The following is a 72,089-nucleotide window of genomic DNA, read 5'->3' as shown; positions in this document are numbered from 1 at the left end:
TATTAATTATTAGATGATTTAAATTAAAAGGAAATCGGATTTTAAATAATTAAATAAAACCTTATTTGACTAATTCCTAAACTAGACTCCTAAGCTTAAGAAAACTCTTCTCTCACACGCTCATCTCTCTCTCTCTCTCACGTCTCTATCACTCGCACTCACATTTTTCTCTGCCAAATAACGTACAAAAATATAAGGTAAACCAATGTTCTTCACACTCGAAGAACTCACAACGAAAATTATAAACAAACAACTAATCAAACACGTTAGGCAAATAGAGGGTTTTTCCGTCAAGTTGGTGTTGAAGCTCTTGGATTTGGACGTGTGTTTGGAGGGGTTCATTTGACAGCAAGTCAAGGTTTGAACGTCAAAAAGGTATGGGTTCTCTTCTCTCTTGATCCCTTTCCCAAGAGACCCCTTAAGGTCAAAATATTCATTCTGAAACTATGATTGTTCCCCGTTGCTTGTCCCTGTCAGTAGCTCCCATTGAATCATAGGTTTGTTATGTTTGCTGGTACAAAACTAGGTATGAAACGTGATTTCGTGATGATTATGTTTTTATATGTATGTTTGGAATTATGTAAATTATGTTGATGTCTCCGAAAATGTAACTACGTGTGTATGTGTGTTTTGCCGTGGCTATTGTTCATGGTTTAGGACTTGAAATGGCATGATAGTTCTTTATATTTCATGTACACATGTTGATGTAAATGTGATGTTCATATAAGTTGAAATGTGGCTGATTTGAGGGATAATGTCTTTGCTAAACGAATACACGAAGACGCACCTAAAACGTTCTAAATGCACTATGAAATTCCCCTAAGAACTACGGTGTAACTTGATGAATGGATGCTGAAAAATTAAAAGAAAATTTCCAGCTTTTATTGATGAATTTCGGTCAGCAAAGAGGGTTGAAAATGTTGAAAAAAATCAATTAAAACAAGTGAGGTCCTGGAGGATTGAACCCGTGACCTCACCATGTTAAAAACCATGAAAATAAAGAGGTAAAAAGAAATGTGTTGAAGGAAATTCGAACCATGGTATTGGCTGAAAATGTAACTTAAAAGAAAAAAAATAAATGAGAGGAGTGGGATTCGTACCCACCATCTCTTAATCAGATTTAAGGAAGATCAAAAGAAAAAAATGTGAGGCGTGGGAATCGAACCCACGACATCTAGGCAGTGAAGGAGAGTAAAGAAAATGAAAGAAAAGAAATGTGAAGCGTGGGAATCGAACCCACGACCTCTAGGCAGTGAAGGAGAGTCAAAGTAAATGAAAGAAAGGACATCTGAGGCATGGCAATAGAACCCACGAACTCCTAGGAAGATTCAAGGAGAAAATTAAAAGAAATTAAAGAGGGGATGTGGGGGTTCAAACCCACAACCCCTCGGCCAAAGGACTGAAATTAAAAGTAATGAAAATAAAAAGTAAAGGAGGTTGTGGGGGTTCCTCTCCCATATCTTCTTAGTTCTATTAAGCGAAAAACGAAGAGAGAAATTAAGGGGAAAATAAAATGAAGTCTTTGGGGCTTGAACATTGGTCCCCAAGACGTATGGATCAAATAAAGTAAATCAAAAAAAATTTAAGTGTTGTCCAAGAGATTTGAATCTGGGTTCTCTTGCCCAAATTTCATATTGATACATAAGTCACACGTGAATTAAATATTCAAGAATAATGTTTCCTATTTAGATCGAAATTGAGATCTTGGCATACATACAAGATTCATAAGTCTTGTACCACATAATCTTAGGAAGATATGAAACACTTAAACGAACTATGAACGAAGCCTCATGGCTTGTAAGTATAGACCCATATGTCTATCATACGTCTAAAAATAAGTGAACCTAAGATGTACGCAATGAAATGATGGAATGAACAATGAAATGATGAAACTCTAGAAGGGTTAAGTAAGACTGTGAAACACACTAAATGGCCAAGTGCATTGGCATATGATGAAATTAACAATAAAATGATGAAATAAACAAATAAATGATGAAATGAACAACGAAATAATGAAACCCTAGAAGGGTTAAATGAGAGTGTGAAACACACTAAATGGCCAAGTGCATTGGCATATGATGAAATGAACATTCACGTAAAATGGGGTGAGTAATTATGAACAACAAATGTGCTAATGTTAATTAATGTGGTGAGAACATGATATGAGGCTAATGTAAAAGATGAGAGAAATCTCAAATGAGCCGAAGTAAATGCTACCAAAACGCACTCACCTATGAGAGTGTAGAGTTAATGAAGAGACTAGTATCTATGAACACTCTAATAAAAGTATTGAGATTAACACACATAATACTAATGATGAGATGAGAAATCATCTATTGAGCTATGTTGTTCTCATACTAGAAGCCACCTTCCATGACGTACGAGTTGAATGAAATGGAACTTTTTACTTAGCACCAATAGACTAGCTATGAGTGGTTATGCCTTCTTTTGAGAAAGACGCAGGTTCACGTAACTCTCATGAGATGAGACTGTCCGGCATATGCCGGGTGTGGGTCTCCTTATATCTCCTAGTCTTCGAACCTATACTGCCAATATAGGGATCTCGTGAAGTTCAATTCCCATGTACACTAGCATGTTTTGGGTCACTTTGGCCGGTGATTCCACATCTTTTTGTGTGGATTTCATGACACTGGATTTCCTTCCTCACATGATCTATGCCGGTTAAAATTTAAGTTCCCAATGAATGAATGAGGCCAGCCTCAAATGATGCACATAATGAAACGAATGATACAAAAGGTGTTATGATAGGATAACCAAGAGGTGAGTTAGATTCAAGTAATGACATTAGGTCCTTCTTGGTCATTGCACAATGAACCCGATGAAAGTCTTAAACTACATCCTAAGTATAGCTTGTATTTACACTGGCCTATGAATGAAATGAAATGAAGTATGTATAAATGAACGAAGCAGACTCTGTGTTTGCTAAAGTAGACTCCCTAGTTGAAGTCACATATGTTGAGCCCTCATTTTTGGAAAGTCATAATGTCAAGTCCATGATTCCAAAGTCTCATGGCATACGAATGAATGATATGAACAACGTTATGTGTTACAGAAATTATGATATGTGCTATGTGTATGTTGTTGTGTGCTGTGTGCAAAATGTTAAGTATGATGATGCATGTTACTCTCATGGTATAACTTTCCTAATCCAAATTTTGAAAGCTCATAAACTTTCCTAATCAAGATTTGGAAAGTTCACTCACTTTCCTAATCTCAATTTGGCAAGTCCACCGACTTGACCTTCTATAATCATGTTTCTAGGAAAGAGCTATTCTTACTCATGCAAGTCCTTGGTGTGTGCTTGCATATACCCATACTTATTACAAGTGTGTAATAACCCAATACAACTCTAAGCTTTTAGGTGCAGGTACAGGTGGACGCTAGAGCTATAGGATAAATGTTGTGGTTATTCGGACGTCGAGCATTCATTAAGACATGGTAGGCCCTCATGCTTTCGAGGATGCTTGCTCATTTACATTCTAAATTAGTTGTAGGATTGAGCTAGTGGAGTATGTTCCACTACCGTTTCTTTCCCGTTTTTGTTCAGACATTGGATTTGTGCCATTTTGGCAAGTACATCTTTATCGTTATAATAAACTGTTTCTTTCATTTAATGATCTTAATGTTAGATGGTTGATGGTGAAAAATTACGTATGTAGTAGAATGTTTAGTAAGAATGTTAAGAAACAAAAAGTTTCAAATTATCCGCTAAAATTAACCAAGATGAAGTAAGAATGACGTATGTAGGCTTGTCTGCGACCTCTGAGAGGTTAACGACTCCGATATCGTTTGGGGTCTAGATTCCGGTCGTGACAAAGTTGTTATCAGATCCCTAGGTTAAATTTTGAGAATAATAAGTTTACATCAACCACATTGAGTTGTTTCTAAGTCATGGTAGTGAAATGCACCACTATCGTGGATTAGAGACTTCATGATGCGTAGGAAAATTTCCCTTCTTCTAATTTATCGTTCCTTCTCTAATGTCGGATTTCTTGGTGTTAAGAGCGTATATAACATCAACTCTTGAAGGTTCCAAAAAATGATTACAAGGAAAAAAGCAGGCGGGGAGATTGGAGTAGTGGATATTGGGGTATTTCAAGTTTCTCCCCAGGCTCCAGCTGCTGGAATAGAAATGCCTGTTAAGTCAGCTAGGTTGATACATGGAGAAGTAAGGACAACTTTGGTATAGATGGACCACGCTAGCACTTTATAAGCTCAGGCTATTGGGTTTGATTGATGTGGAGAAGTCTGAAGTGGCATCCTACCAGCTAAAGGATGTAGCTCAATATTGGTATAAGGTGTGGATGGATAGCAGAGCCTTATGAGGGGGTCCTATTACTTGGGATCATTTCAAGATGGATTTTCTAGGGCGGTTCTTTCCTAGATAAATGAAGGAGGCTAAGGTTGATGAGTTCATCAAGCTTAAGCAGGGCTCGATGTCATTCAGGGATTAATCCCTGAGGTTCGTAAGATATACATCCCAGGAGAGGCCACCTTGTAGCAAGTGTGGCATAATGCATGGGAGAGAATGTATGATGGACTCTAACGCTTGTTACAGTTGTGGCATACCGGGTCACATGATGAAGGATTGTCCTAATAGGAAGTCAAGAACAAGGGATGGAGAGAGTTCAACCTAATGGTCCAAGTGAAGAGGCTCCAAGGAGGCAACGATCTTTCGCACTCAAGTCAAGGGGTGCAGGGGAAGGCACCTGTGGTGAAGTCTCAGGTGCGTAGCCTTAATTAGTCTTTCATGTATTTGACTGTACATGGTGTTTATACACTAGTATGAGGTTAATATGTTCGAGTCATCATGTTAGTTGCTGATTTGTATGACTTACTTGTTTACTTATGTTGTTTTCTTTGATAAGACTAGTTTAGGATAGAGTTCCTTAGTCAATTAATGTAAAGCTACTAGTAGGTTTCAAGGATGTGCATCATCATGTTAATATGTGAATCAGATATTCACCAATGGGGAGTATTGAAATACCTATATATTCATACATTCTATAGATGACTTACTTATTGTTAGTAAAAAGTAGTTTCATTCGAGGACGAATGTTCCTAAGGGGGGGGGGGATAATGTAACAACCCTAAAAATGGATATGTTAAGTAATGCTTAATGTGTCTAGATTGCCAACGATTAGACCGGGTTCACACGGATTGACGCACGTACAACCAGACCTCGGAAACATTGCTACATCCAAGACAACTAAATTAGGGAGTTAGTTGAGCTAGGAAAGATTGGGTCCAACAATGTAGGACTCTCGAATACGAAGATTTACTCGTAGGAGTCTTTACCGGACTTAAAAAAGAGGAAATTTTAGGTTTGGTGGGTCTAGGGGTAAAATGGTCTTTTTCTAGGCTAAGGGTAGTATCGTAATTACCCTAAATATATAATTAATTATTAATTAATAAGGTGGAGGGGAATTTTTGGGAGAGAGGGCCGAAATTGGGCTCTTGAAGTGAAGTCTTGCTCCACCCGGGTTCGAACCTAGGTGGAAGCAATGAATTAAATTGTTTTTAATTTAAGTTGGTAAATTAATGTAATTAATTTGTATTTATTAATTATTATATGATTTAAAATAAAAGGAAATTGGATTTTTAATAATTAAATAAATCCTTATTTGACTAAGTCCTAAACTAGACTCCTAAGCCTAAGAAAACTCTTCTCTCACACGCTCATCTCTCTCTCACGTCTATATCACTCTAACTCACGTTTTTCTCTGCCAAATAAAGTACAAAAATAGTAGGTAAAAAAAATTGATTCACACTTGATGAACTCACAATAAAAATTATAAACAAACAACTAATCAAACATGTTAGGCAAATAGAGGGTTTTTCCTTCAAGTTGGTGTTGAAGCTCTTGGATTTGGACGTGTGTTTGGAGGGTTTCTTTTGGAAGCAAGTCGAGTTTTGAATGTCAAAAAGGTATGAGTTCTCTTCTCTCTTGGTCCTTTTCCCAAGATACCTTTTAAGGTCAAAATATTCATTCCGAAAACTAGGATTGTTCCCCGTTGCATGTCCCTGTCTCTAGCTCCCGTTGAATTATAGGTTTGTTATGTTTACCGGTTCAAAACTTAGGATGAACGTGTTTTCTTGATGATTATGTGTTTATATGTATGTACGGAATCATGTGAATTACGTTGATGTCTCTGAAAATGTAACTACGTGTGTATGTGTGTTTTGCCGTGGCTATTGTTCATAGTTTAGGACTTGAAATGACATGATAGTTCTTTATATTTCATGTACAAATGTTGATGTAAATGTGATGTTCATATGAGTTTAAATGTGGCTGATTTGAGGGATAATGTCTTGGCTAAACGAATACATGAAGACGCACCTAAAACGTTCTAAATGCACTACGAAATTCCTCTTTAGAACTACGGTGTAACTTTATGAAAGGATGCTGAAAAATTAAAAGAAAACTTTCAGCTTCTATTAATGAATTTCATTCAGCAAAGAGGGTTGAAAATGTTGGGAAAAAAAATGAATTAAAACAAGTGAGGTCTGTCACGCCCCGAGCTACCCCCGAGACGTGGATACGGAACCTAGGCCCACAAGTGATCCAAAGCTAACCGTGTGGCATGATCATGAGCATACAAAGATAAAAAACTGTTGCGGAAGCTAAATCATACTTAGAATGAAAAGCTGGAGAATACCCATATTCTATAACTGAGATATTTGAAAACAATGAGCTTAATACAAGAGAAATATTGACTCAATACTAAGATGAATCTAACTATGTCTGAAAATACCCTCTAAACTAGACTAAAAATACTAGGACAAGCCCTAGCTAAATCTAGCAAAAACTGAAACTAAATGCCTAAGGACTGAAATGAAACTCATGACTGTTTTCCCGGAAAATGAGGACTCACCACTGAATCTGCTTAACTGGAGATTGGAAAATCGATCTATGCGTGATCTGAATGCTGAGAACCTGAACCTAAATCACGAGAAAATGTAGCGCACGTATGCGTCAGTATTTAAAGGTACTGATCATGTTGGATAGAGTAAAGCTGAAATAAAACATAACTGAACAAGTACAAAAACAAGTATAATAATCTAAACGTGATGTGCTGATTTCTGAGCTAACTGGATGAAATTACCAATTTATAACATGCTGAAACTGAATACTGAATATACTGATAAATGGTAATGCAGAGAGTCTGACTGAACTGTGGGAGCTACTAATCACCGATTATAAAACCACATGAGAAAAATGTGGAGTCTGATGTATACGCACCATCAAGAGGACCCAATATACCCTGCCAGAGGTGTAAAGGCATGCTGGCGTGATCACTAAACTGATTGCCCACAAACGGGACTTACAACCTACTTGGCTAGTAGTTCTAGGACTATTGGGTACGCTAAACCCTAGTCTAACTCTATATTTACCTATTCCCAATGAATTCTGTAAATTAATTGATTATATCTGAATTTCTGTAAATACTGGATAGCTTGAAACTGAACATGCAAACTGAGAATGCAACAATTAATCTGGTAATTATGCATATTTAACTAAGGCATGTATATCTGAAGTGTCTGAAATATATGACCTAGCATGTGTAATTCAAGAACTAAAGAAATACAAAGCTAGTGTTCTGAAATTCATGCGATAATCTAAGTAATAACATGATAATCTGATTTGGAACATATATTTAATAAATTCATGAAGTTATATCAAAGTTCTAGAAACCCTAGGTTTAATCATGATAAGAGAATCAAGAACTGACTGAAACTAAGGACCCAATGGATGAAAGGAACCCACTAGTGAAATCCCACATACCTGGTGATGAAATCCAAGGAAAAATACTTAAGTTTCGCGGCTGGAGCTTGTGGCGTTCTTGAACTAGGGTTCTTGAGCTTTTTTCTCCTCTCTTGCTTCTAATTTTCTAAGTTTTGATTTAATGATTTGACTTGTATATGTTTTAATTATGTTTCTAGGCTTAAACTGAATAAAATCTGATGATTTATGGTCAAAACGACGTAACTTAGGGTTTAAACGGAGTGGGAAAGGTCAAAAATACCCCTAGGAAGTTTGTTGTCGGTCCTCACGACGGCTAGGACTGACGGTCCGTCATGCGCCTGACACCCTGTCTTTGGGTCCGTCGTGAGGGCCTCTTCGATAGGCCTTTACTAAAATGGGCATAACATTTTACTCGTAGGTCTGATTTTAGCAAGGTCGGTGGATATGGAAACATAATTCAATTATCTATCTGTGGGTAGGTCATGGGAGTCCTAACTCATTTTGTGCTAAGAGTTATGCTCAATTTAAGTTGACCCAACAATATTTCCGTTTAACTGGCTGCAAATTTTCCACCTACGGACCGTAGGTCCACCTGCGAACCATGCTAGTCATCCATAGCTCTTGTCAGAGAGTGGTTGAAAGGAATCTTGATCTACAGTGATGAACTACGGACCGTTATTTGACCTACGGACCGTAAGTCCGTCCGTCGTCCAAGACTTAACCAATTTTTCTAGGCTGAAATTTTTGGGAGTTTCTGATCCCATCGACGGTTATGCAAAACGGACCGTGGTTCAGGCTACGGTCGGTCGATGCCACCGTTGGAAGCACCTGCAGATTTTTCTGAAAAACTAATTTTTGGTCTATTTTGGCTACGGGGTGTTACATTATCTCCCACTTGGGAACATTCGTCCTTGAATGAAGACTAAACTAGCTGAAATAGCGGGAGATAGATGCAAACCCCACTACTAAACATTGACAACTGAGTTCTGACTGAATTGAGTTCTGAGTACATGCAATTACGCTAAAAATGAAAGTACAAACTGAGGGAACATGATTCTAAAATTTAATTTACGCATGATTGACAATAAAATTGAAGAGGAACTATTACCTCAAGCTGGAGTTGAATCGGAAGGAAAAAGGTAAGGATACTTGGCTTTCATGGCTGCTTCTGCTTCCCAAGTAGCTCCCTCTATGGACTGACTCATCCACAAAACCTTGACTGAAGCGACTTCTTTGTTTCTCAACCTTCTAACCTGACGGTGAAGAATCTCAACTGGTACATCCTCATAAGAAAGACTATCTTTCACCGCCACACTCTCTAATGGCACTATAGAAGCTAGTTCACCCACGCACTTCTTCAAGAGCGAGATGTGAAAGACCGAATGCACTGCTGCTATATTTGCTGGCAACTCTAACTCATATGCCACCTTGCCAATCCTTTTCAAGATCTTGTAAGGGCCTACATATCTAGGACTAAGCTTCCCTTTCTTTCCAAATCTCATCACCCCTTTAATAGGTGAGACTTTCAGAAAAACCCAATCGTCAACTTGGAACTCTAGTTCCCTTCTCCTTACATCTGCATAAGATTTCTGACGACTTTGGGATGTCTTATTCTAATGAGTTGCACTTTATCCATACCATTAAGGACTGAATCTTTCCCTATCAAAGCTGCTTCACCTACTTCAAACCAACCAACAGGAGATCTACATCTACGCCCATATAAAGCCTCATATGGGGCCATCTGAATGCTGGAATGGTAGCTATTATTGTAGGCAAACTCAATAAGAGGAAGGTGATCATCCCAACTACCTTTGAAATCGATCACACAAGCTCTCAACATATCCTCTAAGGTATGAATGGTATGCTCTTCCTGCCCATCCGTCTGTGGATGAAATGTTGTATTAAGGTTAACTTGAGTACGAAGACCTTTCTTAAATGACTTCACAAATTAAAGATAAACTGAGGACCTCTATCTAAGATGATAGACAAAGGAACCCCATGAAACCTCACAATTTCATTGATGTAAAGCTTGGCATAGTCCTCTACCTAATATGTAGTCTTGACTGCCAAAAAGCGAGAATACTTAGTCATCCTATAAACTATCACCCAAATTGAGTCACGCTGTCTGCGAGTACGATGTAACCCTGTGATGAAATCCATACTGATCACATCACACTTCCAAGTAGGAATATCGATCTCTTGAGTCATACCTCCTGGTTTCCGATGTTCTACCTTGACTTGCTGGCAATTGGGGCACTTACTCATAAAGTCTGCTATATCCCTCTTCATGCCATTCCACCAATAGACTTCCCGCAGATCGCGGTACATCTTAGTGGCACCTGGATAAATAGAATACCTGGAGTTATGAACTTCTGCAAGAATATGCTGCCTCAACTCTCCCACATCAGGAACACACAATCTACCTTGGTAGCGAAAAACACCATCTCCCCCTTGGGAGAAAACCTCCACTCTCTGATTGTTGACTGCACCCTTTAGTTCAAGCAAGATCGGATCACTCTCTTGCTTTTCCTTAACCTTCACTACCAAAGACGATTCTTCCCTATTCTAAACTGTTACAGTGCTGTCTGATATGCTCATAAGGCAAACTCCCAAGCGAGAAAGCCTGTGAACATCCTTCACTAGCTCCTTTCTTTTTTCCTCAACATGGGCTACACTACCCATAGATATTCTACTAAGAGCATCGGCCACTACATTCGCCTTTCCAGGATTATAAAGCACCCTCATATCATAATCCTTAAGGAACGCAAGCTTTCTCCTCTAGCGAAGATTCAACTCTTTCTGGGTGAACACATACTGAAGGCTCTTATGATCGGTGAACACATCTACATGAACACCATACAAGTAGTGTCTCCTTATCTTGAGTGCAAACCCACTGCTGCAAGCTCGAGGTCATGAGTTGGATAGTTCTTCTCATGTACCTTAAGCTTTCTAGAGGCATAAGATATAACCTTATCTCTTTGCATCAACACACAACCAAGGCCAACTCTGGATGCATCACAATAGATCACATAACCATCTGAACCCTCTGGTAGAGTCAAGACAGGAGCTGTAGTCAATCTAGTTTTAAACTCTGCGAAGCTTTTCTCACAATCATCTGACCATTGGAACTTGACCATCTTCTAAGTCAACCTAGTCAATGGTGAGGCTATGGATGAAAATCCTTCCACGAACTTTCTGTAATAACCTGCTAGACCAAAGAAACTTTTCATATCTGTAGCAGAGGTAGGCCTGGACCATCGTTTTACTGCTTTAATCTTTTTTGAATCTACGAGGATCCCTTCGCTACATACAATGTGACCAAGGAAAATAACTGATTGCAACCAAAACTCACATTTACTAAACATAGCGAATAACTGGTGATCTTTGAGAGTCTGCAGAACAACTCTTAAATGAAGTGCATTTTCTTCCTCTCTCCTAGAGTAAATGAGGTTATCATCAATGAAGACGATAACGAACAAGTCTAAGTACTGTTTGAACACTCTGTTCATCAAATCCATGAAAGCTGCAGGAGCATTGGTTAGTCCAAATGACATAACTACAAATTCATAATGACCATACCGAGTTATGAAGGCTGTTTTCGGAATGTCACTATCTCTGACTTTGAGCTGACGATAACCCGAACTAAGTTCTATCTTTGAGAAATGACTAGAACCCTAGAGTTGGTTAAACAAGTCATCAATCCTGGGGATGGGATACTTATTCTTGATTGTGACCTTGTTCAACTGTCTATAGTAAATGCACATTCTAAGAGAACCATCTTTATTCTTTATGACAATACTGGTGCACCCCATGGTGAAATACTAGGTCTGATCAAACTCTTATCTAGAAGGTCTTTCAACTTCTCTTTCAATTTCTTAAGCTCTGCTGGAGCCATTCTTTAAGGAGGAATAGAAATAGGCTGGGTATCTGGAAGGAGATCGATTCCAAAGTCGATTTCCCTTACGGGAGGAACCCCAGGAAGATCTTTTGGAAATACTTCTGGAAATTCACAAACTACTGCAACTGAGTCAAGAGTTGGGGTTTCAAGGCTGGAATCCTTTACCCAAACTAGATGATAGAGATAACCCTTAGATATCATCTTTCGGGCCTTAAGGTAAGAAATAAATTGACCCATAAGCGCTAAGCTACTACCCTTCCATTCTAAGATTGGTTCGTCTGGAAACTGAAAATGAACAATCCTAGATCTACAATAGACTGAGGCATGATATGAGTGTAACCAATCCATGCTAGAATTACATCGAAGTCTTCCATTTCTAAATCTACTAGATCTGCTGAGCTGACTTTCTGAAGACTATGACAGGGCAATTTCTGTATACCCGTCTAGCTATAACTGGGTCACCGATTGGAGTAGAGACTGAGAAGGGTTCTGAGAGAGTTTCTGGACTAATACTAAAGTTTAGTTCTATACTGAGTTGCAAAAGACAAAGTCATGTTTGTTGTCTTTCCACTGAGTGAACCATATGCAGGTCATATCCTTGAGTTTGTAGGATGTCAATTTCACCTATCACTACGAGTTACTGACAACACACCAAATTTTCTCATGACCTTATCAATGAACTTATGTGGGTCCTTACCAACTTGTGACCCTAAAATCTTAGGCGGATTCATCCAAACAAAATCACAAACTCTGCATTGTTCTTGTTGGTCATATTCTGAGCCAAAGGCTGAATTAGCGTTCTGATTGTGTTAGCATTGCGTGCATTAGCATTCCATGCCTAATCTCTACAAGAAGGCATGATCTTAAGCGCACAACGTCAAGTTAGAATGAAATTTTATCATACCTTACGCACGATAAGAGTAAAAAGAAAAATGAAGTTTTTCCTAAAACACTTCATAGACTCCCTCTCATTAGATGTGGTGTAATTCACACCCATGAAAAGGACTCTACTTAGTGCAAGCTTTTTCAAAAATCCTAGGACTCTTGAACCTAGTGCTATGATACCAAGTTTTGTTACGCCTCAAGCTTCCCCCGAGACGCGGACACGAAACCTAGGACCACAAGTGATCCCAAGATAACCCTACTGGCATGATCATGAGAATACTAAGATAATAAACTGTTGCGGAAGATAAATCATACTTAAAATGAAAATATGGGCAATACCCATATTCTATAACTGAGATATTTGAAAACAATGAGTTTAATACAAAACAAATATTACCTCAATAATAATCTGAATCTAACTATATCTGAGAATAGCCTCTAAACTAGACTAAAAATATTGGGACAAGCCCCAATTAAATCTAGCAAAAACTAAAACTAAATGACTAAAGACTGAAGTGAAACTCATGACTGTTGTCCTCGGAGAATGAGGACTCACCACTGAATCTGCTGAACTGGAGATCGGGAAATCGATCTATGTGTGATCTAAATGCTGAGAACCTGACCCTACATCACGAGAAGATGTAGCGCACGTATACTTAAGTACTATAAAGGTACTGAGCATGTAGGATAGAGTAAAGCTGAAATAAAACATAACTGAACAAGAACAAAAACAAGTATAATAATCTGAACGTGATGTGCTTATTTCTGAGCTAACTGGATGAAATGACCAATTTATAAAATGCTGAAACTGAATACTGAATATACTGATAAATGGTCAATGCAGAGAGTCTGACTGAACAGTGGGAGATACTAATAACTGATAATAAAACCACATGAGCAAAATGTGGAGTCCGATGTATACGCCCCATATCACTAAATTGATTGCCCACAAAGGGGACTTACAACCTACTTCTCTAGTAGTTCTAGGACTATTGGGTAATCTAAACCCTGGTCCAACTCGGTATTATGCTACTCCCAATAAATTCTATAAATTAACTGATTGTATCTTAATTTTTGTAAATACAGGATAGCTCGAAACTAAACATGCAAACTGAGAATGCAACAATTAATCTGGTAAATATGCATTTATAACTAAGGCATGTATATCTGAAGTGTCTGAAATATAGGACCTAGGATGTGTAATTCAAGAACTAAAGAAATACAAAGCTAGGGTTCTGAAATTCAAGCGATAATCTAAGTAATAACATGATAATCTTATTTGGAACATATATTTAATAAATTCATGAAGTTACATCAAAGTTCTAGTAACCCCAGGTTTTATCATGATAAGAGAATCAAGAACTGACTGAAACTAAGGACCCAATGGGTGTAAGGAACCCACTAGTGAAATCCCACATACCTGGTGATGAAATCCACGAAAAATACTTAAGTTTCGGGGCTGGAACTGTTGGAGCTTGTGGCGTTCTTGAACTAGGGTTTTGAGCTTCTTTCTCCTCTCTTGCTTCTAATTTTCTAAGTTTTGATTTAATGATTTGACTTGGATATGTTTTAATTCTGTTTCTAGGCTTAAACTGACTAAATCTGATGAATTAGGGTCAAAGCGACATAACTTAGGGTTTAAACGGAGTGGGAAAGGTCAAAAAGACCCCTGGGAAGGTTGTTGTCGGGCCTCACGAAAGCCAGGACTGACGGTCCATCGTGCGCCCGACGCCCCGTCGTTCGGTCCATCGTGAGGGCCTCTTCGACATGAATTTACTAAAATGGCCATAACTTTTTACTCGGAGGTCTTATTTTAGCAAGGTTGGTGGATATGGAAAGATAATTCAATTATCTATCTTTGGGTAGGTCATGGGAGACCTAATTCAGTTTGTGCTAAGATTTATGATCATTTTAAGTTGACCCCACTACATTTCCCTTTAATTGGCTGCAAATTTTCCACCTACGGTCAAATCTACGGACCGTAGGTACACCTGTTAAGCATGCTGGTCATCAATAACTCTTGTCAGAGAGTGGTTCAAAGGAGTGTTGATTGACGGTCACGGACTATGGACCGTCGTTTGACCTACTGATACGCTCAAACTTACTTCTCAAATAAGAAGTAAAGTGGTCGTATCAAGTAAACAACCCAACTAATGAGGTTGGGATCATTCCCACGAGGAAAATAGTTCAGACTTAACTTTAATCTATTATTATTATTATTTAGTAAATGATTTCCTTAGAAAACAAAAGACAATAAAAGGGGGGGGTTATTTCTAAATTAATAAAGATAACTAACTAAATTAAAGTAACAACTAACAGATTCAAATCTTGGAGTTTAATCAATTAATCAAAGTAACTAGGGTTTAAGTGTTCCCCACAGGTTCCTAACTTGATAATTCTAATTATAACAATTCATGCACTTACTTTAATGAGAAAGAATAAAATCCTGAAGTTTACTTGATTAATCAACAAACTCACCAACAATCATTTCCAGAAAAAGTGTCTCAATTACTGAAATTAATCGAGGACTAAAGATTCTCCAAAAGTATAACAATCAAAAATCTAATATCCAAGAGTCTACTAACAAAGAGTCTAACCCCAAAAATGAGGTTTTTCTTACTATTTATTAAAAAACAAAAAACCTAATGAAAGAAGGACTCTAATTGCTGCAAATCTGTCAAAATGCGTACGAATCGACGGACCTCGTGATGGGCCGTCATGGTCACGACGGGACGTCATGGACTCCGTCAACCTATACTTAACAAATTCTTCATTACCCTCGAGGAACAGGTATGACGGACCGCTCCAAGCACGACGGTCCATCGAGGGTCTCCGTTCCATAAAACTTTATTTATCTTGGAATTTGGGTACTGGTAGTACTCTCTGATCTTCACTACGAACCAGCAAGACGGATCGTCGTGGCTATGACGGTTCGTCATGAACTCCGTAATCCCACACTTGGTCAGACTTCTCCATCTTTCTTCAGCAGCTTCATTACGATGCCACCTACGGACCGTCACAAGCTCGACGGACCGTCACAAGCCTCGTAGGTGGTAAATTTTCTGCATTTCTTGCTCAAAAACTTCCGCGTTCATCTTTAGACAGTTTTCCTTTAAATAAAGAGAAACTTACATAAAAATCAATACAAAAAAGCATTTGGACACACACTAAATTTAAGGAAAAAGTCTTAAAAATACCGTGAAACCACGGTATATCAACACCCTCAACTTAAATTTGTTGTTTGTCCTCAAGCGACGCACTATGACTCACTACAAAATCTTTTTACAATAGTATCAATGTTTTAGCTTTCGCAATCATTTGGCTATCAATCCCGATCAGTCTCATCATGTTTATGCATTTTATCACTATTAGGCTTGAATTATGTGGGATCAAACCATGACACAGACTCACCATGCACTGACACCTATCCCCTTCAATTTCTCACCGAGGTGCTAATATTTCCGGTATTGCAACTAGTGTCCTTACTTCAAAAAAACATCCTCATTTTTCACACAATGATTTCAGTTTGAGTATAAGGATTTATTTTCAACACGCACTCTCAGAACAAATTCACAACTCATTCATACATATTGCCATAAGCTTGCCCTTATTTTCACTTCTTTAAGTTCGCCATACAACTCTTAGGAACAAGATAGGACTTTCTTAGCTTGTAACATAGGCTTAGGGTCAGGTAGGGTATATTTAGGTATACTTTAGTGAATTTTTTCCCTCCTTCACATATCGGCTAAACGTACCACTTTTTATCATTTTCGCCCAATTTCTTATATTCTTTCACCTTGCTGTTTTCCCTTCTTTCTTCATTTGTGTAAGTGACTCTCTTCTTTCTTGCTTTTATTTATTTATTTATTATATGTATATATATATATATATAATTTTTTGTATTTCACTTTTATTTCAACTGGTTCTTGAATCACTTTACTTTTGTTCTTTCTCTCTCTTTGTTATTTCAACCCCACTTTCCAGAGCATTCCTCAAAATAGCCAACCTCAACTCATGTCTTTTGCCATGAGTCAAAGTACACAATACCCAAAGATGGGTCAGGGCCATGAAAAGGTTGTTCACTGCCTTAGCCACCCTCAACTTATGCTTTGGCATAAGCTGAGGTGCACATGTCCAAGGAAAGACCAGGGCCAACACATTATTCCATGAAAAAATCAGTTGGGGTGAAAAAGAAAGTTCTAGTTTAAGCTCAAATCATTTGGATCAAATAGAGATAAATTTCATTCGTTTTTTATTTAGGCTAAAAATTGGCTAAATTGAACAAGGGCCTATGATCCTTTCCTAATTTTCTATTACAGCCTACTTTTAGCATGACTAACCAGGCAAGTTCTAGATCATTACAAATGGTGGACTATTCGAATCTTCCTCACACTCACTTGAAAACTCATTACTCTACCAGATTATCAGACACCTAGTTCGAATTTTAGACTTAGGGTCATGCAGTGGTGTATCTCTATGTCATGCTTAGAGCCACACATTTATCAATTACTATGCCTAGTCCTGCATCATTTTCATTACAACAGGATATCATATTTGTTTTAGCCATCATGCTTCAGAGTTAAACTATGCGAACAAGATATAGACATGTCGTTTCAACAATAAAAATAATCAGTCTCTTGGGGAAAAAAGAACAGAGGCAAGAAAACCCCAAAAAAGGATCATGAATTGGGCTACACAGACTTAACCCTAGCACTCACTTTCCATTACCCCACCCTCAACAAAAATATATGCAATTGTCCCCACTGCATAAAAAAACTGAAATACGAGAATGGTAGGTGAAGCAAACCTTGGGCGCAAAGCACCGACGATCAGCAAGTTGGTGGCTCTTGTTCCCAGAACCCACTACCTCTATAGTCCAGACACCCTCAGTAGTGTCCTCATCAGCAACGGCACTATCAGTAGTGCCTCCCACGGTCTCCACATCACTGGAGCTAGATGCCCCAGCGCTAACTCTACAGCCCTGATCACGGCTCTCCTTCTTCCGTGCTCTAGCCTCATCCTTCTCTCGACCCTTGCGCCTCTTGGCATGCTCTCGAGGGGTCGGTGGTGGAATCTCAGAAGTGGAGAATAAGGTCGCCAGCATTGTGTCCTGAGCAGGCTCTGCAGAAGGGGACTCAGACTCAGGCACCCTAGCCTCTTGGATCATATCAATGTCCGCTCGCAGAATCTCAACCGCAGCCTGAAGGATCGACACATCCACCTGAGGGGTTGGCCGGGCTAGCACCCGCAACTCAAAAGCGTCCAAGCGATCTTCCGCTCTGTGTGCTGGACCATTTTTTGCTCCAAGCGCTCCTCTGCCTCAACAATAGACCTCTGCATCCAAGGCTGGACCCTAGCAAGCGGGACTAGAGCGAGGAACGGGGCTGAGCAAGAGGAGCTAGGGGCAGTGCTACTACCCGGGATAGACTCGACCGGGGTAGTGTCAGTGGTTTCAGAAGCAGCCTGCGTAGCTATTCGAGCATGTGCTACCATATCCTCAAGATTTTCACCAAGTGTAGGCAACTCTTGACGGGGCCTACTACGTGTTGCCAACTCATTGGCCTCATCCCTGATGAGGCCGATATCAACAGTGCCCAACGGAGTCTTGAGCTGATCAATGTGCCATATGGGCACACCTGCAGACCTGCATAAGGAAACTATCATGCACGGAAAAGGGTAAGTAGTTGTGATTTTGAAAGCCCTCTTCTGCATGACCTCCTGTAGAAGCCACGCGAAGTCCACCTCAAACCCGGCTATCATCGCCGACATCAGAACTGCATGATCCCATGTGACTATATTATCAGCGGCCGTGGGGGAAAGGCAGTGGCGGATAATTAACCATAGGAACTTAGCCGTGAAGGTCAAGTTAGCTTTCTTGATGGCTCCCTTGGGCTCCATTACCCAGTCGGCACCCCCTCCAACGATAGACAAGTGCAGGCCATCCACCTCTTGGTGGTCTATCTCTGCGATGGCTCACGCAAGAATTGGCCATCTTTTAATATTTGCCACCGGTGGTTAAACTCCACGTTGAGAGGGGTCCTGTTGGCATCAACATCCTCGCCGTACAGATACCGGCGGATGGCGGGCAGGGAGATGTCAACCTGAATGTCGTGTACTCGGACATGTTCAAGTGGGGCATGTTTAGCGGGGGCAGCACGTCTATCTATCTGTGATCGGAGAGTAGCCACATAAGAGGCGTAGAACTCTCGGACCAACTCCTCACTGTAATGTCCCAAAGAACGAGTTGTCTACTAAAGCCGGTGTCTGGTGAAGAGATTGTGGATTTCTGTCATGGTGGGGAGACTTCCCGTAAGGACCCGCCTGTCTAGTGTAAGGGTCCGTTCATGAAGCCTTTATCATTTAGAATCTTGGCGTCTAAATACGCTTGATATTGCCCGTCGACACACCACTGGTTGGGCTTGTCAGCAACCGGGGTGAGAGCATGAGTCAGTGAGATGGGAGTGGAATCAGAATTGTCATCCTTATAAGACGAGGCAGACTATGCAGTTGTGGCGGGTGAAGGGACATCTGCGGACCCAGAGGCTTCATCCTACCACGAAACTCCTAAGGAGCCAGACGCTCCTTCTTCATGTGTAGCTGACCCAGAAGGTGTGCCGGTCAATGTGCGCTCCTCATCAGACTGGGAGACATTGACTACGCCGGACGCCACCTTTTTGGTCGTAGCTCTGGTTGCCCGTGCAGCTCAAGATGGAGTGGTAGTGTCTGGGGGCATGTACTCGGGATCATGCTAATCATCAGAGACTATGACCAGGCGGGAAGACGGGGGACAGACTTTGAATGTGCACGTGCGTAAACTCGATCTTGTTTTGATGCCATTAGAGATAGTACCTGTAAGGAATCAATATTAGTACTAGAAGGAGAAAACAAGACAAGCAAAAACGACACGAAATAAATATAAGAGCAAAGTTTTAACAACATTTCTATAGTAATAGTGAAACACGACGAACCAGGTGATGGCTCGTCCTGTGTACGACGGACCGTCATGGGATCCGTCATGTCTTACTTAAAACTATGTTTATGTAGAGACACTTGAAGGAAAGTGTCTGACAAGTATGACGGCTAAGCAGTACGGACCATTGTGACAATGACGGTCCGTCGTCGATGTCCGTCGTGGGGTAATTAGAAAAAAAGTATGGAGACCCTTAGTAGAAGGGTCTCTGACCGTCACGACGGTTGTGCAGGATGGACCATCGAGGGTATGACGGTCCGTCGTAGATGTCCGTCAGAGGACACTTGGAAAAAATAGAAGACCCTTAGGACAAGGGTCTCTGACAAGTATGTCGTCTAAGAAGGACGGACCGTCATGACAATGACGGTTCGTCGTAGGTGTCCGTCAGAGGACACTTAGAAAAAGTATGGAGACCCTCATGAGATGGGTCTCTGACCGTCACGACAGTTGTGCAGGACGGACCGTCGAGGGTATGACGGTCCTTCGTAGATGTCCGTCAGAGGACACTTAGAAAAAGTAGAAGACCCTTAGGAAAAGGGTCTATGACCGTCACGACGGTTGTGCAGGATGGACCATCGTGGGAACAACGGTCCGTCGCATGTATTCGTTGGTGGTCACTTAGAGAAAACGAACAGTTGGATGTTTGAACAGACCCTATGATAGTCTTTTCTGTCATTCAGTGACAGAACTGGGGATGCCACAATCATCCCCTATGACTCAACTGGAATTTTTAGTGTTAACCTACATGTGTCTAACCCAAATATCTGTTAAACTATCAATGCTAAAGTACCTATTTCTAGAGTTTTAACAATGCAATTTAAAGATTCTTAACCTAGGTCAGACAAAATTGGATCAAAGAATGAAGACCCACCAAAAAGAAATAGGCTAATACGAATTAAAAAACAAAAATGCAATGTAGATGGGTAGAGATCAGAGACACATACCTGAGAATTTGAGAAAAAAAATCAAGGGAGGTACTTAGTGATCAAGAATAGAACCACAGCAACCGACTCCGACTAGTAGAAAGGAGATATCCGGAATTGGGGAATTTGGGGAAGCGATCGGTTGATAGAGAAGAGAGCTAGGAAGTTGGAAGTTGGAAGTTGAAAAGGGAGGGAAATGGGAGAAAGAGGGAAGGAAATGGGTGAAATGAAGGGCTGGGTTTTTTAAATGTTACCAATTTTTCATATTACCCCCAATCGGGTCGGGCCTGGTACGCTCATTAATGATGCAACGAGTCCCTGACGATGGTCCATCGTAGATACGATGGTCCGTCATTGGTTCCGTCACGTGTAACCTAGTTTTGAAAATAAATGAAAGACGTACCTGGCACGACTGATTCATGCGACGGTCCGTCGCGTGCGTGACGGTCCGTCGATGTGTCCATCACTGACTGTTGTAGTGTGATTTTCTGCACCATTTCCTGGTGATGTGCCTGCCAATTTAAAACCCATTAGTAGAAAATGCTACCATTACTAGAAAGAAAGCTATAAGTATCGGGTTGCCTCCTATCAAGCACCTGATCTAACGTCGCGGCACGACTGAAGACACTTGATTATTCAGACTTCATCAAGATGGTATGCCTCGATTACTTCATTTGCTAATTCAGCATGTCCGAAATAGATTTTTATGCGTGGTCCATTCACCTTGAACCTCACACCCTTCTTAGTTTCGAACTCAGCTGCTCCATTAGGGAGTAGTTGGGTAACCAAGTAAGGACCAGTCCATTTGGAATTGAGCTTGCCCGGAAACCAACGCAACCTACAATTATATAAAAGCACCAAAACCCCAACCATAAACTCTCGTTTTTCAATTTTTAGGTCATGGCGCTTCTTCATCTTTTCTTTGTAGGATATAGCATATACCGATTGGAGCTCAGCACTCTGCCTCATGGACCTACAAATGTTGAGGGTCGCTTCTTCATTGTTCAATTGAATTTCATCAGCCTCTTTTGCATATCAACTAAGGCTCTACCCGTAGCAAGGAATGGCCTCCCAAGAATAATAGGCACTTAAAAATTGACATCATAATCAAGAATAACAAAATCTGCCGGAAATATGAACAACTCCACTTTTACTAGCACATCGTGGAGTATCCCAATAGGCCTTTTCACTATTCGATCAGCCATCAGTAGCCGCATCACAGTGGTCTTTGGGTCACCCTAACCCATCTTCTTGTAAATCGAGAGGGGCATGAGATTTGTGCTTGCCCCCAGATCACATAATGCTTTCAAAAAATGTAATGACCCGACTGTACAAGGAATAGTGAACGCACCTGGATCTTTATTCTTTTGTGCGACAGATGTTGTAGCAATAGCACTACAATGCTGCATTCTATTATCATCCTCGAAAGTGACCGATCTTTTCTTTGTAACTAGATCTTTCATAAACTTGGCATAACCGGGCATTTGTTCTAGAGCTTCTACCAAAGGGACATTGATAGAAAGCTGCTTCAACATTGTTATAAAACGCCGATATTTACCATCCTCAGGCTTTTTCACTAATCTTTGAGGAAAGGGTGGTGGTGGTCTAGGCATGGAAATTACCTTTGTAGGCACTTCAGCATCTTTTCCGGAGTTATCTTCTACTTCACCACTACCCTCTACCAGCTTATCATTATATTTTATAACCTTTTCCTCCTTAGACAACATAGGTGGGTCAATGGTCTGCTTACCACCTCGAGTAGTGATTGCCATACAGTGTCCGCCATTTTTCGGATTTTGGACAGTGTTGCTAGGAAGAGTGCCCGGTTGCCGTGTGTTCTCAATCGCAGATAATTGGCCCATTTGCAACTCAATCTTCTTAATCGATATTGCATGTCATTTGTGCAACATATCCTCAACTCGCGCCACACTATCTCCACCATCCCTAAGAGTAACTTCAGGATTTTGAGGAGGGATATAGAGCCTATTCCTATCATTTCTGTTACCATATTTACCGCTGTTGAAGTTGTTGTCGCGGTTGTAGTTTCCATCTCGGACATAATGACCCTCACGGTTATAGTTACCATAGATCCGACCTTGGTTTCCTTGACCTTGGTGCTAATTCTCCTGATTTGAGCCTTGGGCACTCGGCCAGAAACCCCCCATATGCTCATTTACCGCATAGGAATCCTCCGCATAATAGCATTCATCATTTGGTGGTGGTGGTTTAGACAAGTAGTTAACTGCATTTATCTTTTTTGCACCCCCAGTGACATGTGTTAATACCAACCCAAGCTCAGTTCTCATCTGAGCCATCTCTTCACGAATATCATCTGTGGCTGGGTTGTGAGTGGATTGCACTGCGAAAGTATTTCTCCCAGTATCCGACTTCCTAGTACTCCATGCTTTATTGTTCCGGGAGATTTTCTCTAACTTTAAGGCAATCTCAGCATAAGGAAACTCCCCTAAGAGCCACCCGCTATAGTATCCAACACCGCTTTATTATTATCATCCTATCCCCGATAGAAGTATTCCTTCAGTGACTCATCATCTATTCGGTGATTGGGGACGCTTCTCAAAAATGAGATGAATCTATCCCAAGAACTACTAACTGACTCTCCTGGTAGTGCCACAAAGTTGTTCACTCTGTCTTTGTGGTTTAGTTTCTTGGAGACCGGGTAGTAACGTGCTAAGAAAACGCCCCTTAGTTGGTTCCATGTGAAAATTGAGTTATAAGGGAGCTCAGTGAACCAAATAGCAGCCTCTCCCGTCAGTGAGAGAGGAAAGAATCTTACCCCTATTACATCTAAATCCAAATCAGGCCTCCCTACACAACTTTTACACACTGCCCTTATCTTAGCTTTATGGGCATGTGGATTCTCAGAAGGTAGCCCTGAAAACAAACCTCTGGCAGTGAGTATTTGCATCAGACTACTAGTTACCACAAAGGTGTGGCCTGGTGGTAGAGGGGGCAAGACAAGTGGCCCATCAGAGTCTGCAATATTATCATAGCCTCTGTATTATTCTTGAGGGCGTGGAGCGGGATTCGGTCCCCTTTGTTAATTTTCACCCGGATCATCGGGGAATAACTGACCATGAACATCAACCGGAGTTGGGATGTTCTTCTTTGGATCATCATCGTTAATACCCAAGTTTCGATTCATGTTGCGTAGTGTACGCTCTAATTCATGATCATAGGGAAACAAGGGTTCTCTTCCTCTCCGTGTATTTGGCATACAAGGAAGATAGTTCTCCAAGAATCAAAAACAATAAACAAAGTAAAATTAAGAAAATATTGACTAAACAATAGTAATAAGTTTAAGTTAATCTAAAAGCTACTTTCCCCGGCAACGACGCCAAAATTTGATACGCTCAAACTTACTTCTCAAATAAGAAGTAAAGCGGTCGTATCAAGTAAAGAATCCAACTAATGAGGTTGGGATTGTTCCCACGAGGAAAATAGTTCAGATTTAACTTTAATCTATTATTACTATTATTTAGTCAATGATTTTCTTAGAAGACAAAAGATAATAAAAGGGGGGGTTTATTTCTAAATTAATAAAGATACCTAACTAAATTAATGTAACAACTAACAGATTCAAATTTTGGAGTTTAATCAATTAATCAAAGTAACTAGGGTTTAAGTGTTCCCCACATGTTCCTAACTTGATAATTCTAACTATAACAATTCTTTCCTAGTATCTTGCATGCAAAGTGATAAGTTATGCATTTCTAAATCCTTGGTCCAGCATCTAGAAAATTTCACTCCGCACCTTGGTCCGGCTATGTGTGTTGCTATACTAACCCTTACCTTTACCTCATATTAAGCATCATATTGGATATTTGACTAAGTTATTACCTCGTACCAATCAATACTAGCCTATTAGATAGTATACGCTGAATCTATGTTGATAATTCTTTTCCTATTATCTATTTCCTTGGTCCGGCAAGTAGCATTAAGCCGAGTTCTAACGTTGGCCATCCGTTAAAAAGACTTCTAAGTGAAAGAATTATCAATACATGCAAAACACTATTCTAGAATTGTTATTTTAGTTAGGTTAAACCTCATTATTCGCCCATGGTTCCCACAACCCTAGTTATGGAGTTTAGTTACCCATAATCATAATCACAATATTAATATATGTAATATAAGAATTCATGCACTAGCAATAATTACCCTTGACAAACAGGTATGACGGACCGTTCCAAGCATGACGGTCTATCGAGGGTCTCCGTTCCATAAAACTTTATTTATCTTGGAATTTGGGTGCTGGGACTACTCTGTGATCATCACGACAAACAAGCAGGACAGACCATCGTGGCTATGACGGTCCATCATGAACTCCGTAATCCCACACTTGGTCAGACATCCCCATCTTCCTTCAGCAGCTTCACTATGATGCCACCTACGGACCGTCACAAGTTCCATGGGTGGTAACTTTTCTGCATTTCTTGCGCAAAAACTTCGCGTTCATCTTTAGACAGATTTCCTAGAAATAAAGAGAAACTTACATAAAAATCAATACAAAAAGGCTTTTGGACACACACTAAACTTAACAAAAAGCATTAAAAATACCGTGAAACCACGGTATATCACCTACGGACCGTAAGTCCGTTCGTCGTCCAAGACTTAACCAATTTTTCTAGGCTGAAATTTTTTGGAATTTCTGATCCCATCGATGGTTGTGCAGGACTGACCGTTGTTCAGGCTACGGTCCATCGATGCCACCGTTGGTAGCACCTGCAAATTTTTCTGATAAACTAATTTTTGGCCTGTTTTGGCTACGGGGTGTTACAAGGTCATGGAGGATTGAACTTGTGACCTCACCATGTTAAAAACCATGAAAATAAAGAAGTAATAAGAAATGTGGTGAAGGGAATTCGAACCATGGTATTGGCTAAAAATGTAACTTAAAAGGAAAAAAAAGAAATTAGAGGAGTGGGGTTCGAACCCACCACCTCTCAATCAGATTTAAGGAAGATTAAAAGAAAAAAAGTGTGAGGCGTGGGAATCGAACCCACGACATCTAGGCAGTGAAGGAGAGTAAACAAAATGAAAGAAAAGAAATGTGAGGTGTGGGAATCGAACCCATGACCTCTAGGCAGTGAAGGAGAGTCAAAGGAAAAGAAAGAAAAGAGATGTGAGGCGTGGGAATCGAACCCACGACCTCCTAGGAAGATTCAAGGAGAAAATTAAAAGAAATTTAAGAGGGGTTGTGGGGGTTTTAACCCACAACCCCATGGCCAAAGGAGTGAAATTAAAAGCAATGGAAGTAAAGGTAAATAAGGTTGTGGGGGTTCTATCCCACATCCTCTTAGTTCTATTAAGCGAAAAATGAAGAGAGAAATTAAGGGGAAAATAAAATGAAGTTGGGGGTCGAACATGGGTTCTCAAGCCGTATGGATTAAATAAAGTAAATGAAAGAAAATGTAAGTGTTGTCCAAGGGATTTGAAACCGGGTTCCCTTGACCCAATTTCGTATTGATACAAAAGTCATACATGAATTAAATATTCAAGAATAATGCTGCCTGTTAGATCGAAATTGAGATCTTCTCATACATACAAGATGCATAAGTCTTGTACCACATAATCTTAGGAAGATATGAATCACTTAAATGAACTATTAACGAAACCTCATTGCTTGTATTTATAGACCCATAAGTCTAGCATACGTCTAAAAATAAGTGAACCTAAGATGTACGCAATGAAATGATGAAATGAACAAAGAAATGATGAAATGAACAATGAAACGATGAAACTCTAGAAGGGTTAAGTAAGAGTGTGAAACACATTAAATGGCCAAGTGCATTGGCATATGATGAAATGAACAATGAAATGATGAAATAAACAAAAAAATGATGAAATGAACCATGAAATCAAGAAATCCTAAAAGGGTTAAGTGAGAGTTGAAACACACTAAATGGCCAAATGCATTGGCATATGATGAAATGAACATTCTCGTAAAACGGGGTGAGTAATTATGAACATCAAATGTGCTAATGTTAATGAATGTGGTGAGAACATGATATGAGGCTAATGTAAATGATGAGAGTAATCTCAAATAAGCCTAAGTAAATGTTACCAAAACGTACTCACCTATGAGAGTGTAAAGTTAATGAAGAGACCAGTCTCTATGAACACCCTAATGAAAGTATTGAGATTAACACACTTAATACTAATGAGGAGATGAGAAATCATCTATTAAGCTATGATGTCCTCATACTAGAAGCCAGCTTCCATGACCTATGAGTTGAATGTAATGGAACTTTATACTGAGCACCGATACACTAGCTATGAGCGGTGATGCCTTTTTTTGAGAAGGGCAGAGGTTCACGTAACTCTCATGAGATAAGACTGTCCGGCATACCGGGTATGGGTCTTCTTATATTTCCTAGTCTTCAAACCTATACTGCCAATATAGGGATCTAGCGGGGTTCAATTCCCATGTACGCTAGAATGTTTTGGGTCACTTTGGCCGGTGATTCCACCTCTTCTTGGTGTGGGGTTTCATGACGCTGGATTTCATGATGCTCACATGATCTATGTCGGTTAAAGTTAAAGTTCCCAATGAATGAATGAGGCAAGCCTCAAATGACGCACATAATGAAACGAATGATACCAAAGGTGTTAGGATAGGATAATCAAGAGGTGAGTTATATCAAGTAATGACATTAGGTACTTCTTGGTCGTTGCACAATGAACCCGATGAAAGTCTTCAACTACATACATGAATGAAATGAAATGAAGTACGTATGAATGAACGAAGTAGACTCTGTGTTTGGTAAAGCAGACTCCCTAGTTGAGGTCCCATATGTTGTGAACTCATTTTTGGGAAGTCTTAATGTCAATTCCATGTTTCCAAGGTCTCATGGCATACGAATGAATTATATGAACAACTTTATGTGTTATAGAAATTATGATATGTGCTATGTGTACGTTGTTGTGTGCTGTGTGCAAAATGTTAAGTATGATGATGCATGTTACTCTCATGGCATAACTTTCCTAATCCAAATTTGGAAAGCTCATAAACTTTCTTAATCCGAATTTGGAAAGTTCACTCACATTCCCAATCTCAATTTGGCAAGTCCACTAACTTGACATGCTATAATCACGTTACTAGGAAAGAGCTATTCTTAATAATGCATGTCCTTGGTGTGTGCTTGCAAATCCCATACTTAGTACAAGTGTATACTAACCCTATAAAACTCTAAACTTTTAGGTGCAGGTACAGGTGGATTAGAGCTACAAGATCAACGTTGCAGTTATCTGGACGTCGAGCATTCATCCGGACTTAGTAGGCCCTCATGCTTTCAAACATGCTTGCCCATTTACATTCTAGCTTAGTTGTAGGATTGAGCTAGTGAAGTATGTTCCACCAGCGTTTCTTTCCCATTTTTGTTCAGACATTGGATTGGTGCCATTTTTAAAAGTACATCTTTATCGTTATAATAAAGTGTTTCTTTCATTTGATGATCTTAATGTTAGATGGTTGATGGTGAACAATTATGTATGTAGTAGAATTTTTAGTAAGCATGTTATGAAACAAAAAGTTTCAAATTTTCTGCTCAAATTAACCTAGATGAAGTAAGAATGACGTATGTAGGCTTGTTTGCGACATCTGAGAGGTCAACGACGCCGGTCTCGTCTGGGGTCTAGATTCTGATTGTGACAGCCTTATTTCTACTTGCCGGACCAATGGGGTAGTTAATAGGAAAAGAATTATCGACACAGATTTAGTGGATACTATCTTATAGGTTAGTTTCAATTGGTGCAATGTACTAACTAAGAAAAACATCGAATATGATGCTTAATATGAAGTAATGGTAGGGAGTTAGTATTTTAAGCACACGTAGCCAGACCAAGGTACACAGTGAAATTCCCTAAATGACGGACCAAGGAATTAGAGATATAAAACTTATAACTTTGCATGGAAAACACTAGGGAAGAATTGTTATAAGACAGGATTATGGCGTTATGAACCTATGGTGAACACTTACACCCTAGTTTCTCTCACAATGTGATAAACACCAATAATTCACACTTGCTACTTGTTTGATTTCACAACATTGCAACACTGTTTGTTTCAAACCCCCCCCCCCTTAATTACTAGTTTTTTGAAATAACTCGACTTAATAGAGGTAATCGTACATTAAAGTTAAATCTTAATCATTTTCCTCGTGTGATCGAACCTAACCTAATAGTTGGGTTCTTTAATTGATATGACCGCTTATACTTCTTTAGGGAAGTGTAATTTGAGCGTATGACCTATTGGTTAGCGGGAGTTGCTTCAGTTGTGGTAAAGATGGAGACAAATTAAGGGATTGTACTTCTATTACTTCTAGAGGAAGAGAGAGTAAGAAAGTTTCTCCAAATGCTCTAGAAGGTGATTCTCCAAAGAAGAATCGTTTCTATGCACTACAAACTAGAGGATCAAAGACAGATGATGAAGATTATGATGGTAATTCCTTGTATTTCGATCTTTAGTTTTATGAGTTCCATCTAAGTGGGGGAGTATGATTAGTAGAGGAGTTAGAAAGTCATAGTAGTATGTTGCATTGTTGCATGGTGTTTAGGAGTCTTGTTGGAATTGAATTTCATTGAGTCCTTCCATTGTGCATTCCATGAAGTTATGATTATGTTGTAAATTGAGTTTATATGGTTGTCTATCATACTGTCATGCTTTTAGCATCAATTTCCTAAAAGTTGCATTTTTAAAATTTTGAAGCATGTTCACTGTAATGCCTAGCAGCTTACGTAAGATGTTTTTTTTCAAATTTTTGGCTAAATTGTTCTTTGGTTTAAAATTGTTGTAATGTGTATATAACTTATGTATATGAGCATGATAATGAATGTAAAAGGAGTTCTTACCATTTGAAATGTAGAAGGTGAGTCTTATTGCATAATGAGTTGTAGAATCAGTTTCTAGCTTCTTGTTATGTTGTGAGTCTCTTAAGTATGTGGAAGTGGTGTTCTTTCTAATTGTGTACTGTGTATGGTGTGGTGTGGTTATGTTCTGTTAGTCTTGAATTTCTTATCTCTTGAAAGTTCCTAAAGAATAGTAAGTGTAATTCGAGGACGAATGTTTCCAAGTGGGGGAGTATTGTTACACCCTAAAAATGAGCTAGGTCGAACTAGAGTCTAACATGTGTGTCATGCTGTTTTAAAGTCTTAAAATGGTTAAAATTGTGTTTATAGGCAGTACATACAGTTTGGAAGTGTTTGGAGATCAAACGTCCAAGATTTCCGGAAACTAGTTGAAGTTGAACTAGTATGTCATAGTGTTTTGTTGTGATGTTTTGAGGGATGGTTTGAAGTTTAAATTGAGTACGGATAATTCCTACACGTATCTTGACATGCAAAGGATCGAAGCGTTGAAGAACGATGCCCTGGGGACCAACCAAAGGGTACCCAAAGAGGACCCAAACTTGGGACAGCCAAGCTTCAACGCCAGCCAGAATCTGGTAGTTGCTGCGCGTCGCACAGCTGACACTGAGAGGGAAAAATCTTTCCTTACGACGTGGGGCTGTCACGAACCATTCTGTCTCGATTTTCCAGAAACAAAATTTGAAAATGCCTCCGCGACGCGCAGTAAACTCCCAAATTTGGTCGGGTCATTTTTAAGTCAAATATGAATTGTTAAATTGTTTAATAAGTGTAGGGGTAATTTGGGTAATTTGGGAATGACTTATTGAGCGTAATTGAGTCTTATTATACCCCTAAACTCACCAATCAAAGATAGACTGTCAAGTCAAAACAAAACCTCTCCATTCTTCTCTCCAAAACCTCCATTGTTGAAGCTTTGAAGCTCCAAGGAAGAAGACTATTTTCCCAAGTTTTTCTCCATCAATTTCGTGGTTTAATATTCTATATTAAGGTATGGTTTTTAATCCTTGAATATATTTCCTTCAAGGAGTCAATTGCAATTATTTTAACAAATAATAAAAAACATGAATTCTCCAATTTTGTGATCTAGCCATGGGTTCTTGCATAAAACGTTTTGAAATATTGTATATTGGTTGAATTAATGTTGATTTGTAACTTTAAAACTCTATGAACCCATGCAAACCATGCAATTCTAGTTTTGACTATTTCATGGGTTAAGCAATAATGTTTCAATGCTTATGAATTCAAGTGTAGTTTTCTTTGGGCTATTGAATAATGTAAGAAATGTATTGGATTGATTCATAGGTTGTCTTAGATTGATAAATCTATATTGAATTGATTTATATTTGTTGAGTATTATGATTTTTGTATTTAATTGATGATCATAGCCATGGGTAAGGACCTTGTGGTATTATATTGAATGATTTAGCTATGGATTGAAGTGGTTAGAATGGATTGGTGGTACTCTTCCATAATTCTCTTAAGCTTATGTAATGTATGTAACAACCCTAAAAATAGATATGCTAAGTAATGCTTAATGTGTCTAGAATGCCAACGATTAGACCGGGTTAACATGGATTGATGTGCGTAGAACATGAACTCGGAACCCGTGCTACATCCAAGACAACTAACTTGGGGAGTTATTTGAGATAGGAAAGGTTGGGTCAAACCATATAGGACTCTCGAATACAAAAATTTACTCGTAGGAGTCTTTACCGGACTTAAAAAGAGGAAATCTTAGGTTTGGAGGGTCTAGGAGTAAAATGGTCTTTTTCCAGGCTAAGGGTAGTATCGTAATTACCCTAAATATATAATTAATTATTTAATTAATAAGGTGGAGGGGCATTTTGTGGAGAGAGTGCCGAAATTGGGCTCTTGAAGTGAAGTCTTGCTCCACCGGGGTTCGAACTTAGGTGGAAGCAATGAATTCAATTGTTTTTAATTTATGTTTTAAAATTAATGTATTTAATTTAAATTTTTTAGTTATTATATGATTTAAAATAAAAGTAAATCAGATTTTTAATTATTAAACAAAACCTTATTTAACTAAGTCCTAAACTAGACTCCTAAGTCTAAGAAAACTCTTCTATCCCACGCTCATCTCTCTCTCACGTCTCTATCACTCTCACTCACGTTTATTTATGCCAATAAAAGTACAAAAACATTAGGTAAACCAAAGGTATTCACACTTGAAGAACTAATAACGAAAATTATAAACAAACAACTAATCAAAAAGGTTAAGCAAAGAGAGGGTTTTTCCGTCAAGTTGGTGTTGAAGCTCTTGGATTTAGACATCTGTTTGGAGGGGTTCTTTGGGAAGCAAGTCGAATTTTTAATGTCAAAAAGGTATGGGTTCTCTTCTCTCTTGGTCCCTTTCCCAAGAGACCCCTTAAGATTCAGAATATTCATTACAAAAACTAGGATTGTTGCCCGTTGAATGTCCCTGTCACTAGCTCCCATTGAATCATAGGTTGGTTATGTTTTCTGGTAGAAAACTAGGGATGAAACATGTTTTCGCGATGATTATGTGTTTATATGTATGTTTTGAATTATGTGGCTTATGTTGATGTTTCTGAAAATGTAACTACGTGTGTATGTGTGTGTTGCCGTGGCTATTGTTCATGGTTTAGGACATGAAATGGCATGATAGTTCTTTATATTTCATGTACACATATTGATGCAAATGTGATGTTCATATGAGTTGAAATGTGGCTGATTTAAGGGATAATCTCTTGTCTAAACGAATCCATGAAAATGCACCTAAAACTATCTAAATGCACTATGAAATTCCCTTAAGAACTAAGGTGTAACTTGATGAAACTATGCGGAAAAATTAAAAGAAAATTTCCAGCATCTAGTGATGAATTTCGGTCAGGAAAGAGGGTCCAAAATGTTGAAAAAAATGAATTAAAACAAGTGAGGTCATGGAGGATTGAACCACGGTATTGTCTGGAAAATGTAACTTAAAAGAAAAAAACAAGAAATGAGAGGAGTGGGATTCGAACCCACCACCTCTCAATCAGATATAAGGAGGAGAATAAAAGAAAAATACAGGGGGAGGCGTGTGGGAAACGAACCCACGACCTCATAGGCAAATTAAGGAGATGAATAAAAGAAAACTAAAGGTGAAGGCATGTGGGAATCGAATCCACAACCTCTTCGGCTGATTAAGGAGGTGAATAAAAGAAAAATAAAGGGGGAGGCGTGTGGAAATCGAATCCACGACCACTTATACAGGTTTAAGGAGAATAATAAAAGAAAAATAAAAGGGGAGGCGTGTGGGAATCGAACCCACAACCGCTTAGGAAGATTTAAGGAGGAGAACAAAAGAAAAACAAAGAGAGGTTGTGGGGGTTTGATCCCACAACCTCATAGTCAATTCAAAATAGACAAGGAGAAATAGATAAAAAAAAAAAAAAAGGGTTGTGGGGGTTTGATCCCACAACCCCTCTGTCAAGTAAAAGGTAATTCAAAGGAGAAAAATTAAGAGGAAATATTGATGTTGGCACTCGATCTAGGGTCATGATTTCATAGGAACAAAAATACAAAACATTAATAAATGTAACTGTTGTCTAAGGGATTCGAAATTGGGTTCCCTTGCCAGAATTCCGTATTGATGCATAAGTCATACGTGAGTTAAATCTTCAAAAATAATGTTGCCCACTTAGATTGAAATCGATATCTTGGCATACAAACATGATGCATAAGTCTTGTACTACATAATCTTAGGAAGATATGAATCACTTAAACGAACTATGAATGAAGCATCATTGCTTGTATTTATAGATCCATAAGTCTAGCATACATTTAAAAATAAGTGAACCTAAGATGTATGTAATAAAATGATGTAACCCTACAAGGGTTAAGTGCGAGTATAAAACACACTAAATGGCCAAGTGCATTGGCATACGATGAAATGATTATTATGTAATGAAATGATGAAACCCTAAAAGGGTTAAATAAGAGTGTGAAACACACAAATGGCCAAGTGCATTGTCATATGATAAAATGAACTTTCACGAAAAAAAGGGGTGAGTAATTATGAAGAGAAAATGTGCTAATGTTGATGAATGTGGTGACAACATGATATGAGGCTAATGTAAAAGATGAGCCCAATCTCAAATGAGCCTAAGTAAATGTTACCAAAACTTACTCACCTATGAGAGTGTAAAGTAAATGAAGAGACCGGTCTCTATGAACACACTAATGAAAGTATTGTGATTAACACACTTAATACTAATGATGAGATTAGAAATCATCTATTGAGCTATGATGTCCTCATACTAGAAGTCAACTTCCATGACGTATGAGTTGAATGTAATGGAACTTTATACTGAGCACCAATAGACTAGATATGATGGGTGATGCCTTCTTCTGGGAAGGGCGGAGGTTCATGTAACTCTCATGAGATGAGACTATTCGGCATGCTGGGTATGAGTCTCCTTATATCTCCTAATCCTCGAACCTATACTGCCAATGTAGGGATCTGGCGGGGTTCAGTTCCCATGTACGATAGCATGTTTTGGGTCACTTTGGCCGATAATTCCCCCTCTTTTCTGTGTGGGTTTTCATGACACTGTATTTCATTATGCTCACATGATCTATGTCGGTTAAAGCCAAAGTTCCCAATATATGAATAAGGCCAGCCTCAAATGATGAACGTAACGAAATGAATGATACCAAAGGTGTTAGGATAGGATAATCAAGAGGTGAGTTAGACTCAAGTAATGACATTAGGTCATTCTTGGTCATTGCACAACGATGAAAGTCTTAAACTACATCCTAGGTATAGCTGGTGTTTACACTGGCTCATGAATGAAATGAAATGAAGTACGTATGAATGAAAGAAGAAGACTCTGTGTTTGCTAAAGCAGACTCCCTAGTTGAGGTACCATATGTTAAGTCTTCATTTTGGGAAGTATTAATGTCAAGTCCATGATTCCAAGATCTCATGGCATATGAATTAATGATATGAACAATGTTATGTGTTATATAAATTATGATATGTTTTGTGTGTACGTTGTTGTGTGTTGTGTGCAATATGTTGAGTATGATGAAGCATGTTACTCTCATGGCATAACTTTCCTAATCCAAATTTTTAAAGGTCATAAACTTTCCTAATCCAAATTTGGAAAGTTCACTCACTCGCTTAATCTCAATTTGGCAAGTCCACTGACTTGACCTGCTATAATGATGTCGCTAGGAAAGAGCTATTCTTACCCATGCATGTTTTGTGGTGTGTGCTTGCATATACCCATACTTAGTACAAGTGTATACTAACCATATAAAACTCTAAACTTTTAGGTGCAGGCACAGGTGGACGCGAGCTACAAGATATATGCTGAAGCTATCCGGACGTCGAGCAATAATCCGGACTTGGTAGGCCCTCATTCTTTCGAGGATGCTTGCCCATTTACATTCTAGCTTAGTTGTAGGATTGATCTAGTGGAGTATGTTCCACTAGCATTTCCTTCCCCTTTTTTTCAGACATTGTGTTAGTGCCATTTTGGCAAGTACATCTTTATCGTTATAATAAACTTCTTCTTTTATTTGATGATCTTAATGAGAGATGGTTGATGGTGAACAATTATGTATATAACACAATGTTTAGTAAGCACGTTAGGAAACAAAAAGTTTCAAATTTTCCGCTAAAATTAATCTAGATGAAGTAAGAATGACGTATGTAGGCTTGACTGCGACCTCTAGGAGGTAAATGACATCGGTCTCGTCTGGGGTTTAGATTCCAGTCGTGGTAAAGTTTGTATCGGAGTTGTAGGTTAAATTCCGAAGATAATATATTCACATCAACCACATTGAGTACTTTCTAAGTCATGGTAGTGAAGTGCACCAATATCATGACTTAGAGACTGCATGGTGCGTAGGAAAATTTCCCTTCTTCTGATCTTGTTGTGCCTTCTCTAATGTCTATTCATTGGTGTTAAGATCGTATCTAACATCAACTCTTGAGATTCAGAAAGCTGAATACAAGGAGATACAACGGCAGAGAAACAACGTGTTCCCATGGAGAACCCACCTGCCAGCACCATGGCTAGCAGGTTAAGGGATTTCATTAGGATGAATCCTCCTATTTACACTATATCTAAGATTGCTGAGAATCTCGAGGAGGAGTGTAGGGCAACTATGTTGCATTCTAGCATGGGTCTTTCCAGGATTATGGTCCATGTCCAACAAGTGGAGGAAAACATGAATAGGAAGCATACTAGGGCAGGGAACAGGTCAAGACAAGCTGAGAAGAATTTTTCAAGGAAGAGTAGTACTGAAATCAGGGATAAGCCCAAGTTTAAGAAGGGACTCTCCCACCAAGAGGAGTCAAGTTTGTCCAAGGATCGCTATGATAGGGATTCCAAATCCAGGTTTAAGAGTAGGAAGTGTGTTAATCTTCATGGAGGAGAGTGTATGAGGGACTCTAATGCTTGTTAGATTTTTAACAAACCGGGTCACATGGTGAAGGTTGTCCGAATAAGAGAAGTCAAGAACAAGGAAAGGAGAGAGTTCAACCTAACGGTCCAAGTGAAGAGGATCCAAGGAGGAAATAATTCTTCGCACTGAAGTCTAGGGGTGCAGGGGAATGCACCTCTGGTGAAGTCTCTGGTGCCTAGCGTTAATTAGTCTTTCATGTATTTGATTTTGTATGGTGTTTATGCACTAGTATGAAGTTAATATGTTTGAGTCATCATGTTGATTGCTGATTTGTATGAATTACATGTTTACTTATGTTGTATGCTTCGATGAGACTAGTTTAGGAAAGAGTTCTTTAGTCTATTAATGTGAAGCAACTAGTAGGTTTCAAAGATGTGCACCATCATGTTAATATGTGAATCAGATATTCACCAATGGGGATTATTGAATTACCTATGTATGCATACATTTTATAGATGACTTACTTATAGTTAGTAAAGAGTAGTGTCGTTCGGAGAAGAATGTTCCTAAGGGAGGGATACTGTAACAACCCTAAAAATGGATATGCTAAGTAATGCTTAATGTGTCTAGAATGCCAACGATTAGACCGGGTGCACACGGATTGATGCGCGTAGAACCAAAACTCGGAACCCTTGATACGTCCAAGCCAACTAACTTGGGGTGTTAGTTGAGCTAGGAAAGGTTGGGTCCAACAATATAGGACTCTCGAATAAGAAGATTTACTCGAAGGAGTCTTTAACGGACTTAAAAAGAGGAAATCATAGGTTTGGAAGTTCTAGGGCTAAAATGGAATTTTTCAAGGCTAAGGGTAGTATCATAATTACCCTATGTATATAATTAATTATTTAATTAATAATATGGAGGGGCGTTTTGCAGAGAGAGGGCAGAAATTGGGCTCATGAAGTGAAGTCTTGCTACACCCGGGTTCGAATCTAGGTGGAAGCAATGAATTAAATTGTTTTAATTTAAGTTAGAAAATTAATGTAATTAATTTATGTTTATTAGTTATTATCTGATTAAAATAAAAGGAAATCATATTTTAATTATTAAACAAAACCTTATTTGACTAAGTCCTAAACTAGACTTCTAAGCCTAAGAAAACTCTTCTCTCCCACGCTCATCTCTCTCTAACACGTCTCTGTCACTCACTCACGTTTTTCTCTGAAAAATAACGTACAAAAACAGTGGGTAAACCAAAGTTTTCAAACTTTAATAACTCACAACGAAAATTATAAACAAACAACTAATCAAACACGTTAGGCAAAGAGAGGTTTTTTCCGTCAAGTTGGTGTTGAAACTCTTGGATTTGGACGTGTATTTGGAGGAATTCTTTGGGAAGCAAGTTGAGGTTAGAATGTCAAAAAGTCATGGGTTCTCTTCTCTCTTGGTCCCTTTCCCAAGAGACCCCTTAAGGTTCAGAATCTTCATTCGGAAAACTAGGATTGTTCCCCGTTGCATGTCCCTATCACTAGCTCCCATTGAATCATAGGTTGGTTATGTTTGCTGGTAGAAAACTAGGGATGAAACGTGTTTTAGCGATGATAATCTGTTTATATGTATGTTTGGAATTATGTGACTTACGTTGATGTTTCCGAAAATGTAACTACGTGTGTATGTGTATGTTGTTGTGGCTATTTTTCATGGTTTAGGACTTGAAATAGCATGATAGTTCTATATATTTCATGTACACATATTGATGTAAATGTGATGTTCATATGAGTTCCAATGTGGCTGATTTGAGGGATAATGTCTTGTCTAAATGAATCCATGAAAACGTACCTAAAACGTTCTCAATGCACTACAAAATTCCCCTAAGAATTAAGGTGTAACTTGATGAAAAGATGCTGAAAAATTAAAAGAAAATTTTCAGCTTCTAGTGATGAATTTCGGTCAGGAAAGAGGGTCCAAACTCTTGAAAAAAAATTAAAACAACTGGGTTTATGGACGATTGAACCCGTGACCTCACCATGTTAAAAACCATGAAAATAATAAGTAAAAAGAAATGTGGTGAAGGGGATTCGAACCATGGTATTGTCTGGAAAATGTAACTTAAAAGAAAAATATAAGAAATAAGAGGTGTGGGATTCGAATCCACCACCTATCAATCAGATTTAAGGAGGAGAATAAAAAAAATACAGGGGGAGGCGTGTGGGAATCGAATCCACGACCTCTTAGGCACATTAAGGAGATGAATAAAAGAAAAATAAAGGGGAAGGGTTGTGGGAATCGAACCCACAACCTCTAAGGCTGATTAAGGAGGTGAATAAAATAAAAATAAAGGGGGAGGCGTGCGAGAATCGAACACACGACCTCCTAGGCAGATTTAAGGAGGAGAATAAAAGATAAATAAAGGAGGAGGCCTGTGGGAATCGAACCCACGACCTCTTAGGTAGATTTAAGGAGGAGAATAAAAGAAAAATAAAGAGAGGCTGTGGGAGTTTGATCCCACAACCTTATAGTCAACTCGTTATAGACAAGGAGAAATACAAAAAATAATAGGGGCTGCGGGGGTTTGATCCCACAACCCCTCGGCCAAGTAAGAGGTAATTCAAAGGAGAAAAATAAAGAGGAAACATTGATGTTGACGCTCGATCTAGGGTCCCAATTTCATGTGAACCAAAATACAACAAACGAAAAAAAATGTAAGTGTTGTCTAAGAGATTCGAAATTGGGTTCCCTTGCCCAAATTCTAGATAGATCCATAACTCATAGTATGTTAAAACTTCAAGAATAATGCTGCCCACTTAGATCGAAATTGAGATCCTGGCATACATACAAGATGCATAAGTCTTGTACAACATAATCTTAGGAAGATATGAATCACTTAAACGAACTATGAATGAAGCCTCATGGCATGTATGTATAGACCCATAAGTCTAGCATACATTTAAAAATAAGTGAACCTAAGATGTATATAAAGAAATGATGTAACCCTAGAAAGGTCAAGTACGAGTTTAAAACACACTAAATGGCCAAGTGCATTAGCATACGATGAAATGATTATTGTGTAATGAAATGATGAAACCCAAGAAGGGTAAAGTAAGAGTGTGAAACACACAAATGGCCAAGCGCATTTGCATATGATAAAATGAATATTCACGTGAAAAGGGGTGAGTAATTATTAAGAGAAAATGTGCTAATGTTGATGAATGTGGTGACAACATGATATGAGGATAATGTAAAAGATGAGAGCAATCTCAAATGAATCTAAGTAAATGTTACCAAAACTTACTCATATATGAGAGTGTAAATTTAATGAAGAGAACAGTCTCTATGAATACTCTAATGAAAGAATTGATATTAACACACTTAATACTAATGATGAGATGAAAAATCATCTATTGAGATATGATGTCCTCATACTAGAAGCCAGCTTCCATCACATATGAGTTGAATGTAATGGTTTTTTATACTGAGCATTGATAGACTAGCTATGAGGGGTGATGCCTTCTTTTGGGAAGAGCGGAGGTACACGTAACTCTCATGATATGAGATTGTCTGGCATGCTGGGTATGGGTCTCCTTATATCTCCTAATCTTCGAGAGTATACTGCCAATGTAGGGATCTGGCATGATTCAATTCCCATGTACGCTAGCATGTTTTGGGTCGCTTTGGCCGGTGATTCCACCTGTTTTCGGTGTGGGGTTTCATGACACTTATTTCATGATGCTCACATGATCTATGTCGGTTAAAGTTAAAGTTCCCAATAAATGAATGAGGCCAGCCTCAAATGATGAACATAATGGAACGAACGATACCTAAGGTGTTAGGATAGGATAATCAAGAGGTGAGTTAGACTCAAGTAATGACATTAGGTCATTCTTGGTCATTGCACAACGAACCTGATGAAAGTCATAAACTACATCCTAGGTATAGCTGGTGTTTACACTGGCCCATGAATGAAATGAAATGAAGTACGTATGAATGAAAGAAGAAGACTGTGTGTTTCCTAAAGAAGACTCCCTAGTTGAGGTCCCATATGTGGAGGCCTCATTTTGGGAAGTCTTAATGTCAAGTCCATGATTCCAAGATCTCATGGCATATGAATAACTGATATGAACAACGTTATATGTTATATGAATTATGATATGTGTTATGTGTACGCTGTTATGTGTTGTGTGCAATATGTTAAGTATGATGGTGCATGTTACTCTCATGGCATAACTTTCCTAATCCAAATTTTGAAACCTCATAAACTCTCCTAATCAAAATTTTGAAAGTTCACTAACTCTCTTAATCTCAATTTGGCAAGTCCACTGACTTGACCTGCTATAATGATGTCACTAGGAAAGAGCTATTCTTACTCATGCATGTATGTGGTGTGTGCTTGAATATACCCATACTTAGTGCAAATGTTTACTAACCATATAAAATTCTAGACTTTTAGGTGCAGGCACAGGTGTACGCGAGCTACAGGATCAATGTTGAAGCTATCCGGACGTCGAGCAATAATCCGGACTTTGTAGGCGCTCATGCTTTCGAGGATGCTTGCCCATTTACATTCTAGCTTAGTTGTAGGATTGATCTAGTGGAGTATGTTCCACTAGCGTTTCCTTCCCGTTTTTGTTCAGACATTGTATTGGTGCCATTTTGGCAAATACATCTTTATTGTTATAATAAACTGCTTCTTTCATTTGATGATCTTAATGTTAGATGGTTGATGGTGAACAATTATGTATATAATAAAATGTTCAATAAGCATGTTAGGAAACAAAAAGTTTCAAATTTTCCCCTAAAATTAACCTAGATGAAGTAAGAATGACGTATGTAGATTTGTCTTCGACCTCTGAGAGGTCAACGACGCTGATCTCGTCTGGGTTTTAGATTCTGGTCGTGAAAATGTAGGTCTTGAATTATGTTGTGATTTCTATGTTTCACTTATGGTGGAAGTTCTATCAGCTTTACTTGTGAATTATGTAGCCTCGTTGGTGTTACATTATGTATTTAATGATCATGGCCTTGTCGGCATTAGTTTATATATTATGATTGGTTGTGTAGTGGATTTATGTGAGGTATGATCCTATCCATCTACTTTTGATTAAGGTGAATATATGTGTTCTTCTATGGATGTTTTTAGGTGATCATGTTAGACTATGAGTATGTACTTATGTGTGTAGTCTTAGAGTTGATGCATGATTCTTCCTACTTGGTTATGAGAGTCGTATGATGGTTATATTGATGATATTATAGTAGTGAATAGGTTGACCTAAAGATAATGTTGGTTATTCCTATGTGCTTCTAGAATGATATGTTATATGTAAATATGTGTCTGTCTTGTTTTGATAGACTTGTGTCCCTTACATGATACATGTATAATGACAATGTGACCTTTTAACTTAGAATACTAACGCCCTTTAGTCTTGTATGTATGAATGACATGTGACCTTGAATGCTTCTAAGAATGTCCTTTATTTATAGCCTTCAACCTATTTGTAAGGTTATAATATCCTTGAATTCGAAAGTAGTGATGATATCCTTCTTATGTGAATGGTGGACTTAAGGTTTGTTGGCGGGAACGGCATGAAATCATCCTTAGGAGCATATTAAGATATCCTCTTAACCATTGTAAGTCAACCCTAAGGGACCTCTTTGGTAAGGCGAATGTGATTGGGTTATGAACTAGATATGGAACCTGTTGATGTGATCCTTTATGTGAATTACTCTATGAGAAGGAAGGTTAGCACCGAGTTAGTATGGTTTGGAAATTATCTCTCGTTAAGTATAAGGCTAGAGTGAAAAGAAACCCTTCATATTCTTTTAGCATGTGCCTACTTGGGATGTGCCCAAGTTCTACCATTGGCAAATAGAGCACCCTACATTGGACTAGGTTATAACTTCGGATTCCATGCCTTGCTACCGTGGTCTATGTCGGTTACTGCCTGTAAGCCCCCAAAATGAAATATGGTAAACTAGATCCTCGTGAGTGTCTCTTAAGTTAATTTTGTTATAAAATGAGTTACATTAGTGTTCTTAGGCAGTGTGTGAAGTTTGGTTAAGTTTGGAGGTCAAACGATCAAGAACATCCATGACGTTCGAAAGGTGTGCCTTAGATAGCGCTTTTGTGTCATGATGTGTTTGAGTGAATTTTATTTGTTCTTTTTAATTCAAAATTACGTGGGATGTTCCTAAGACCTAGAAGACTTTGTTAAGGGGTTTAACCTACGAGTACTACTCCATCTAGGACCCAAACGTGGCCCTAAAGGATGCTCCATCAATTGGTGGCGTAGTCCCATACTTAGTGGGAGTCAAGCCCCCATGAATCAGACACTTAAGCCATCAACGCCCCAAGAAATTGGTCGTTGAAAAAACGACGCCCAGTAGCTTGGGGTCGTCGATTGACACCTGCAAAAGCTATTGAATATTGCTGCCAACTTGGGGTGTTTTGTGTAAATTCACCCCAAGTCTTTTAGGACCCTAGGATGATATTTTCAGGGTGTTTATATTATATTATATTAGCTTTAAGTCCTAGACCTAGACAAGAACCCTCAATTTAAATATCAAACTCCCTCTCTAAAGAAAACTCTCTCAAAGTCACCATTGGAGCTAAGACTCAAGGAGGTCAAGAAGGACAAGTTTGGACGTGTTTCTTCACAAAAATTAGTGGGTTTCGATCTCATTGAGGTAAGGTATCCATCCTTGAACCCTGTTCCATTCAAGGAATCATTTCCAAAAGATTTCAAAAAGGGTTTTCAAACTCTACTTTCTTCTATCTTTGATTTTTAGCGTGGGTCTTCTTGTAAGAGTGTTTAAGTGATTCAAATGGGTTAATTCTAGTATTAATTGATGATTTTAATGTCAAAAATCTAATGAATTCACGTTTATGCATATTTCAAACTTTTAGCTTATGAAATGGGTTAAATGAGCATGTTTTTTGTAGGGTATGAAATTTGGTCTTCTTGTGTTGTTATTATGATTTATATAATGACCTAAGGGCTTAATTATGATGATAAATTGAGAAATTTGTTATAGGTGGTTATGGCTTTGTTGTATGGTGAGTTGTTTGTATTATATAATTTTTATTATAAAATGCGCTTGAGTGGTATGGCCCACCTTCTTGGTGGCGGTGTTTATTTGATGAACTTGATATTACTTAGTATGTATTGTGAGTGTGGATATAAAGACCTAATATGTGAAATAGACTGATATTGAAGATAGGTCTTGTATTGTGATTTGTGAAGCTTGAATTGCATGTTTGGCTTAGATTACGCCTAAATGAAGAATATGATTAGGTGAAGCATGAGAAGTGTGTGATTTGATGAATATAGGTCTAAAGCATGTATAAAAGTTAATATAAATGAAATGGTGCTTATGTGAAAGGTGTGATTACATGTACACACACTCACTTGAATGAATGTATGAATCTAAGTTGAGTAACTAGAGGAGTTTTGGGGTGAACACTCTTCGTGAGTTGACATAAAGTGTTTAATAGCAACCTGACTACATCCTAAGAGCTTTCTAAGATAAATCTGAGAATGAATTCCCTTTGTGAGTTAAGATGTGGTGTTCACTGCTGATCCTTAACCTATAGTTTAAAATGTTTAGAATTCGTGGGGGTTATGTCTAGCACCGGGAGGATATGAAGAAGAGGTGGTTGCACATCGTGAGTTGAGATATTGTATTTCAATGTACCTCTTAAGATGAGTACTCCTCGTTAGTAGAGAATGAGTTACTTAGTAGCAATCTCCTTATCCCTTAACTATGCACCCACGTAGGTGTAGCTATTGGTAGAGCCATGTAAAAATCAAAAAGAATTACCTTACTCTAGGCAAGTGAGGATCCCTCATCCGATAGGGATTAATGTCGGGATTCCATGTCTAGATCTCATGGTCTTTATCGGTTAAGCTAACCCCCACAAAAGAAATGAATGTGTGAAGTCTTCTGAAGGAGTGTTATACTTAGGGTAGGTAGTGAAATGGGACACTATTTATCAATTGCACTAGGTAGGCAATCCGAAAGGGGAGTCTTTGTGAGTCTCATTTGAATTGATTAAACTAAGTCTCCTAAAAGAACGTACTACTTAGGGTAGGTGCTAGTATAGGACGCTATCTATCCATTACACTAGGTAGGACCTTCCGAAAGGGGAGTCTTGATTCCAAGTCTTCTAAAAGAGTGTACTACTTAGGGTAGGTGGTGGTATGGGACACCATCTACTCATTCCACTAAGTAGTCATTCTGAAAGGGGATTCTTTTTGTTTTGTTGTATGTTCTTCAATTGTATTGCCATTTAGTGAGTGCTTGTTCTCCCGAGGTGAGTATGCACAAAGGGAGGTAGTCATGAGGGTTGCTTTGGTGTGTATTGAAGGAGGCATACGCATACTTCCTTCATGACCTACCTTAGTGAGTATTAGAAAGACCTTAGATAGGGAAACTCCGATGGAAATAACGATTATCTCCTCATTGGCAATACTTTGGAAGTTCACCACTTTGGAGTCTTTGAGTTCACTTTAATGTTCTAAATAGTTCACTATTAATTCCAAAAAAGGTTTAGTGTAAAGTTTGGGAAGTTCTCTAAATGCCCCTCTTTGGTTAAAATTATGGAAATCCTTCTTTAAGTATTAAATGATGTTTCTTGTGTTGTTTTGCCTCTAAATTCATGAATGTTTTAATTAATTGGTATAAAAATGTTATTTTATTAAAATATTCTTTTTTGCATGTTTTTGCATATAACATACTTAGTACATTGTTTTGTACTAACCCCATACTTTTCTATACTCTATAAGTATATGTTGGAAGCTTTTGATGGTTTGAAGGTGAAGCTTGGGAAATCTACTCTCTCGAGATTTGATATGTCATCATATATTCTAGGACATACTTCATTATTTCCTATTTTATTATTAAGACTTATTATGTATTTTTGTTTTAATGCAAGGGGCCGTATTCGTAAAATATTATGTCGTGTCTTAAATTTGGCTTGTGACAATAAGATTCTCTAAACATTTATGAATGACTATTTTTATTAAATGTCTTGCAATGTTTTAATTCCGCACTACTTTTCATGTCTTATGTAATGAACGATAGTTAAAGGGCTTGTACAACATCCCAAAGGGTCAAGTAATCCTTGCCATGAACCGAGGGTTCTCCCTAACTTCTAGGGGTACTTTCGGGTCGTGATAGACTTGGTATCAGAGAAAAAGGTTATGGGAAATATTTTATGGTCTAGAAAGTCTCACAAGCCTCATCTTGTAGTATCTTGGACATTGGTGTGAGTCGCGACTCATCCATGGACAAGAGGCTATAGGATAATAGAATTTTAAATTTCTTTTCTATTCTAATGTCATTCCTTAGAGTTCAGTTATATAAGGTTTCTTTTCTCAATTTCTTCTCTTTGTGTTTATAAGACATGAATACGAGGACGTCAACCGCTAGAAGGGAGGAGGGAGGTGTAGCTAATGAGAGAATCCCTCCCCGTATTGTCCAAGTTCCTATTGTTTGCCTAGAGAAAGTGAATGAGGAGGTTCCCCTTCAAAAACCTCAAGTGCGTCCGGAACCCCAAGAGCCTCAAGTTCCTCCTATTCCTAAAGCTCCTTTTGTTAAGAGGGATATGACTAATTTGGAGTTGAGGTGTTCCCTAATGAACTTGACCCAACTCATGATGGCTCAAGCTCATGTCGTCAATAATCATTTTGTTTCTCAAGCTAACCAAGGATTTGGACCCCAACCTAATACTAGTACTCCCGCCTCTAGAACTTGGGATTTCATAAGGATGAACCCTCCCACTTTTCATGGCACTAAGGTTGAGGAATATCCACAAGGTTTCATAGATGAGTTTTTCAAATTGGAAGATGCTATGGGTGTGACCCCTAGGGAGAAAGCGGAGTTAGTTGCTTACCAACTCAAAGATGTGGCTCAAGTGTGGTTTGAGAAATGTATGGTTGAGAGACCCTTAGAGAGAGGTCATGTTTATTGGGAGGAATTCAAAGGTCTTTCATAGATAGGTTCTTTCCATTAGAATGGAGGGAGAAGATGATGGTTGAATTCATGAACCTTTGTCAAGGGGGAATGATTGTGCAAGAGTACTCTCTCAAATTCACCCAAAATCTCTAAGTATGCCCCAACCATGATAGCCAACTTTAGGGCTAAGATGAACAAATTTGTGATGGGAGTCTCTAGCTTGGTGGAGAAAGAGTGTTGTATAGCTATGATTCTTAATGACATGGATATCTCTAGACTCATGGTTTATACACAATAAATTGAAAAGTCCAAAATTAGGGAGATAAGGAAAGAGAGCAAGAGGCCTAGGTCGGATTATTCTAGTCACCAAAAGTATAATAAGAGGTTCTATCACCAAGATTCTTCCATGGGAAACAAGGATAAGGCTCCAAACCAAAATTCCCAAGACGGTGGCCATACTTTTGAGAGGACTAGGTGCCCTACTTGTGGGAAACAATATTTGGGTAGGTGTCTTGGCGGAACGTATGGTTGCTTTGCATGTGGAAACAAGGGACACAATATGAGGGACTTTCCTAAAATCAAAGAAAGAGGGAAAGAGGTCAATCAAGATTTCCTATATCCTAATGCTCCAAACAAGAACCCTTCCTATGGAATGGGAGCTCGGAAGGATAACTAATTCGGAGTTTATAGTCCTAGTAAGTCTTAACTCTTTATAATTGTTGTTTTTATGTTATAAAATGAGTTTATGTAGTTTTATACTTCATATGATCATGTCATCTTAATGAATTGCTCAAAGAATGAATTTTTGAAATTTTTAAGCATGTTGGCAGTGAATCCAGTGAATGCTCACTGTAGGAAGTATCAGTTTTGAAAAAAAATTCATTGCCTTGAAGTGAAGTTTCAATGTGTTAAAAAAATTTTATATTATCATGTTTAATTTTGGAGAAGGAGTTTCTCCATAAAAGAAGGTTAAGGGTGATTTTTGATGTTTGTGAATATTTGCCAAAAGTGCTTATGTTGCTAGTGTTTGAAAGTATGAAAATGTGCTCCTTGCTAGTTTATGCTTTGATTTCTAGTGTTTTGATATTGATTTCAATGTGTTATATGATTCTAAGTGACCTTTATGTACTTAGGGTTTTAGTGTCATTTGAGGACGAATGTTGTTCTAAGAGGGGGAGAATGTGTCGCCCCAAAATGAACTAAGGTGAACTAGAGCCTCGTGAATGTATATTGAGTTAATTTTGTTTTAAAATGTGTTTAATTTGTGTTTTTAGGAAGTGTATGAAGTTTGGTTATGTTTGAAGGTCAAACGACCAAGAACATCCATGACATTTGGAAGGTGTGCCTCAGATAGCGCTTGTGTGTCTTGATGTGTTTGAGTGAGTTTTATGTGTTCATTCAAATCAAAATTTATGTGGGATTTCCGGAAGACCTATACAACTTATTTTATGGGTTTAACGTTCGAGTATGACTCCATCTAGGACCCACGAGGGGCCCTAGAAGAGGACCCAAGACTTAGCACCAAAACTGCAAACCATCGGTCCATTGACGGAGGGCAGTCTACTAGACGTAGACTAAACGATGCCCCATTGATTGGGGATCATAGTACCATACTTACTGGTATCCTATCCCCCACCCCATTAAGAAGCCTCTGAATCCATCGACGCCTCAGCAGAACGGGCCGTTGATCAAAAGACGCCTAGTAGCTTGGGTTCGTTGATTGGTACCTGCAAAAGCTGCTGAATGTTGCTGCCAACTTGGGGTGTTTGTGTAAATTCACCCCAATTATTTTACGAACCTAGGATTATATTTTAGGATTTTAGGTTATATTAGATTAGTTTTAAGTCCTAGACATTGACAAGACCCCTCACTTCGAATATTCAAAATCCCTCTCTAATGAAAAATCTCTCAAAGACACCATTGGAGCTAAGACTCAAGGAGGGAAAGAAGGGTTTGTTTGGACGTGTTTCTTCACCAAAATTAGTGGGTTTCCCTCTAATTAAGTTATGGTATCCATCCTTGAACCCTCTTCCATAGAAGGAGTCATTTCCAAAAGATTTCAAGAAGGGTTTTCAAACTCTACTTTCTTGTATCTTTGATTTTTAGTATGGGTCTTCTTCTAAAGTGGTAATAATTCAAATGTCTTTTTTTCTAGTATTAATTGATTGTTTTAATTTCAAAACCCTAATGAACTCATGTTTATACATATTTCAAACTTTTAGCTTATGAAATGGGTTAAATGAGCATGTTTGTGTAGGGTATGAACTTTGGTCTTCTTTTGTTTTTATTATGATTTAGATACTTCCATAAGGGCCTTATATTGAATAAATCTTGATAAATTTTTTATAGGTTGTGATGGCTTGGTTGTATGGTGAGTTCCTTGTATTATATAAATCTTATTATAAATTGCTCTTGAGTGGTATAGTCCACCTTCTTGGTGGCGGTATTTATTTGATGAACTTGATATTACTTAGTATTTACTATGAGTGTGGCTTTAAAGGCCTAATATGTGAAATATAGTGATATTGAATATAGGTCTTTTATTGTGATTTGTGAAACTTTAATTGCATGTTTAGCTTAGATTATGCCTAAATGAAGAATATGATTAGCTGAAACATGAGACATGTGTGATTTGATGAATACAGGTCTGAAGCATATATAGAAGTTAATATAAATGAAATGGTGCTTATGTGAAAGGTGTGCTCACATGTACACACACACTTACACTTGAATGAATATATGAAGCTAAGTTGAGTAACTAGAGGAGTTTTAAGGTGAACACTCTTCGTGAGTTGAGATGAAGTGTTTAGTATCAACCTGACTACATCCTAAGATATTCCTAATATTGGTCGGAGGATGCCCTTCGTGAGTGTAACAACCCTAAAAATGGATATGCTAAGTAATGCTTAATGTGTGTAGAATGCCTACGATTAGATCGGGTTCACACGGATTGATGCGCGTTGAACTAGACCTCTGAACCCTTGTGACATCCAAGCCAAGTAACTTGAAGAGTTATTTGAGATATTAAAGGTTGGGTCCAACCATGTAGGGCTCCTGAATATGAAGATTTACTCGGATGAGTCTTTACCGGACTTAAAAAGGGAAATATTAAGTTTGGAGGTCTAGGGGTAAAATGGTCTTTTTCCAGGCTAAGGGTAGTATCATAATTACCCTAATATGTAATTAATAATATAATTAATAATGTGGATAGACATTTTGGGTAGAGAGGGCCGAAATTGCCCTTTTAGCAAAGTCTTGCTCCACCCGGGTTCGAACCTAGGTGGGAGCAAAGATTTTATTTGTTTTATTTAAATTTGTAGATTAATTTAATAAATTAATAATTAATAACTGATTTAAAAAAAGGGAAAAACAGATTTTAGTTATTAATTATTAATTATTAATTAATTTGACTAAGTCTTTCCAACAAGTCCTAGTTCTGAGGGGACTCTACCTCACACTTCTCTCTTTCACGCCTATCTATCTATCTCTCATGTCTGCATCTCTCTCAACTTCAAGTTTTCTCTCTACTTCAAAAAAACAGGAAAAAAACAAAAGTTCTTCACACTTGAATAACTTAGAAAAATACAAATGATCAAGCTAATCTAAGAAACGAACAGTTAGTGAAATTTCTAGTCAGGTAAGGTATGAGATTTGTTGGTGTACATGTATTGGTGGTGGGTTTTGGGTAGCAAGTTCAAGTGTTGAACAACATTGAAATCAGGTATGGGTTTCTCTCCTGGACTCCCTTCTCCAAGAGAATTTTCTATCCCATGAATTCAAGGAATCTTGAAACTAGGGTTGTTCCCGTTCTTGTCGAACTCCTTGTCCCTAGTATCCATTTGATCTCAATGTGAAATAGGTTAGATATCACGTTGTTCGTATGTTTGCTGGTAGTTTAAGTATGAAGTGTGATTTTCTTGATAATGTGTTCATCATTATGTGTTTACAATTGTAAGCATGTTATGTTATGTCAACCGAAAGCATGTCAAAAATGATATGTTTTTATGGTTGAACTTTATGTGCGAATGTTTGTGTAAATCATGAGGTGTAAAAGTGGTGTAATGTTTCTGGATATAATGGTAATTCTTTGCTGAATATAATCATAAAAATATTACACTTAAATATGCACCAAATGATCCACGAAATGCCTTAAGAATTAACGTGTGAATGATGGTAAAAAGAAGCTGAAAATAGTGAACAAATTTCCAGTATTTGGTAGGTTGGGTTCGGCCAAACAAAGTGGTACACAATGCGATGAAAATTAAATGTAAAATAATTGAAATTACTAAGTATTGAACCCAATACGTCATTACATGAAAGTTACAAAAAAATCAACAAATAATTAAGACAAAAATGGATTAGAAGAGACTAAATTTCGAGCCTGCTGGAACTTGTATTCTCGGCCAACTTTTAAAAAAAATTAGCTTCGTTTAATTTTTAAAAAAAATGTGAGGTCATTGGGGATTGAACCCATGACCTCACTAAATGAATATTTCATAAAAATTTCGTGAGAAAAATGCAAGGAAAAATAGATTTGGTGAGTGGGGATTGAACCCACAACCTATTGAATGGATTAGAGAGTTAGGACAAAAATAAAGGAACAAATAAATGTGGAGAGTGGGGATTGAACACACAACCTCGTGGATAGGTGAGAAAGTTAAGAGATAAATTAAAAGAAAAGTAATGAGCTTGTGGGGGATTGAACCCACAACCTCCTTGACTTAAATGAAAAATGAGAGGAAAAAAAGAAAGGAAATATTATAAGGTTGACGGGGATCGAAGTAGAGTCCCCCAAATCTGAAAAAAATCAATTATCAAGTTTAAAATAAGATTAAGTGTTGTCCATGGGATTCGAAATCGGGTTCCCTTGCCCAATTCCGTATTGACACATAAGTCATACGTAAGTAAATATTTAATGAATGCTGCCTCTAAAGATCGAAATCAATATCTTGGCATATCTACAAGATGCAAAAGTCTTGTACCACATAATCTTGGGTAAACATAAATCACTTAGACAAACTATGAATGAAGCTTCATGGCTTGTATGTATGGACTCATAAGTCTAGCATACGTTTAAAAGTAGGTGAGCCTAAGTTGTATGTGATAAAATGATGTAACCCTAGAAGGGTTAAGTAAGAGTGTTAAACACACTAAATGGTCAAGTGCATTGACATATGATGAAATGAACATTCATGTGAAAGGGTGAGTAATTATGACAAGACAATGTGTTAAAGTTAATGAATGAGGTGACAATATGATAAGAGGCTAATGTGAAAGATGCGAGCAATCTCAAATTAGCCTAAGTAAATGTTACCAAAACGTACTCACCTATGAGAGTGTAAAGCTAATGAAGAGACCAATATCTATGAACACTCTAATGAAAGTATTGAAGTTAATGCATACTTAATACTAATGATGAGATGAGAAATCACCTAATGAGCTATGATGTCCTCATGCTAGAAGCAAGCTTCCATGATGTCTGAGTTGAATGTAATTGAACTTTATACTGAGCACCGATAGGCTAGCTATGAGCAGTGATGCCTTCCTTCGGGAAGGGCGGAGGTTCACGTAACACTCATGAGATGAGACTGTCCGGTATACCGGGTATGGGTCTCCTTATAACTCCTAGTATTTGAACTTATACTTCCAATATAGGGATCTAGCGGGGTTCAACTCCCTATATACGCTAGCATGTTTTGGTTCACTTTGGCCGGTGATTCAACCTCTTTTCGGTGTGGGGATTACACATTGGATTTCATGATGCTCACATGATCTTTGTCGATTAAGGTTAAAGTTCTAAAAGAAAGAATGAGGTCGGCCTCAACGAATGCACATAATGAAATGAACGATACCAAAGGTGTTAGGATAGGATAATCAAGAGGTGAGCTAGACTTAAGTAATGACAGTAGGTTATTCTTGGTCATTGCACAGCAAACCCGATGAGAGTCTTAAACTACATCCTATGTATGATTAGTGATTGCACTAGTATATGAATGAATGAAAGTGAAGTACGTATGAAATGAATGAAGCATACTCTTTGTTTGCTAAAGAAGGATCGCTAGTTGAGGTCCCATATGTTGAACCCTCATTTTGGGATGTCTTAATGTCAAGTCCATGATTCCAAGTTCTCATGGCATATGAAAGAATGATGTGAACTACGTGATATGATATGTGCAATACGTTATGTGCTGCTTGCAAAATTATATGTATGATGATTCATGTTACTATCATGGCATGACTTTCCTAATCCAAATTTGGCAAGTCCATTGACTTTCCTAATCCAAATTGTGCAAGTCCACTGACTTGGCTTTCCATAAATCATGTTTTTAGGAAAGAGCTATTCTTACTCATGCATGTCCTTGGTGTGTGCTTGGATATACCCATACTTAAAACAAGTGTGTACTAATCCCATACAATATATACTATTAGGTGCAGGCACAGGTGGACGTTAGAGCTTATAGTACGACGTTGCAGCTATCCGGACGTGGAGCATTCATTCTGATTTGGTAGGCCCTCATGCTTTCGAGGACGCCTGCCCATTATATTCTAGCTTAGAGTGGGTTCTTGTTCTCCCGAGGTAAGTATGCCAAAAGGAAGGTAGTCTTGAGGGTTGTGTTGCTGTCTATTGAAGGTGGCATATGTGTACTTCCTTCATGTCCTACCTTAGTTAGCAAAGAGATGGGGATAACGGGACTTCATGTTGGCCTCGGCCTTCCATGTTTCTCCCTCAACTAGGTGGTTTCTCTATAGAAATTTTACAGAGGCCACCTCTTTGTTCCTCAACCTCTTCACTTGACGATCAAGGATTTCTACCAGAACCTTCTTAAAGGAGAGGTTCTCTTGCACACCCAGATCCTCAATAGGAAGAATGGACTCGGGATCACTGATACACTTCTTACGCATGGACACATGGAACACCGGATGCACCGAAGCCAATTCACTAGGTAACCAAAACTCATATTCAACCTTACCAACCCTTTGAAAAATTTCATAAGGACCCACATAACGAGGAATAAACTTCCCTTTCTTGTGAAATCTCACCACCCCTTCATAGGTGAAATTTTTAGATAAATCTTATCACCTTCTTCAAACACTAAATCTCTTCTTTTATTGCCGTCATAACATTTGTGCCAGCTATAGGCTGTTTTCAAGCAATTTCTTACTATATGAACTTTCTCCAAAGTCTTATAAATTAATTCGGTACCCAAAAGTGAAGACTCACCGCACTGTTCAAACCATCCAATTGGAGACCTACATATCCTACCATACAAGGCCTCAAAAGGGGCCATAGATATAGATGAATGGTAACTATTGTTTTAATCAAACTCAAATGGCAAGTGCTTATCCCAATTTCCCTTGAAGTCAATTATACAAGATCTAAGCATACTCCCAAGGGTTTTAATAGTACGCTCGGCTTGACCATACGTTTGAGGAATAAAAGCGGTACTTATCTTCACCTTTGTACCCAACCCTCTTTGGAATTACATCCAAAACCTAAAGGTGAGTTGTGCACCCCTATCAGATATGATGGATATCGGAATTACATGGTGACACATAATCTCATATATGAAGATCCTTGCATAATCCTCTTCCGATTAAGTGGACTTGGCTGGAATTAAATTAGCAGACTTGGTCAATTTATCCACAACCACCCATATAGAGTTATGTTGCCTTTAAGTTCGAGGTAAACCTACCACAAAATCCATGTTAATGTTTTCCCACTTCCAAGTGGGAACTTGGATTTCTTGAATTAAACCACCCGGCTTTTGGTGCTCGGCTTTCACTTGTTGACAATTAGGACATTTTGTAACGTAATGTCCCCTTATAAGCCTTCCTACCAAAACACCTCTCTAAGGTCATGATACATCTTTGTAGAACACGGATGGATGGTATAACGGGAACCATGAGCTTCCTCAAGGATCTGGTTCCTCTAATCATCAACATTGGGAACACGTAACCTTCCTTGGTACCTCAAAACACCATTCCCCATAAGGAGAATGACTCATCTAGCTTATTAAGAAATGATTCCTTCAACTACATCAATGGATGATAAAGGTATTTTTTAGACTTTACTGCAACCACCAAAGACGATTTAGAGTCATGATAAACCATAAAACCACCATTTGGGGAATCTTCCAACCTAACACCCAAATGAGCCATCCTATGAACATCTTTCACTAGGTTTTTCTTGTCTTCTTCTACATGAGACACACTACCCATGCTCATGAAAATTAGAGCATCCGCAACCATATTGGCCTTGCCGGGGTGATAGAGGACACTCATGTCGTAATATTTCAACAATTCCAACCACCTTCTTTGTCGGAGAATTGACTCTTTTTGAGTAAACAAATAATGAAGACTCTAATGGTCGGCAAACACATCAACATGAACACCATACAAGTAATGACTCCATATCTTCAAGGCAAATACCACGGTCTCTAATTCAAGATCATGAGTTGGATAATTCTTCTATTGAACCTTAAGTTGTCTAGAGGAATAGGCTACCAATTTCCTAAGTTTCATAAACACACACCCCAAACCCACACAGGATGCATCACAATATACACCGAAGCCCTTGGTACCCTCTGTTAAAGTCAACACCGGAGCGGAGGTAAGCCTCTCATTTAGGATTTATAAGCTTCTAACACATGCCTCTAACCATTCAAATGTCACACTCTTTTGGGTCAAGGTAGTAAAGGTAGATGCAATGGACGCAAAACCATCCACAAACCTCCTATAGTATCCCGCTAGACCAAAGAAACTCCTAATGTCGGTTGGAGTCAATGGCATAGGTCAATTTTTCACTACTTTTGTTTTCCTTGGATCAACCTCAACTACTTCACTAGATATGATATGACCAAGAAACTCCACCGACCTCAACCAAAACACACATTTTCGATACTTGGCAAATAGTTGGAGTTCCTTAAGCACATGAAATACCACTCTCAAATGGTCCATATATTCCCCCCTATTTTTCGAATATACCAAGATGTCATCAATGAAGACAATGACAAATGAATCTAGGTAACTTGAAACACCCTATTCATGAGGTCCATAAATGTCGTCAGGTCATTAGTGATACCAAAGGACATTACAAGGAGCTCATAGCGACCATATCTAGTTTGAAATGCTCTTTTATATATCCTCACATCACACCCTAAGATGGTGATACCCCGATCTCAAGTCAATCTTAGAAAAATAGCTTTCCCCTTGGAGTTGATCAAACAAGTCATCAATCCAAGGGAGAGGTTACTTATTCTTAATAGTTAATTCATTGAGTTGTCAGTAATCAATACACATCCTAAGGTACCCATCCTTTTCCTTCACAAACAACATAGGATCACCCCATGGAGAAATACTATGACGATAAGGAGAAATTGAAATGGGGTTTGTATCTGGTATAAAGTCAATACCAAAAATGATTTCCAGTTTGGGAGGGGTTCCGGGAAGATCATTAGATAAGACCTCTGGAAATTTCCTCACTACGGAGACCATCTCAATGGGAGGATTATCGGAGTCAAAATCTTTGATTCTTACAATATGGTATAAACACACTTTTGAGATTATTTTACAAGCCTCAAGACGAGATAATACGACCTCTAGGGAAGGAATTTCCCCCCTTCCACTCTAAGACGGATTCATTTAGAAAACTGAACTTGAAAATTCTTGTTCTACATTTTATCGAAGCAAAACAATCATGCAACAAATTCATCCCCAGAATCACATGAAAATCGACCATATCATGTTATTCAACATAAGTAACTCTATTGGTAAACATTATAGGACTATTTCTATAAACCCTCTTTGCAACCACCGACTCATCTACCGGTGTAGTTATCATGAAAGGTTCGTTTAAAATATTGGAAAAAATAATGTAGCACCCGGATCAAGTAAAGCATACACATCAATAGAGAAGACTTGTAAAATACCGGTCACCACATCAGGAGAATTCTCTTGTTCACCCCTAGAGTGAATTGCATAAAAGTGATTCTTCTTTGGAGCATCAACTTTAGAAATACTTGCTTGAGCTTGCCCACTACCCTTGTTTTGACCATTCAAGTTTGGGAAATCCCTCACCTTGTGGCCCCTTTTACCAGAACTAAAGCAAATTTTCGTCCCAATGAGGCAATCACTGCTTCTTGCCACACATTCCACAAGTTGGCTTCTTACTTAGTGAACTAGTACCCCTTGCCTTTTAAGTCTTCGGGTTTGAAACCCTATAATCACGAGCCTTAGGGAAATTGGAAGGAACTTGGTTCGTAAACCTCTTTTTGAACCTATTTTTGTCTTTTATGTCAAGACAACCCTTTGAAGAAACACCATTATATGACCTTGCCTGATTAGCATTTCTACTCTTCTTCTTAACCCTTGCCTCCTCCACTTGTTGATAATGAACCATAAGACAAGATATATTTATATTATCATGTAGCATAGCAGAACGACATTCTTCTTTCAAGTCATCGGACACTACCCTCACAAAGCGGCCCATCCAAAGAAGGAGCATATTTCGACGACTTAGTAAATTTCAAAGAGTAGTCAAGCACACTCATACCTCCTTGACAAAGGTTTATGAATTCTTCCACCTTAGATTCCCTCTTTTCCCTTGGAAAAACCTATCAAGAAAATTCTTCTTGAAAATCTCTTATACCACCCCTCAAAGGCCTATTGTCTCTCCATTGAATGTATCAAGTTTAGGTCACGTTCTTGAGTTGGTAGGTGGCTAACTCGGCCTTCACTAATAGTCAACCCCATAAAATAGAAGATTTTGTAGACTTCATCAATAAACTTTTGGGGGTCTTCCTCCACTTTGGACCCACAGAAAGTAGGGGGATTCATCCTTGTGAAATCCCTCAAGCGGGAGGCCATGGTGCTAAAACATTGGTTTCCTCGAGGTACCACCTCCCGGATAGCTTGGGCCGTCATTTCTTGAGCTTGAGTAGTGATGGAAAATGCTTGAGTATTAATGTCTTGGGACATTTGGAGCAAGGCTGCCCTTATTTCCCCATCCGACAAGGCCAGAGGATTGGCCTGAGGTTGATTATCATTAGCAACTTCTTCAAGAGGAGCATCTTTATTGCCACGGGAAAGAACTCCCGCGTTAGCAATCTCTTCATCAAGTCTTCGTGCTGCTTCCCTTTGAGTATTCATACCTATAACAACAATATAAGGTTTAGGTGAAAGCACACATAAAGTAGACTCTAGAGGCACGACATTGGATTTCTATGAAAATAAGGATTTCCTAAGCATCATATACTTGTCACTCATAAGTGTGGCGCGCTTCACAATTATGAATAAGAACCTACATAGACGTGGTTTAGTGAGACATCAATCCTAAAGATATTCAACCTCATGCTCTGATACCAAGTTTGTCAAATCCAGGGGAGTACCCCTTAGAAGTAACCGGTGTCGTCGTACTCGAAAAGGACTAAGACTAACCTCTAAGCATTCGTCATTACATTTCATAGGTTAAAATTGCGGAAAGTTTAAAACTTTTTATTTACTTTTACATTGAGTTTTACTTAGACCTCTCGCTTACACATAATCTATATATTATAGGGAGTTTACTTAGACTCCTTGCAATAGGAAGCACTACATAGGCTTCAACTTTTATTTCACATACATAGTATAGGAAAATAATCTCCTAGGAAGTCTAATATGTCTCATCTTAGAACCATCTAAAATGAATACAACTATTGGGCTTAACCCATACTTCATTACTACAAAGAGCCACATATAGGATTATATAACAATCGTCTCCAAATGAAAAAGGAAAGAACTAAAAGTCTTATAACCAGAACAACATCACTAGCTTGATTATGTCATTGTCATCGGAAGGTGAGGACCTACCGAACACTTTTGGAATATTCAAGTAGTCTTCAAAGGCCTTCTAGAAGATCAACGGCCGGACCCTACATCTTGTAGTGAACATAACACTTGTACTAAGTATGAGTATATTCACATAAAACAATTGAAATTATGCTAAAGAGGACATTAGTTCAAAACATACTAATTACCTTTAAAAAGCCTTGTGCACATCGAAGAACCCATATAAGCCAATAAATACATAACTCTTAAATCAAGACTATGTACAACACAAGACCAACATCATCAAGTATAGTCACGACAACATATATAAGAGTTTATAACATCATAATATAATTGAGACCCTTACCCATATACATCATTAAGTCTATAAGTGCAATGACCAAGTAAAGCCACATAACCCTACTCAATCAAGTAAACCAAACAAAGGACCATAATTAATGCCTAACTTCACATAACATAGCATCAAGAGTAATTCTCCTCATACTTTAGCAACATAGACCAACATATTCATAAGTGAAACTAACATCATAAAGAATCAATAACATGTAAGGTCAACGTATACATAATAGTCAGTTTATGAGATCATAAGAACAAATGAACAACTTCATAACGCTTCCCTCAAGGCAAACAAGTGCAAGGCATAGGTAGAGTCTCATCCCCTACCTAGGCTAAGTCAACCTAGTTAGTGTTTACTTAATTACTTCATTTTACTTTTGGGAACACTTTCCTCAACTGACATAGACCACAAGAGCTAAGTATGGAATGCGGTGTTGTAAAACCATACATCGATGGAAGGTGGTCTACCAGCTAATGTAGTACCAAACGTGAACATAGAATCTAGGTGGATCCACTAGCTAGTATTCCTATGGTGGCAACATAGTTTAGGGAGCTTGAGGGTTGTCATGGAAATATCACTCTATGCCCTTTTTGGTCTATGAGGCTATCCACATCGATAGGACTATGGTGAATCTACCTTCCCTCATCTTCAAGTTCACTCGGTGCTAAGAAAAAGTCCCTTTTGAGATCTCTTTAATCCTTTATTAATGATCATATCCTAGCTTATGTCATAGGGTCTACCCTTTATGTAGTCATCATCATAGCTAAATAGAAATTGTATGAGTATTGTCCTTTCATTACAATTCACACATGTGAGGTTATCACATCTACATAATCACATTATGATAAGGCACAGATGTAAGTCCTCACCATCCTTATATCACTAAATCTTAGCCAACAAATCACAAGCCATATTCAACATCATACAAACCCTAAGAAATCTTATCATAAGGTATAGTTCAATATAACTTTATAACTAAACATATGTAATCATAATTGAAGTAAAGGAATGAGATCACAAAGCTTACTCCAATCTCCTTAACAAGCCATCATCAAGATTTTTCCATCAAACATCCAATTTAACCCAATAAGGGTATGATATCATCACACAATAGTAATTAACACAATAATGAATTCAAATGCATCATAAATATCCCAATTAACTTCAATTCATAACCTAGGGTTAGGGGAAAAGGGTTCATCATGAATTCATCAATAAATGGATCCAATCTCAACAATACTTTACCCTAGGTAGTCCATGAATGAATTAGAATAGATAAAACAAGTCTAACAATCAATACATTCTTCAATTCGCATAAATTCATAAGCAAGATCCAACATTTGGGGAATATGGGTAAAGGACATGATCCACATGAAATTCCATCAATTAACATCAAATACCCAACAATCAACTCATAATTAGTCATAGGCAATAACAATTAATCATAACTAACTCTGAATTTGAACATTAGAAGAAAACTCATTAGAATAGAAAACCCTTGGAATTGGGTGTTTAAGAAATCAACTTTTAGAGGACCTCTTGGGGAAAGGAATACAAAGAGTGAAGAACCCATACCTCAACGAAGGTTCAAGTGAAATCCTTAAGAAATTCTCCTTCTTCTTCAAGCTTTCTTCTTCCTTCAATGGAGGATTTAGGGATAGAGAATGTATAGAGAGATGAGACCTTTTAGGTTTTGTTTTGGAAATTTTGTTTAGGTGAGTGAAAAATGACATAAAACTAACCCTTAGGCTATTTAAAATCACCCCCTAAATTACCCAAAACACCCCTCACTTAATTTGTTCTTTTTGTGAAGTCAAAATGCTTAAAATACGATTTCAATGAATCTCCTAAGTGGTTGCGCGTCGCGGGGCTAATTTCAAATTTTATTTTTGAAATCCAGGTTGAGGAAATGGACCTTATGGAATTCACGCATTGCGAGGAAAATTTTGAAACCCCATGTGTCAGTTGTGCGTCACGCAAGACCTTCAATTCTAGGCTACCACAACCTGCTTTGGCAGCTTTCTCGCCAAGGTTTGGGTCCTCCTCAAGGACCCTTAGGGCGATCCTTGAGTAGTCGTTACTGAATGTTTGGACCCTTTTTACTATATTTTACTTGTTTAAAGTCTTTTTAATCGTTTTAGACTTCATATGACCCTCCCAAATCTTTACCAAACATAGAGACGTCAACAAGTTTGATTTAGATAGTTTTCGAACGTCATGGACGTTTCTTGACGCCTTGACTCAAAAACATCCTAAATGGCTTATAAACAATATTTTAGGCTTAGAAACAATGTTCTAAAGTTTAGTTCAGCATGTGAGGCTCTAGCTTATGTCATGAACATTCGGATTATTAAAATTTATTTCGTCGATATTATCCCTACCGTAGTTACTGTCAATGGTTTCCAAAAGTCCAACACCAACATCATCTAAGAAGAAATTTCTAGAGAAAGGTCTCATGTTATAAAAATTCAGAGAAAGGTTTGTAAAAGTTAACGCGTTACTTGTAAGGTCTCATCGATAGTTGCATTTGTACCACTTTTATCATCTTGATTCAACTAATATAATAGGGTTATTCTTATGTTGCGCAATAAATGGTTACCTAGTCATAGAGATGGGCTACAACAATATACAACTTCTAAGGAGAATGTCACTTGTTCTTGAGTTCAAGATTTTCTCCACATGTGTAATAACCCTGGATTCCCCCTTAGTCGTAACAGGGAGAACTCGACCTCTCGAAGTTCTTATGCAATCTCATAGCATTCATTCATCGCATTGTCATAAAATAGTGCGTAAATTTAAAATACTTTTTAGTAATCATAAGACTTAGTAGCAAACACTTTCAAAAGAAGTCGTTATAGCAATGGAATAACTAGTCTCACATTGGCCAACATAGACCCAAACTTTTAGAATCTCAAACTAGGGACAAGACCCTTTCACTGAAAGAAAATTACAATGTCTTATGCAAAGGTCTAAATGGAAAAGAAACTAGAATAACAATTCTTGTCCTCGGCATATGAGTACATACCCAAATATTGAGAAAATATCTAAGTCCCAAGCTTCAACTTCTAGAGTTCACCTTACTTGTCCACACCTACACTTTGTAGAAATAGAGGAAAATATGGATTTAGTACAATTAAGCACTAAGTATGATGACCATGAAAAAAATCATGTAAAAACGGACACTTTAATTGAAATACACTTTTCATGTTATTTTGATAAAGTCTCATAAACAAAGTATAAAAGACATCATACAAGTCAATCATCAAAATACAAGACATTACTCCCATAATTCACAATGTATGACCTTATTCATTGAGTAACCCATTTTTAGACCCTCTACATAAGGTTATTCTACGACCCACCTAAGTAAGACATGAAGCGGCCGCCCATACAACCCCTTCGTACACACCTAGATGATACTCAAGTTACCCTAAGTTAGGATATTTCCTTTTCAACCCAACCCAACAAGTCAACATTCATTACTAGATATAATAAAGGAGACGTTCATACATCTAAAGGACTTCACATAATGCTCCTTGAAGACCTAGGGAACCACTCTAGTACCTTCAAATCCTACTCATGCCACGTGTAGATAACATCTGATTCTATTACCTACACGTTGTAGATTTTCTCCAATATCTAAAGTTTATATCCCACAAGATGAGGATAGGCCCTAACCGACATAGACCATATTATCTAGGTATGGAATACGATTTCATAAGATCCCACAATGTGGAAGGTATTCTACTTGCCAAAGGTAGATTAAAGACACATCCCATGTAGGCACATGGTTTAAGATATGTCAAAAGGCTTCTTTGTACTCTATTATCATACTTCAAGAAGATCTACTACCTTAAGCACATCCACTCGGTGCTTTTCCTTGGTCTCATACAAAAAATTCATTCACGTAAGAGTAGTGGAGAAGGTACAATATCTAAATCCTACCAACTCATAATACCACTATTAAGAATGGATCCACAAGGGTCTACCTATCAAGGTTCATTAAGATAGCTCATTCATGAAACGGGTACCATGCATGTCTATCCAATTCACTTCATTATAAACCTTCTTTTCATATTAAAGGTTTTCACATTCATTTATGGTTCTAGAAATATTAAGAAGGGGCACCATTCCTAGGTCAACCTGTTAAAGACAGACTCTAGAATACCTCATTTATCATTCATGTATCAACTCTTCATAGCTATCATCATCATATGCCAACATTTAGAGGAAACATGCTTTCATTCACAATATCACATAGCTTTATACAAGTTCATTTTAACATCATATGGCAAATTCACAACATGCCTATCTTCAACATAACACCATAACCAACCTTCAGTTCACATCATAGATTCATTATGACCACAATCATAATAAGAAGAAAAAGTAAGAACCTCCACTAGAAGTGGATCAAACCATACAAAGCAATCCTACTATACTAAGAAATTGAATCAACTCACCATTCTGTAATATCACAATTCACCATTAATCAACTTCTAATACTTCCAATAATAACAAGAGAACTTACCCATCATCATGCCCATAAGATCAATATCACCAACTCATTCTTACATCCACAATTCATCATATATAGAGATACATAACAACAAGCATCAATTCTATGAAGCAATCTAAATACAATTATATCCATAAACAATCACAATTATCAAATTCGGCTTACAAGCCTAAATTAAGAAATTTTAGAGATCATGGATTCATAGAGTTTTTCACTTGAAATCATCAATTAAATCATAACATAATCATAACAATTCATTTGAAATAATTTGATGCAAGAATCGATGACTTTGAGGAACAATTAGGGTTTTGATCATCTTTTGGAAACTTGAACACCATTTGGGAATTTGTTCTAGAGAGGAATATAACTATAAATAAAGATTCACCATAACTAAGTATTGAGAAGACCACAAAATGGAAAAATAAAGCAATAGAAACTTTCAATCCAAGCTCCAATTTGACTCTAAGTTTCCATGGAGTTTTGAGAGAACTTTTGTGCGGGAATGGTTTTGAGTTTTCAAAAATGAAGTCAAATTCTAGGTTTTAGTGTTTCAAATAACTTACCTTACCTTAAATAACATAAGATAGCCGTCCTCAAATTTAGTGGAATTTATCAAACCACCCTTGGCTTGGCCGAAAGAGTTCATAAATTGTAGGTGCCTACCCACGACCCCCACCTATGGACCGTAGGTGGGTTGACGGCCCGTCCTGCATGGGTGTAGTCTTAGAGAAGACCTAGGGACTCACTCACTAACATCTTCGAAGCCTATTGTAAAATGTGTAGATAGCGTCCCATACCACCACCTAAACTTCATAGAACTTCTCCAACACTAGTAGGTATCCCATATGATGAGAATAGGCAATAAATGACAAGACCATGGTAGCTAAGCATGGAATCCTGAGTTGTAACCTACTCTAATGGAGGATGTTCTAATTTCCAATGGTAGCACTTGGACACATCCCATGTAGGCACATGGTTAAGCAATATGAAGGGTTTATTTTCACTCTAGCCTCATTCTTAACTTGATCTACTTCCCTTACCATACTAGTTGCATCTCAATCATAATCCATCACAAAATCTTATTATTATCATTCTCAATTAGCTTTTTTCATCACCATAATGTCAATATTTTCATCAATATGACACCACAAACTCATTTATGCCAATCAAATTCAAAGTACCGACCCACTTTTATATGCACTTTTTACTAAAATTTTCAATCATAATCGCACAAGTATACTATTTAAGACTTTCTTTACCAATAAATTTGTAATTCTAGTGTCTATCCATTCCTTCATACCTTAAGATAAAATCACTGATCCTCACTTAAAACCTTCGGGATACACTTCTCAACTTAATGCATTACTATTGAATCAACTATCTACCACTAAATTTTTCCTTATACCATCCATCGACCAACACTTGTCCATTTTGTCTAATGGTCCACTTGGACCACTCTCTGAACTTATCAATGAAGTGCAACACAAAAGGGGAAGGAGCCGTCGACTCACAAATGGACCGTTTTAAGTTGGTTCTGATTGATTAATTAAAGGGTTAGTTAATTATTTGGTGGATTAGGGAGATATAATTAACTTAATAAACACCCTATATAATGTCCTAACCTGATTAATACTAACTAAAACTCTCATAACTCACAAACCCAAAATTCTCCTCCTTCTCTCTTCTTTCTCTCCCAAATAACCCCCCCATTGAGTACCAAGATAGAGGTGATTCAAGGTATGAAAAGGGTCAATTTCCTCCATCAATCCTCATAAATTATTAAGTTATGTGATCTCTTTCACCTTTAAAACCTCTTTTTTCAAAGGGTTCCATCAAATTGTTATCAAGAGTTTGGTTTTCAAGTGGGTTTTCATCAACTACGAATTTGATGTTGTGAAATGATTTGTTTATGATTTATTAGAATATTATGAATATATTAACATGTATTCTAACTTAATTTTTATATATCTTGATGATTTGGTCTAGTTTGTAGAAGATGACCTTCACCCCTTGGCCCTAGGTTATGATCTTGATATGAATTGTGTAATGTTGGTTAAATTGACTTGGTTATTGATTGAATTACTACTAGTTGATGTTATGGTATCAATAATGAATAGAAAAGGATGAATTATACTCCTATAATTCTAGTTCTTGAGAAGAGTATCTAGGTTATGAAGTTGAATTGACCTAAGTATTATGTCTAAAGCCATGAACTAGTATTGAATTTTAATATAGTGATTCTTTTAACCTTGTTATCATGTAGGTCATTGAATTATGAGAATTTTATACCCTAATTGTGTTGGACTAAGGGTTGATGGTAATACCTTGATGAATTATGAAGAAGACTTGGTAAGTCTTGTGATCCATATTCTTTAATTCAAATTATGGTTAATTGTGACTAAGTCGTGATGTTATATTGGAGTATGCCTTGTATTAGGATTAATAGGGTGGTACGATGTTGAATTGAAATGTCTTGACTATGATTTGTGAGTTGTTGGCTAAGACGTAAATGTTCTAAGGATTGTGAATGATTTAACAATGTGCCTTATTATGAAGTGATATATAAAGATGCTAACCTCACTTATATGAATTGTAATGAAAGGATTATACTCATGCAATTCTTATTGAGATATGATGATGATAATTATAGAAGGGTTAGACCCTATGACCTACAATAAGTTATGATGATTAATAAAAACATTAAAGACATTTTAAAAAGGACTCTAGCTTAGCACCGATTGAACTAGAGTGAGGAGTGTCCCTTCCCACATAGGTAAGGTAGGATCACTAATGTACTCTTGAGATTGGGGACTATAATTCATGTAGCATAAAGAGGGTCACAACTATTTCTCCTAGTTCTTGAACTATGTTGCCCCCATAGGAATACTAGCTAGTGGATCCACGTAGTTTCTCTGTTCATGTTTTGGTACTACCTTGGCAAGTAGTTTGCCTTTTTTCGGTGTAGGGTTCCATGACATTGGATCCCACATAAGCTCATGTGGTCTATGTCGGTTAGTACAAGATGTTCCCAAAAGGTAAAATGAATTAAAGGAATGAACTCTAACTAGGATAACCTATGGGGTTTAGCTTAGTCTAGGTAGGGGTATGGGACTCTACCCAAACATTGCACTAGTTAGCCTTGAGGGAAACATTAGGAGGATATTCCTATGTATGAATATGCTTATGATGGTATGTGATATATATATATGATGAACTTGCACATCGTTGATACTATATGTTAATTAGTTTCACTTATGAATATGTGTTGATCTACATTGTTAAAGTAAGATGATATGAACTCTTAAATGCTATTCTATGTGAAGTAGGATGTTAGTCATGATTCTTGTTGGGTAACTTGATTGAGTAAGGTTATGGGGCTTTTCTAGGTCATTGCACTTGTTGAATTGATAGGGGTTCATGGGTAATTTTCTTGCTTTGGTTATGTTGAAATGTACTCTTATTCATGCTTGTTGCTATTATTACTTGATGATAGAGTTACTTGACTATGTATTCAATTATGTGATATGCATGTTGACTTGACTAGACTTGATGTTGTTGTTCTTGTGATGTACAAGCCTATGACTTAATGAACATGTCCTATTGGTTGGTATGGTCTTGTTGAATGTGCATAAAGGTTTTTAATGAAAAGTGCATACTTATTGAAATGTCCCTTTTCTTAACATGATTTCAAAGTATGTGAGGATATGGTCTCATACTTAGTACAAGTGGTGTACTAACTACATTTCTTCCTTTTCCCCAACATTTTAGGTTCCAGTCGTTGAAGCGCTTTTGGAGACAACTTTGAAGAAGACTTGAAAATCTTGATCATCCAAGTTGGGTAGGTCCTCACTTTCTGCGGGCAATGCCATTATCAAGCCTATGATGTTGCTTTAGGTTTAAGACTATTATGTTTCTTTCGTTTTCATTTGGATACTAAAATTTGTATGACTTATATGTGGTCTTATTGTATTGATTTATGGGCTAGGACCAATTTGATATACTCTTGTCAGATTGTTTTGAGAGTAGATGATTATTTCGAGACTGTTATATCCTATATATTTATGTTAATATTCCTATACGAAGGGTCTATGTATATTCGATATGTATATACTATGCGTATTTAGAGGTCTATGTAAACCTCCAATTAGAAGTAATAGAAGTTCTAAATTTTCCGCTAAATGTGACCTATGAATGTAATGATGTAAGCTAAAAGGCTAGTCTTAGTCCTCAAAGAAGACGACAATGCCGGTTACGTCTAGGGGGTATTCTTGGAACTTAAGGACCCCTTTCCTTGAGCTTGGAATCTTCTATAAAGCTCCTAAATAATAGACATACTTTTTAAGCATCCATAACCTACACTTAGGGTAAAAATTAGAGAAGAATGGGATTAGTACAATAATGCACTAAGTATGGAAACCATGCAAAAACATTCATTTAAAAGGGACATTTTCTCGAAATCATACTTCATGCATTTTTGAGTAAATCTTTTAAACCCTTAGACAATTGCATTTATATCATTCACATAATTCATATATACATATTCAAAGGTCAAACATTACATAAGATCATAAATAGAATTTAAGCCATAATTGAGATCACTTTACAGTGAATTTCTTTAACTTAACAGTGAACCCGTTTTCTTTTAACTCATAACCTTCCTAGTAACCCTCTAGTGATACTTGGTGCAATGCATCCCCTTATGCAACAAAGAAAAGCATACATACAACCTACACAAGTCATCACATATCATCATATAAGTATACCACATGATAGACATGTTTAAGTCAAAATCTTAGGAACGTCACAGTAAGCTACATCAGCTTACACATATAATGACTTCCCTTCACATACATCATTATTAGACCTTGTTCATGACCCAATCTTCGTCTACTAGTGCAATGAATATATAAATCCGCATAACCCCATACATTCTTAGTAAACCGTTCATGAGACCAGAACCTTAACACTACATACATCAACACAACACATAAGGGCAACTCCATCATATCAACAATCTTTTTAATATAATCATTAAGACTCACATAGTTCATATAAGAATAAAACCACATCACATAGACTCATACAATGCACATCCTCATAACAAGTATACGAATACTACCATGCCATGCATAATAATATAATAATAATCATACACATTAGGTCACCTTCCTAGAACTTCCAAAGGATCTACTTGTGCAATGTCTATATGGGTTCATTACTTCCACCTATCCTAAGTAACCTACCTTAGCTCCTCCTAGTTAGGGTCCTATTCATTTAATTACATTTTACTTTAGAGAAACTCGAACCTTAACCGACACTAAGACATGGGTGCTAAACATAGAATTTAGTGTTGTAGAGCTTTACACCAATGGAAGGTGTTCCTACCTAGCCAAGTTTAAACATTAACATACATCATAGCATCCTAAGTGAATTCACTTTGATAGATCCTATGTGGAAAGCATAATTTATGGAACTAAGAGATATGTATAATCCCTCTACATGACCTTTGGCAATTGGGGCCCCCTCTCATGAGAAAACATGGGTGAACCTTCCTCAAAGGGAAGTCACCACCTCATGTGGATCCATAGGTGAGAATTCATCTAAGGGAAGTCAACACTCTATAAGAAACAAATAACGGATCTTCCTCCAAGGGAAGTCAACACCTCTCAATGTCAAGTTCACTCGGTGCTAAGCTAAGTTCCGTTTATTGAAAAACCTTTATTTTATTTTTCATAAAACATAGGCTTAGGATATTCATTCCTCGTATGCTTATAGCATATTCAAGAACCTATCTATGTTAGAGTATTCTTGGGGCACACCTTCAAGGCCCCTCTATTATCTAGATCATCATTCATGTGTGTGGGTGTATTCAAATGTGAGAAAACCTTTCACATAACATATAATATCACACATGTTCATATATCAATGTATAAGTCTATATGTGTACCTATATGAGCAATCCTTTAATATCAACACTCCAAGACACTATGCACATTCATACTTCATCATATAATATACTTACCATCATAGCATATAAGTCACGTTCATGACATGCCCATTCGTTCATTTTCATGTACTTAGAAATCAAACCTAGGAACTATCCTATCAAGGTACACATGTGCAATGCATAGAAAAGGTCCCATACCCTTGCCCATACTAGTACACCTATCAAGTCATCCTAGTTAAGGAAACACATATCATACTTTCATAAACATCATCTTAGCATGCGTAGTAGTAAACATTAGTGAATATGAGAACTACCTTTCATTTAGACACCATGACTTATAATACTTGTAACATGCATGTAAAGTGAGTGTGTGTACATTGGTCAACATGATCACATAATGGCTATCAACAACACATTGAGGCAGCCACCCTCATAGACCATAATACTCTTTCAAGCATAGACCACACAACACACAATAGCATAGGAGACAAGTCAACTTCATATTAAGCTTAAGACTCCTAACTTGTTATATTCATGCATTCACATAGGGGTACGTAGGTAAGGGATTATTAAACCATTTTAACTCATCATTGGTAGCACCTACACTTTAACCTAACATAGATATACACATGCTTATACAATAGCCATGCAACCTAAATCACAACTAGAATAGGAAAGTAGGCATAAGCTTCACATAGTGTAATCATCATAACCACATACTCATATATTAAAAATTTTTCTTAAAGGCCATGTTCAACACATATATAATGACAATATTTAAACACCTCCACCATAAGTGGACCACACCACACAATGCAATACAAGGCTTTATCAACTACGTTAATATAGAAAAGTAGAGGAGATAAGCATTCTTACCAATCCCTCACCCTTTGATCATCATTCATAAATATACCTTGTTTATCAACAATTCATATATAGGGCAGTAGCTATTGAGATCATTACTTAAACGAAATCATGCTTTATCTATCATAACATTTAGATCACATTATGTTCATGGCGTTATCAATTTATAGAATATGAAGGGAAGTTGATCTCTTATCAATTCTTTCTCACTTTGATTGTACATTATTCATGCTCAAATTAATCAATAATACGCCACAAAAGGCAGTAGTAAAATATACCATGGCTTAGACAAAATCCTACTGCAATTTGCCTAGAGGTCAAGATTACAGTGAACAATCATGGAATTACAATAGAGAGGAATTAGGGATCAAATCTTCAAGCATCAATCCACATTGGATACCAAACAATTTATTCATCATTATAACCTATTATGTGTAGTATCTAAGATACAATATACCCTATGCAAAACCATGAACCAATTATCATGAAATCTAGATACAAGAGAACCAACCTAACATCAAGATCACAAGTTACCATTTGATAGATTAGAAGAACCTAGATCAATTCATATAAACCTTATTAACTTTGATCATACAAGATTCATATCAATGATTCAAACATAAAATCAACTTAAAAAAGTATACACAAACAACTAAACATGATCGAAATCCACTTTTATATAATTAAGAACCCACACTACAGTGATCACATTAATAACTAGGATAGGCATGTTCAAACCTTCATGCTTTGATCCACATGGATCCTTCATCATAAATTCAACAATTCACATAAATAGCAGTTGGTATAGGCAATTCAATGTAAGAGAATCACAATTCACCATTAACAAGCCATGATCACAAAGACCATGCAACGACTAAATTGATTTAGGGAGGGAATATGGGTTCATCATGCAATTGGATTAAATCACGTTAAAACCAATCCATAGACAATAATTAATCACTATTTAACCATTTAAAATTTTTTGAGAAAGAACCCATGGATAGATTAAAGAAGAAGAGATTTGATCATATTTTCTCTTTGAAAACTTTGAGATTAACTCTCTAGATGGAAGGATAACTAGAGATGAAGGATCACCATACCTTTATATACATTAAAACCTCTAAAAAATTTTGAAGAACCCATGAGAATCTAAATTACAAGCTTTTCTTGAGCTTCAACAACACTGGAGGTTTCTAGAGAGAATTGGTTTTGGAGGGAAGGTTCAATTTGAGTGAATGGGATTGGGAATGGGTTGGTCACGTTTTAGATTACTTATATACACCCAAAAATAGGTAAATAAATCAATTAGAGTCAGTTTAGGACTTGTGGTAAATTTCCCATTCTCCCCTTAGTAACGGTGCGCAGGCACCAATTGCAGGCCACCATCAACAGCACATCGACGGACTGTAGGTCAATCAACGAGCCGTCTATGGCTTACATCGATTGGTACTTGGCCTGGTCTTTCGTTTATCTTTTACCAAGCTAAGTTTCCATCGATGATACCCCACCAACGGTCCGTTGGTCAACCAACAGGGCGTCGTTTGGCTCATCGATTGACACTGCCAATGCAGTGCCTAGACAGCCTTGGGTCCTTCTTGTGGGCTCTTTTGCGGGGCCTTTAGATCGTACCCGGATGTTTCCAACATAAATAAAAACCTTAACAAGTTTCATACCTCCAACATGAGTTTAACCCAAAACAAATACATGTAACACGTTCAAACAGGCTAGGCCCCATTAAAGACACGCTTGAGCGTCTTAAGGGCTAACTTTTGAACGTCTTGGACGTTCTTGAACGTTTGATCTCCAAACTACACGAAACACCATATAATATCGATAAACATCATTATTTTAAGACTTAATAAGCTCATGACATAAAATATATAAACACGCATAGATACATGAGACACATAGGTGACAAGTTGTCGAACGTCTTGGTCGTCCCTTGACATTTCACTTCCAAATCACCTCAAACTTTACACACTGCCTCTACACCATATTATAATTCATTTTAGTACCTTTTAACCTTAATACAAACATGATAGGATCTATAAACCCTATTTCATTTTGGGGTTCTTATACTAATGGTCCATTTGGACAACTCTCTGAACTCATCAACCATGTGCAGCACGGAGGGGTAAGGAGTCGTCGACTCACAGACGGACCGTAAGTCTAGGTCTCGTCTGTGAGGGCCTAACTTTTCTGCACGTTTTTAAGTTGGTTCCAACTGAGTAATAAAAGGGTTAGTTAATTATTTTGGGGATTAGGGAGGTATAATTAACTTAGTTAACACCCTAAATAAAGTCCTAACCTAATTAAGACTAACTAAAACTCTCATAACTTATAAACCTAAAACTCTCTTCCTTATCTCTTCTTTCTCTCTCAAAGAAACCCCCCATCGAATACCAAGCTAGAGGTTGGTTCAAGGGCTGAAAAGGGTCAATTTTTTCCATAAACCCTCAACAATTAGTAAGGTTTGGGATCTCTTTCACCTTTGAGACCTCTTTCCTCAAAGGGTTCCAATAAATTGTTTTCAAAATTCGGGTTTTCATCCAATACAAAATTGATGTTCTGAATTGATTTGTTTCTGATTTCTTTTGGATTTCATGAGTAGATTAACATGTATGATAACTTAATTATGATATATCTTGATATTTTTGTCTAGTTTGTAGAAGATGACATTTACCCCTTAACCCTTGGTTATGATCTTGATATGAATTACGTAATGTTCGTTCAATTGACTTGGTTATTGATAGAATTACTACTAGATCATGTTATGGTATCAATAATGAATAAAATAGGATGAATTATATTCATATCATGCTAGTTCTTGAGAAGTTTATCTAGGTTATGAAGTATGTTGTGAATCAACCTATGTATCTTGTCTTAAGCCATGAACTAGTATTGAATTGTGATGTAGTGATTCTTTTAGCCTTGTTA

This window comes from Solanum pennellii, chromosome 1 (genome assembly GCF_001406875.1).
Source record: "Solanum pennellii chromosome 1, SPENNV200".
Lineage (NCBI taxonomy): Eukaryota > Viridiplantae > Streptophyta > Magnoliopsida > Solanales > Solanaceae > Solanum > Solanum pennellii.
Note: the sequence above shows the minus strand (reverse complement) of the source record.